The following is a 72,089-nucleotide window of genomic DNA, read 5'->3' on the forward strand; positions in this document are numbered from 1 at the left end:
TGTTTTAATAGGCCTGTCTTAGTCCTGAGGTCACATTCTAATGAACAACATGGAGCAATGCATATATTATATTTTTTATTTTAAAAATATTTCTATCGATTTCTGTATCTGAGGATCTCAGGACAGCATACAATAAAACCAAATTAACAGTTTAAGATCATTTAAAATTGTAAAAATAAAGTCTCAAAGCATATTAAACTATTTAACACCGGTTGTCGTGCCTTTAAGTTTTTTCTGACTTATGGTGACCCTAAGGTGAATCTTAGTCATTGAATAGATCAAACCAGAAATCTTTCTGAAAGCCAAGATGAAGCCATGACATGTCAAACTGCTTTATTTCTGCAGTGTGGCAGCAGCCTTTCTCTGCTCTTGCCTGCCCTTCTACACTCTGGTATCTTCAACAGCAGTTTTTGTATTTTGCCCCATGTGAATAAATATAGGACTTTTCTTTTGTCAAGAGCCAAAAATCTGCCTTCTCATGTTACTGCATGAATTGCCTTTGTTTCAGTGGATAAAGTGTGTTTCACCTGTGTCTTCATTCTCTAGACTGTTGTGTTCTTGATGTGTGGATTCCTGCTTTCCTATCATGGGTTACTACTTAAGTGTCACATAATTTGAGCCCTTGCAGTTTAACTGTACACTGTAATATTTGATCTGTCTTGGCCTCATTTCCAAAGATTCACAGTACTGGTTGCACCATTAGTTACCACTGGGATTTGTAGTCACATGGCAGCTCTGAAAATTGGGGCACTTATATTTAGGTGCTTAATTATGGATGTCTTCTTCTAGAAAAATAGAATTAGCTAGGACTGATAGGCTTGATCAATATGAATATGGATGCCAGCCTGCATTGCTAAATGTTTGTGATGATGAATGTAATTTTCTAATAGCACAAGTGGGGGGGGAGAGATGAGCTTCCTCTAATGACATCAACATATGTAAAACTCCAGTCTCTTGTTGATGTCTTACGTAATTTACCAGACAGCTGCAAGCTTGCATTGCGCACTTGTCCTCTTGCAATATTAAACACTAATACATTAAGCAATTCTACTCATCATGTGAACAAGTGAAGCTGCCACAGACTTTTATTCCATCTAGACTAGCACTCCCTACTCTTATAGTGACTTTTCTGGATCTCACATAGAGGTTTCCTCAAGCCTAAATACCAGAGAACAGAGCTTAGAAAAGTTACTTTTTTGGACTAGAACGTCCAAAAATTGTGGTCACTATATTCTTATAGTGTAACAAAAAACATTTCCAATCTTTGCAAGAATATAGTATTTGTATTACCCAGGACCAGGCATGAGCCTAATACAACTTTCCTCTTAGACACTGTTTTTAGAAGACTTTGGGAATGTGCATCTTAACATCAAAAGTTGAAAATACCAGGAAGGGATGCAGAGTTAATCAAAAGGTTCTCTTTGAATCACAAATTTCAGTCATTGTAAGGATTTCAACCTAGGAAAAAAGGGAGGCCTTAGTCATCATCTGAAGGATCTTGAAAGTGCATCCTTGTGGAAGTTTGTTGTTGCTGCCATTGTGTGTTTTCAAGTAATTTCAATTTATGGCATCCCTTAAGCGATCCCATTATGGGGTTTTCTTGGCAAGATTTGTCAGAAAGAGTTTTGCATTTGCCTTCTTGTGAGGCTGAGAGAGTGTGACTTGCCCAAGGTCACCCAATGGGTTTCCATGTCTGAGCATGGATTTGAACTCTGGTCTCCAGAGTTGTAGTCCAATAGCCAAACCACTGAAACATACTAGATGTTTACTCAGCAGCAAGTCCTACTTTGTTGAAAGGGGCTTACCTCCTAATAAGTGTGTTTACTGCTTTAAACTGAGTTGCTACTAAGGTTGCTTGGTACCCCTTATTGTAAGACATGTATCTTATTTAAGGCCCAGAATGCTTGTCCTACACATTAAGCAAGATGCCAAAAATCTTGTATTTTCAGATATCACATGAACACACTGCCCTCAAATGATACAACAAAAATTCAGGCATGTGTGTGCTCTGTTGCAAGAATGGCTAGTGTCTACTCTTTCCACTCCAAGCCAAGCAATATCCTTAACCCGATAGCAGTAAAATTTCATTCCATGTGGTAGCTGCTGGCCAATCACCACAATATTTCCAGGGGGTTGGGGTTTCCTATGAGATTTGACATTTCACAGGAGCTTGGATGTCTTCACAAGAGGCCCTCTTGACATGAGATTTGATGCAGGCCTTATATAGGTCTGCCTTACATCTCTCTCATTTGGAAACCTGGCAACCCTAATTAGCCACCAAAATAACATTGCTTTATTACATATTTAGAAATGTAGCTAGCTTCAGATATAGCACATATTCATAAACAACCATTCTTCTGGTTGCCTTTTGAGGGAGCCATGTACGAATGTCCCAGTTTAATATTTCCTCAATAATTGTGGTGTCTTGGATGACATAAGTTCCAAATTATCAGCTTCCTCAGTAATATAGCAGCATCTGGACAATGTTGATATTTTCGTGAAACTATGAAGCACAAATCATCCTCTGCACAGTAGATCAAACTACCAATCAGGCATCTAGCATCACAAACATTCACAAGTGAAGGTTTTCCCTTTCCACTTACATATGAAAAGACACATCAAGTGGTTTCATTGACAAGCTAGGTTTTAATCATTTTATAATTCTTAATTATGGCTCTAGGCAAAAATTCAGATCTCTGTTTTCTTTTTTTAATACAGAATGTTTTACATTGCATGGAGAAATTAGAGGTGAGTGAGAAGGTGAAGAATTAGATTATAATACTTGTAGAACTGTCAAAATGGGGACATCTGACCTAGCTAAGCCTCTTAATGTGTTAAGCCCTTGCTCACCAACAGAGATGCTTAAATTAGTACAAATTTCAGAAATGAAAAACAAGGCACTTGCTTGTTGGAGACCATTTCTGTTTTTGTGAAATGATTTTGAACCTTCATGTAACATAAAATCAGCACTTTTATTTTATATAAAATAATTGTATTTGTAGGTATTTTTAAAATTAGCTTGGGCCTGTTCACAAGAAAATGTAACTTTAGGTTGAGATCTTTCCACTGACATGCACATTTTGGTGCCCCTCTTACACTAGTCTAAATTAGGGATAGATCTTCATCTGTAGAGAAATCATACTGGCTTAATAGAACATACTGAAAAAAGAACTGAATCCCATTGAGAACCACTCCCCCAATGCTATTTTCTAAAATTAGTTCCACTTTTTAAACTAATAAATGACTGGATGCAATGCAGACTCTGTACTAGCAATTTTTCATGCTCACAAAATTGTTCATGTATCCCAAAAAAATCTTACAGAAGGCACTTAATCATCCCCTTTAGGGTGATATACATTGGATATCAGCCATTGTAGCTCCATCTGTAGTCAGTGGGCACAAACATTTTCTGTTGAAAATAATGACATGGGATATGCTGCCTGATCATATTAAGTTTTGCTGTGCTTGTTGCCACCAACTCCCACTCAAGGTATATATGGCTGCATTGTAGTTGTGTTGAATATATGTCATTAATTTCAGAAAAACTGTGGGCTGCTTGGATGAACATGAGTGGCTGTTCCAGGTTGTTGTTTTCCCCCCACAAAGAAATAGAAAGTTTTGCTACAATGCTGTCTTAGACCTTTGCAGACCACAAAATATGGCTCTGGGGGCTCCATGTGTCCCAAGTCTCACATGTCCCCACTAAATTAGATTGTGGCCTAACTAAACTGGGCAAATGTGTTATACATCACTTATGAATTAAATCTTTTTTTAAAAAAATTATCAGATAAAGAAAAGAACATAGGAAATACAGAAACTAGACGCCAGAAGTCTTCGTATATTAAATTTAATTATAGATTACACAGAATGATGTAAAATCAGCAGTTTGCGAGAGTCATAATCTGCCAAGTGTGGAAATAGTTTTAGAAAATGGATTGTCATATTCTCTGACACAGCAGCATTCCTTAAAGCAAAAGGTAAAGTACAGTATGAGGTCCATTTGTGTTTCAGTAATTATGCCTGTTTTTATTTTATTGTACCCTTTGTTTACCAACTGCAGTTTATCCAGTAAAAGACACAGTTGTGCCTGCTGGGCTACCAAGGCAGCTTAAAGGCTTCTCATAAAGTTTGGTGCCTCCGTATCCTGAGGGACCTTTGACTTTGCTGTGTGAATTAAGGGAAAGTGGATAGCTGTGAATTTAATAATCTGGTGGGAATTAACACTGCTAAACTATAGCACTGCTAAATTCTCTGCTGTCAATGCTTGCATGCCAGAAACCTATACCTCTCCCCTTTAGTTGAAACCATACATCTAGCATGAGCTGGGGATAGTTATCTTTTTGACTCCAACTCCCAAAATGCTGGTTGGCGGCTTCTGGGAGTCCAAAGAAGAAGCTTTCCCAAGCTCTGTGCTTAGCACGGTTTACAAGTAACAGACTTTATTTATAGAAAATTTATGAGTTTCAAATAGTTTAATATGGAAAAACCAGGCTTTTTGACAAGCACGTTGCAGGTCGAGTAACAATCAATATGTGCCACCCCAGTGCTCCTAATAATACCTATGCACCTTCTCTGTTTTGGGGTTGATTTTCCTGTAGTTCACTGACTGGACCAGCAGACAGCACTACAGTTTGGAGTGTAGGCCATAGTTTGGCCATCCTTTTCTTATGCAAAAGAAAAGCAAACTGCTGTGAATGATCCTTACAACAATTTGCTCTCTGTCAAGCTCTGTTACAATCAGAAAAAAATAAGTAATTGATTCCAGACCTATTATTCTCTCCATCGTGGTCAGAAGGAGCATTTAATTCATAGAGATCATTATTGCTGCAACAGCAAGTGTCAAAGGATAGAACAAGCCCCAAACATATGCTATGGAAACAATGAGCATATTAGGGTGTAATTTTGTTTGTAAATGAATCAACAGACTGGCCCAAACAGAGACATCCTCTTTATCAATCTTATAGTTACAAAAACTGTACATTACAAACAGTATAGAAACAAGCTGAAAAGAATGTGCCATGTATATTGGCTAATTATCTATATGCAGTTTTAAATTTACAAGGTATAAAAGAAAGTAAAGCCTACTCCCTTATAGTGCACAGTTATTTTTTTTTAAAAGATATATTACGTCACTAGTTAAGTGGAAGTGATCAAAGAGCTCTAGTTTTCCCCAGCACAAAGAATAAGAGCAAGTTCTGTTCGGTAAAGCTTTCCCCCATCAGACAAGGCCATAATGTTCTTCTTGTATGTTTCAATGTTGTTCATGTCTAATACCTGTTTTTTTAGAAAAAGAGAAAATGCTGAATTAATTAGAGTTACCAATTCAGGATTGTTCCAGGCCTTGAACTTTACAGATGAAAATCTGAAACCTAGGTACAATCCTTGGTGTTGTCATTAAGCATTATGATTACTAATCGCAGTTACTCATAGCTCGTCCATCAAACACAAACACATGCACACACCATATTTTTCTGTTTGGAAATTAAAGCAGAAATCTTAGCTAAGAGGTTATTCCCAAATCAAAGGGAAGTGGATTATTCCCTTTCATTAATTTGGGGAGATGGGATGAGAAACATTTAATCTAGCCTACTTGTTTCTGGGTAACTTTGGGCAAGTCACATGGTCTCAGCCTCAGGGGAAGGCAAGGGCAAACCTTCACTGAACAAATCTTGCCAAGAAAATCCCATGATAGGTTCACCTTAGGGTAGCCATAAGTCCAAAATGACTTGAAGGCACATAACAACAAAAAATAACCTGCATCTGGCCATAAAGTAGAAACAGAGCAGAGTAGAGCAGAGTTTCCACCATCATGACTAGGAGGGGACGAGGCAGCCAGCTAGGTAAATACATAAATCCTTAGAGAGTCTTTGAAAGTTGCAGCAACAAATCAATTAAGCCTTGGAAAGTATAGCAAGCCACTGCTGTACTTTCGCTCTTGCCCAGAGAGGTACACACCAAACCTGAAGAATTTGCACCCTTGTCTCCTATCTGGAGATGACCCATGACAATGGGAGATCTGGAACTAGGACCTGAGATTTGTCAACTCTAATAAAGTTTCATTGATTTTTTAAAAAATCATTATTTTGTTGGGGAAGAATATTTTGGTCAGGATTCCAGTTTCACTGTTAGCCTAAATGCATAAACTGATAGTACTCTGTAGAGGAGAATTGTTTAGCTTTAGGGCATCTGCTTTAAATACTCATGAAAAGGACTCTTGCATTCTGTAATGTAGCACTACTGTTGTTATTATTATTATATTTATGTGTATCCTGCTCTTTTCCCAGAACTGGAACTCAGAGTGGCTTCACAATATTAAAAAACAATACAATCAAAACAAAAAAAGCGATACATTAACACAGAATTAAATTGTTACAATAGTAAAATAGATTATTTATTAAAAGAATAAAAATACAGTTTGAAAGATAAAAACACTGAATATGATTAACTTTTGCACTCAAATTCTGAATAGCTTTCATACTATATAATGATAGCACTACAGTTCCACTTTTAAAGTGTAATGGTTCCATCCTATGGAATCTTGGGATTTGTAGTTTAGGGAGCAATTTATAGAATTCTCAGCCAGAGAACACTAGTGTCTTGTTTGTTGTTGTTATTGTTGTATGCCTTCAAGTCATTTCCAACTTATGGCGACCCTATCATGCTTGGCAAGATTCATTCAGAAAATGTTTGCCATTGCCTTCCTCTGAGGCTGAGAGCATGTGATTTGTCCAAGGTCACGAAGCGAGGAATTGAGCCCTGGTCTCAAGAGTCTTAGTCTATGGAGCTTATCACTCAGCATTTTAAACTGGCTCCAGCCTCCCGGGCTGAAGCCAGGATGCAGGTGGGGATTATCACTCACTAAATTGCCGCCAAACCGCCATCAGCCCGGGTCCGACTTCTAAAAAGTGCTGGTGGAGTGCCACTGGGATCCACCTTGGACCCAGGCTGATGGTGGCTAATGGTTCAGTGGCGATTTAATGAGCACTAATCCCCACCTCTATCCTGCGTCTGGGCTCCAGCCTGGGAGGTTGGAGTCAGTTTAAAATGCCGAACAATAACAAGCTGTTGCTACAGCAGTTAAAGAAGAATCATTTCACTATAACTGTGTAGTTTAAAAGGCCTGGAGAGGGAGCAGCTAAGATCAAAACTGCAATAGGATGCAAAAGGCTAAAGGCCTTGTTCTATGCCTTCTGGAATTGCAATCCAAATTTCACCCCCACCCCCCACCCCACTTCTTTTACTTACACATTACAAACTAGTCATTGCCAGTGTACACATGCATACTGTATAAAATCAGGCCTGATTCACAAGATCATAGTCTAAAAACCATAGTGGGTAACTGTGGATTTTCAGATGTTTTCAGACTGCTACTCTGAAAAGCCCTCACTATTCCTGTGCTGGCTAAGGCTGATGAGAACTGCAGTCCCACAGTATCTGGAATGCCACAAGTTACACATCCCTGGCCAAAGTAAACTGTGGTATAAGGAAATCTGATTTACACTGAATCACACCTGTAGTTAATTTAACTCACTGTATTCTATGATCAGAAGCCCTCTTCCAGGGTTGCAAACAAGCCGTATTTGGAATTTGAACCTAGAAATTAACTGCTCAGCAAAGGCTCTTCTGATTGCCATATCGTGAGAATATAACATCCCCCAGCACTCGAACTGATACTTGATATGTGAAAAAAATATGATTTTCCCTTTCCTACCAGGTATAACTATTGCAACTGCTAAGTGAAAATATTTTTGTGAATGTTGGACATTTCTCTGTCACTGACATTGGGCCTGTCAAGTTTCACTTTTGACACACAATTAGTGTTTACCCTTTCAAAGCAAGTGATAGTCAAGGTAAAAAGAATGCACTGGTCCGTATGGTTGAGATAGTCAATCTTAATCCACACCAATAGCAGGGGGATGTCACATCAGAGCAGCCTTGCCCAGCTTTATGCCCTGCAGGTGTCTAGATTTCAACTCCCATAATCCCATTCTACCATAGGCAATGGGCAGGAATGCTGAGTGTTGAAATCCAAAATATTAAGAAGGCATTGGGTTGGAAGAGACCAAACTATACAGAGTGTGTGCTGTTGACCTTAAAAGAAAGTCATGAAGGATTCCAGCACTGAATAATGTCCTACTACCATTTTATTGCTACTACACTGTTAAGATTTCTTGTGGGATGTGCTGTTAATGTTACACACTTCAAATAGTCTAAGCAGAGTTTGGAAATACTACTCTTTCCCTCCCTTTGTACTATAGCTTACTCAAACCCCCACCCAGCATGGCCATACTGGTTGGGGGATTGTGGGAGTTGCAATTATTTTTTCCCCAAGCTCTGGCTCTAAGACAGCATTCACCAACCTTGGTATCTTCCAGATATTTTAAGCTATAGTTTCTGCCATTTCCAGTGAGCATTGTCTATTGCTATATCCCCCAGACTGCTTCAAAGGGATGGAACCAAGTGTTTGGGGAGAAGATTAACTAAAGACAATGTACATCATTGGACCTTTCAAAAACAGCATCACAAAAACACAATCCAAAGAAATAAGATAAAATAACCACGGGGAGGGGGGGGGAGGGGGAGCTGAGAGGAACAGCAATGTAGCAATAGTGTCAATGACTGCTATCTGATTCTGCACATATGAATGCACTCTATTGTATTTGGAAATCTAAATTTATTGGATTATAAAGCCTGCAGTGTTCATTGTCTTGGTCGTTGGGGAGGGGTAAAGCTTTAAATACTGTTTAAATGTTCTTCTAATGAAAATGAAAGCCATTAGAATTACCGTTTTGTTCTTTTCACAGAGATCTTTCAGTAAAGCATCTAATTCATTTTCATCTATGTAGCCATTTCCATCCTGAAAACAAACAAATAAGATGACATGAGCAGTTGAATTATTCCACCTGGCAGAGCATGTACAATAAGAATGGTTAATTCACTGGGAGTTTAAATTTCAAAAAATAGACTACTTACTGAATCAAATGTATCAAATGCTTTATTAAACTCTTTTGCACACATTTTGACACCCTAACAGTCAAAAGAAAAAGAAAGTATTAGAATAATAGTGGATGGGATATTGATAGGTGTGTATATAATATATATACAGTACATATAATTTCATACTTAGAATGTGATGTTGCATACCTGAAATTTAATGAGAAAATTCTCCTGCACTGGGAGCAATCTTGGGGAAAAACACACAGATAATTCAAAACAATTACTGAACAGCTGTAGTAAGTAGTAAATATTGACTTCACAGAATTATTATTATTATTATTATGTAGCTTATAATATAAGATGGCTTACAATTTAAAAACTAAAAATGTACAAAAAGTGAAGATTACTATGCAATTAAATTATTCACAGTATTAAACAATGCAAACCTATATTTGAAAGGATAAGATCAAAATTAAAAAGATAAAAAGCTATTTGAATATAAAAAAAAGTTTAACCTGCCAACAGAAGAGGCTGAGAAACAGTTCAATAAAACAAGTTGCAAAATCTCAATGCCTTTGGGATGTAACATTATTTGTGAGCAACTCCCTTTGTGCATACCTCTTGTTCAAATGTTTTTTAGGATGAAATCTCTGTGGCACGTGGGAGGTCATCTTAGAGGCCAAATAATAATTTTGATCTCCTTCAAGGACAGAGAGTGATGGCCCCACTGTCAGAGAAGCTATCCCGGATGCCTCCCCCTGTGCCCATTGAAACATTTGCTGCTCATATCCTCCCAGCATGGGAACACTGATTTTGGAAAATAGAAAACGGATGGGATACAGGGCATGGGCCACTTAGGACAGGCTCCCAATGTACACCCACCCAGGTTTGATTCCCCACCTGCCACCCAATACAGGGGAAATTTATACTACTCATGAAACTCATTTCTATAACTCGCCTCCCATTACTTGCAATGAGAGGGAAACGTGTTTTTAAAAAATCCAGTGTCGGTCCAGTGGAGGGAAAGTCCTACCAACCTAAGCCTGGCAGGGCTTTCAATATGGCTGTTTGTCCTCTTTGAATTTTGCAGTCCACACCCACTGCTTGTACCTTGGCTTTTTCTTTCTATAAGAACAGAGTTCTATTGAACATAAAGTTTTGATGATGATGATGATGATGATGATGATCATCATCATCATCATTTTATTTGGGCTTTGACAATTCAAACTGCTTCTCAACATTCTGAAGTTACTTTTTCTTTCATTTGGTGCTTATTGCTAGTCTCCAGTTTTTCCTCTATAACTGTACATACCTGGCCATTTCAGTTAGTTCCAGTTTTCCATCGTTGTTTTCATCAAACATCTTAAGCTGAAAGATTGTTATGGGATTAATGAGAGGAGAGGTTGTTGTGTGACTATTTTCTACACAATGAGAAAATGAAAATTTTCCCTAAAACTGTTGTTGATTTGTCTTATCAGGGGACACCAATCCATGATAATCCTGAATTAGACTTCCAGACATGGATACCTGGCCCTTCAGTTCCTTGCTTTTAGGTGGACACTGAAAATGTTCTCACCCCAACACTCATCTTTAAAGACAAGATTCTTTTCCTACTACAATGTATGCATTTCTCATACCTGCTTTCATAGCTCTTTATACTATATGGGTCCCTGAGTTCTGCTTATGGAACAGGGTGCTCTTGTGTCTCACTTGCCCCTCGCCGTTTATAATCTACAGTGGAAGACTAAGAGATCCTCCAGAAAAGTATGAGAAGCAGCGCAGGAAGATTAGATGGAGTCAATGCCTCTCTCACTTCTGTACATGGAAGCTTCACATTGATCCAATATCATTTCATTCAAAGAAGAGTGCCCTAAATCCACTGTTGTTATTTTTAACAATCCACCTTGTTTATCATTTATTTATTAATTGTGGGCTGTCTTAAGTACATGTAATATATTCAATAAGCAATAAAAAAGATGGATAAGAATCGCATAAATAATGCATCAATGTGGGAACCATAATAAATTCATCAGCTATTTATTAATTGTGGCCTGTCTTAAGTACATGTCAATATAGTCAATAAGCAATATAAAGGCAGGATAAGAATCACATAAATAATGCATTAATGTTGGAACCAAAATCAGGCAAAATATGATTGACTGACTGACTGATTGCTTTATTGATTGATTGAATTTATATCCCCCCTTTCTCCCAGGATGACTATTATACTGGCTGTTTACACTTTCTCGCCACCAACCAATCCATATGATTATTCACAAGAGCCAAATTTCCACATCATTAGGACAGAATTGTAATTTTGTAAAAATAATACTCTAGCCAGCTGTGTCAAAATTTAATTGGGACAGTGCCAGTGAATCAAGTTGGTTACTACTTCCATTTTGGGTGCCTGCATTGCAAGCCATTGTTGAAAGCAGTTTCAATCTGCCAGTACCACTGCTGTGAAACAGCCTTCCATGTATGGCAACTTGCACAAGTTCTAGGGAAATGAATGAAGGCTTCACTACAGGAGTACCTGCTAGATTTCTCCCAGTCAAAACTTTGTTCACTTGGACATCAGAGTTCCTCTTTTGGTGTTCAGTGCGTGTGAAGCTTCTGATGCATAATTCAGAGCAGAGTGTGAGGGATCAAAATATGGTAATGGGAAAGAGTGTTTTAGCTTCTCTGTGAGTGTATTCGCACGGAAACTGGATGAACTAAATTTCCCGAATGAAACTGTTACTACTGTTCTTACCATGATGTCTGTATATTCTGACAGCTTTGAATCCTCAATCTGCTTGTTTGCTTTCTGTAGTAAGTCTTTCAAAAAGCTCTGTAACAAAACAAATATGTCAAAAAAGAATAAATATATTCATCTAGTTTGCTGTTTTGGGGGAAATATGTTGTATGACATACAATAAATGTTCTGTTTGCTTTTAGTATAGAGAGGCTACAATTTTATTTATGCTTAGATAGGAATAAATCCCAGTGTACTTAATAGGATTGGTTTTTAAGTAAACATGCATAGGATTACCCTGTAAAACTGAGTTGTGTCATCATATTAAGGAATGAAGCTATTTGTTGTTGTTAGCAGCCCTTGAGTCGGTTCCAACTCATGGCGATCTTGTGGATGAGACATCTCCAAGAATCTCTATTTTCTACTGCCTTGCCCAGATCCTGCAAGCCCTTGCCCATAACCCACCCACCCCAGTTGAGTTTATTCATCTGATTTGCAAATATATATATTTTAAGGCTGAACCCTCATTGTGAGATTTTCCAAACAGAGGACTAGAGAAGATCTGGGCCCTGAGTTCTGGGAATCTACTCAAATTGGGTGTATCTTGAAGCAACATCCCCAAATCTCTTTTGAGAGTAGTCCACTAGGAAGTAAAGAGGATCTCTTCCTATTTAACCTTGTAGATTTAACCCGTAGATTTAACCAGTGCCTTCTCTTCCAGCAATGAAATGTTCTGAAGAAAATATGGTACACTACATCTCTTTGACATCTATGTGTAGGCGTCAAGAGGGAAAGTTCTGCTCTAATGCCCTGCCATCCAGAAACCAGCCCTCATAGACAATTGACTCCCAGGATAGGGCTTGACTTGCAGTACAACTGAACCAAATCAACTTGCTGCATAAAAATATTCCCTAATCCCACCTCCAATAGGCACAATGAAGGCCCTAGTAGGAAATAACCAGAGCTCAGAAAAGCTATTTTTTGGACTACAGCTTCCAAAATTTTCCAACTAACACAGCCAATGACTTTTGTCAATCACCATGCTGGCTGGAGGACTCTGAGAGTTGTCATCTAAAGAAATAACCTTTCTAAGTGCTGCAAGAAGTCCATGCCTTCTCCTATTGGCAAGAGGGGAGCCATTTCTGAATGCCACACTACAGCAGGCTGCATCTATAACTTAAAGGGTTTTCACACACACACACACACACACACACACACACACACTTACCCTTGTAGACAGGGTACCCAATTAAATTGTATGCATATATACTAGGAATGGCTTCATATATGCAGGTTTATTGGATAAATAGTAGTCATAGCCATCAACTTGCTTCAGCAGGTAAGTTTCCAACTAACACAGCCAATGACTTTTGTCAATCACCATGCTGGCTGGAGGACTCTGAGAGTTGTCATCTAAAGAAATAACCTTTCTAAGTGCTGCAAGAAGTCCATGCCTTCTCCTATTGGCAAGAGGGGAGCCATTTCTGAATGCCACACTACAGCAGGCTGCATCTATAACTTAAAGGGTTTTCACACACACACACACACACACACACACACACTTACCCTTGTAGACAGGGTACCCAATTAAATTGTATGCATATATACTAGGAATGGCTTCATATATGCAGGTTTATTGGATAAATAGTAGTCATAGCCATCAACTTGCTTCAGCAGGTAAGTGATAGTTAGAGACTACCTCTAATAGTAATAGGTATGTGATAGTAAGAGACTACCTCTGATAATAAGAGACTACCACTTGCTCATGCAAGTCCTACCACCAATTATTGATGCAGCTAAGCACACTGAGTAGCCCACACTAGGATGTGTACGCAGCACTTTATTAAATGTACAATTTCCACTCCAGCTACATATAAATAGGTGAGGTGGAACTGTTTGTATTCTACTTTGCTTTAGTATCTCCCCCACTATCCAAATCTACCTGGTTTTGAACTTCGTCCTCTAATTTGCATTCCTAGACAAGCTTCCTCTGTAAAAAAAAAAAAATTGTCATTTAAACTAGCTTGTGTCCTGCTTCAAGTTTAATGCCACTAGTCACTTATTCTAAAGTGTGGTCGTCTCCTTCAAAGATTGATTCCATGACTGTACACCTCCATTTTCTTTCTTTCTTTTTTTTTTGCTAGCAAATTTGAAGGAAAGCAGGAAGTTGCTATATTGACCTTCAAACACAAGCCACTTTCTGTTTTCCCAGCAGATTAGTCAATTGGCCTAGTTTGGTGACATTTAAAATTCTCTATTAAGAAAGACATTTGGAGAACTTGGGAATTGTAAAGGCATATTGGCTGGGAGCAAAACACTCATGCACCTGCGCTAACTTCTTAATACTATTCTGTGGAGGATTGTTTCGTTTTGATGTTATGAACCAGATTTTTAGCTTATAGCTCTAACAGAAAGAGAAAGTTATTGGTTAAATGGTGTGACGGATAAACTTTGTGTGGAAGAGCAAGGACCTAGCTGTAATATGAAACTGGTGAATTAAGCAAGTCATTCCTGAAAAGGGGATTACCCACCAGAAGCCTAGAGTCCAACATTTCTAAAGGATACCAGCTTGCAAAATGCTGTTCTAGGCTGCTGTCACACTGCAGAAATAATAAAGTTTTACACCGCTTTAACTGCCATGGCACCATCCTGTGAAATCCTGGGATTTGTAGTTTATTGTGCCACTAGAGCTCTTCAATAGAGAAGGCTAAATATCTCACAAAACCACCATTCCCAGAATTCCATAGCATTGAGCCAAGACAGTTAAAGTGGTATCAAACTGCATTAATTCTGCATTGGAGATGCAGCCCTAGATCATATCTGAATAATAATAATAAATAATGGACCTTTTCCCTGGAGTGTGACCAAAATGGTAAAAGGTCTGGAAACCAAACCCTATGAAGAACAACTTAGGGAGCTGTGTATGATTAACTTGGAGAAGAGAAGCCCCAGAGGTGATATGACATCCATCTTTAAATGTGTGAAGGGATGACATGCAGAATATAGAGCAGGCTTGTTTTCTGCTCCTCGAGGGACCATAACATGAAACAATGGATTCAGTTTGTAAGAGAAGAGATTCCACCTAAAAATTAGCAAGGCTTTGTGGTGGTAAGAGCTGTTCAACAGTGGAATACACTGCCTTAGAGGGTGACAAACTCTCCATCTTTAAATGGAAGCTGGACAGCCATCTTTTGAAAGTGTTTTAGTTGTGACAAGACTACATGGCCCTTGGGTTCCTTCCAACCCTTTGATTCTATAATTCTATAACAGAGAGGCTCTCTATTTAAACAGTTTTAAAAGCAAAAGGTAAAGGTAGTGCCTTTACATGAATGTCTAGTCAAAACTGATGGTGGGGGGAGGGGTGTGCTCATCTCCATTACTAAGTCAAAGAGCCAGCATTGTCCAAGGACTGCTCTGGTGGTTGTGTGGCCAGCATGACTGCACCAAACACTGTTACCTTCCCACCAAAGTGGTACCTATTTATCTACTTTCATTTGTATGCTTTTGAACTGCTAGGTTGGCAGAAGCTGGAACTAGTGATAGGAGCTCACCCCATCATGCAGAACTCAGGCCTTGAACTGCCAACCTTCTGAACTTCTGATCATCAGAACTAGTGTCTTAACCACTAAGCTACCACACCCACATCATAAAACTGTCCCTTAGGCCTACACAGAGTAGGGGCTGCATGGCTGAATACTTTCCTTACATACAGAAACCAATACGTTGGAAAGAAGGTTAGTGTAGAATCCTTGGCAGTAACGTCTTGTTGTTTCCTCTGAGGAGCATGCAGTCATACAATCCCAAGGAAAGATGCAGCAGTAGACTCAGTTGGTGAAATGGTAGCCTCCGCTAGAACTGGGAATGGGTCAGTGCCTCTACTCATTGCACCTCCCTGTGTATCTCCAAAACTAAATCTGGAGAACCACCCCCAGTTGCAATATTACCTGTCTGGGCTGGTTTTACATAGATTCATGACATGCTACCCAATGACTATTTGGACAATTAGCTATTCTATTCTAAGCATCCCACCCCCCATGGTCTCTAGCCCTTCTAGAGCCTGAGATATGGCCCAAGAATATGTGTCCCTACTGTTTTGCGAGGAACAAGGCTCCTATTCCCGTTAGATGTTTAGACAATAAGTGAAGTCTCATAGCATCATAGACATTTGAATTGTGGAATGACCTTCACCAAATTTCCTGGGTAAATTTTTCAATGTGGAGTGTTTTTATAGAGCTTCTTGCATATAATGCTTAAAAACCAATGGAGTTCAGTCACAGGAATAAGGGAATAAATTTAATACCACAAAGTATATAGGCAAAGCAAAGCAAAGTTTGGTACTTCCATAATAAAATTATGGGTACTTAAGGTGCCACAAACTCAGAGGTTTTTGCTGCAACAGATTTGATATGTCATATTAACTAGGTCGCCAAAAAATGCATCTTCTGTTACATCTGCCACAGACTTTTTGGTAGTGGAACTATGTGCCTTAATGAAGCAACGGAAGAGGGAAAAAGAAGAGAATATACATTGGGAGATGTTTAGAAAGGAAGATGGATACTTGCTGTGTATCTCCATTGTCTGAAAAATGGTTTCAAACCATAATAAAGAAATTATAGCCATTCTGGAATGACAAACTCCACATTTACTATGATTGATTATATAGTACAGTTTTTTGAATGGTTTACTCAAATGTTAAGTTAATTGGGCCCTATATCTAAATATGTGCAGAAGAAACAATGCAACCCATAGCAGGGAAACAAGAAGCAGTATGGAGTGAAGCGAGGTACAAGAGAGTGCAAGAACCCATAATTATCCTTGGAGAATTCTCCTGAAGATCTACAGCCAGTGAAACAAACCAGAACATGGCTAGAGTGCAGATGATGAAATTGCATAGCAAATGCAATCAGACATAGCACATTCTCTCTTCATTGTGTCTATTATTCAGAAGTGAAATTGTCTTTAAAAAGAGGTTAACTCTACTGTCACATTCTAAACCTGTCACTCAACAGAAATAGTCTGATTTCAGATGAGACCACAGAGACAAGGTGTGGAACCCTCAGCTACTTGGAGTGACACATTTGCTAGGCATTTGAGGAGAAAGTTCTTTGTATTCATTCAGAATGTGACAGTACGACAATAATTGACTTTGATTGCTCCATCTGGCCAGGTTTCTGTTCTTGTGGACAAAACACTTAAATCAGTCCATTCCACCAAATGTAAACATTCCTACGGCCCACTTTGGTTGATAAGATCCAGTGAGACAAGATGGGGCCAAGAGGTAGTAAATACTTTGCTTTGTCAGGGAGAGCTGCCTGCCATTTTCAATGAGCTTTTCACTGAAGAGGACTTTCCCAGACCAGAGGTATGTGAGAATTATCACGCTATTGATAACATGCAAAGGGATCCTGTAGCATCTTTGAGATTAACGAACAGAAAGATGTTGGTAGCACAAGATTTCACCAACTAATGTCTGCTTCATCAGATGCATGGTGTGAAGTGCCTAGGAACAGACCTATTATAGCTATGAATGAACTAGTTGTAGATATGAGTGCAGAAAACAGTATGAAGACAAGCTCCACATACTTTAAGATAGTCAACTGTTTATTCCTTTTAAAATAGCCCAATGACAACAGAAATGAAAAACTTGTGGGTATGGTAATGAGGTGACAAGTTCAGTTTTAATAATGGTCATTAGTAATTATGGTAATTAGTTATCATTTACAGTTTTAAATGTTAAATGGTTTTAAAATATTATGAAATTAATTTTTTGTATATCATCCCAAGAAGCATTAATATAGAGTAAGGTTCCAATATTTAAATATACAAATGACCACAAATATCTGCAGAATGTGTTTAATCTGCATATCACACAGATAGGTATAAAATGTGAATTAGGCTGCCAGGTTTGGGGGTGCTGCAAGGTGAGGGAAGGGGGGTAATGTTCTGCTGCAACTGACAGCATGATGTTGCATTTAGCCCCCACTTTTGACAATGTATAGTCCTGGAATAGTTATCATAGGATAAATTGTTTGTTTAAAGCAGGGGAGGACAACTATGTGTCTCCATATGTTATTGGACTACAACTCCCATAATTCCTCACTATTGGCTATGCTGCCTACGTCTGATGGAATTTGTAGACCAAAGACATCTGGAAGGTCACAGTTTCCCATCCCTGAGCTAAACAAAGCTTCCATACTAGTTTCAGAAGAGGTAACTTATTAAAATTCCTATACTAAAGGAGCTTGTTATCATACTAAAGTGTTCTTGTTTGTTTTACTGGATTATTTTTACCTTTAAATGTTGATGGTTTTGTATCATTGCTAGGGAATTACAACTTAGTAGAAATCTCTTTATCTTATTTAAAGAGCTTAGATCCCCCAAACCTTAGAGACAGCTTTTCCATGTGCACCCTTACAATCTCCCAACATCCACTGAAAATGCCTCTTAATGCTGCTGTTTCTGGAAATCAAAGAACTGATAGTCTTTTTGCCAGAATTATTTTACTAGGATTTTGTTGTCACTGTTGCCATCATCATTTTCTCACAAAATTTCTTACCTTGAGTTCTTCAGCATCAATAAAGCCACTGTGGTCACTATCATATTTTCGCCATGTCTGGAATTGAGAAATCAGCCATTTAAAACAAAAATGGCAAGAAGAGATTTTGTTCTTCACAGTTTAATTTTACCAAAAGGAAAAATTTCTATAGGTTACCTGCATGAAGTCTTCACTTGATTTCAGCTGCTGGCACCTAAAGAATAAGAGGAAGTTCTCTTCTGTTGGTAATATCTGAGCAAGCTGTAAAAGATTAAGTTTAAATTTTGTTTAAATTAACTCTTTACTGAATTAAAATGATAGATATTGTGTTAGTGTTCCAGAATATGAACACACACACACACATGTTTTTAAAAAAGGATATTTGTCATTAGCCTATTACTATATAGTGTGTGTGTGTGTGTGTACACACACACACATATGTGCAGACCTTCTCCTGTGAATGCAGTTTGAAATAAATTGTAATCATGAAAATGTTCTGTATAATTATACTGCCACAGAAGGCTTCAGATAGAGTAAGGGATTTGTGGATCTGCAGAACTTTTCAAGTAGAACCTATTTTCCTTTTTCTAAAAAAATATTCAGTCTCTTAACAGGCACAATTTTAATGAAAACTGGCTTTCATAACCATATGATTCATTGATTATCCCAGCACAACAAAAGCATTGCCCTTCTAATAAGAATTCCTTCCCACCTTCAGTTAGATTGTTTCAATCCTTCATTACTGCAGTGACTTAAAACTTTAGTTGAACGATGAAGGTTAGGCATCCAAAGAAAAGGGGTTGGGGAATGTCACCAAGGGAATGCAAAACAGCAAATGCAATTTCTAGGTGTGAGTGGTTTGCAATGCCCTGCTCTTTGCAATGCTAGACATTTTGGAAAATTGCAAGGGGGGGGGGAATAAATAATTATTTTAATCTAGGGGATCAATGCCCACATTTGCCTCTTCACTATAGATGGGAGGATGTCAGGTGGGTTCACTTATATTCCAAGATTTCTGTTAAATGGTATCCTCTTAGAGCAGACTGTTGTTTTGAATGTGACACCAATGCAGAGAAATACTGTAGAAACTAGGTTTTACCTCTTTCCTTAACTCTCTCTCGCTCCCCCTCTCTCTCCTATCCACTCATTCTATGCAGAACCTTCACATTTCATACCATCTAAAAGTCATGCAAGTAGTTCCCAAACTGAGAGCTCATCTATTGCTTGGATGGTAACATGAAGTGTCTATTTCAGGCAAAATGGCAGTGCAAGCGAACAAGAAGCATGAGGCTCTTATCCTGCCTGGCCCTCTTTCTGCCTCACCTGGTTCCTGTATCACAAACTACTCTATTGCAAACTATCCTTCAGTCATTTCAGTCTGAGACTGGCTTTAAAATTTTGTCACTTAACCTTTTGTTCTAGCCCTATGTGATCTCCTTGCTCATTGCCTTCACCTGAGCTCTGTGGCTGCAGTACAGTGGGACCTTAGTTGTCCCCAGCTCGGTCTCCCTAATCCATAGCCTCTTGCTTTAACACATTTAGATGAGCTAGAAATAGAATGTCTGTGTTTCCAGGATTATCATTGCAAAGGGTTTGTTCATAAGCACAGTTTTAAATCCATTGCCACAAGATATTCTTGCACTTGTTCAAGCTGCTCAATCCAATGGGAAACAGTAAACGCTGTGAATTGTGATTATTGTATTGTATATTATAATAAAATAACCTGAAATATTTGTGACATTGTCATAACATAGAAGAAAACTTGATGTGTATGTTAATTTTTCATATGAATTTTTTGGGACCTCATGCCTCCATGTGTTTCTTTCATACATGGAATTTGAAATGTTTAATTTTCTGCTTCAAACATTAACTTAGATTAAGTTGAAATTCAGATTTTAATAAAACCAATTGGATCCAATGCATAAATATAAGACTGGGGGAGGGGGCGTCCCATAGTTTTCCAGAGGTTGTTGGACTGCTCCTCCCAACTTTCTTCAACATTAACTGTGCTGCTTAGGGTTGCTGGAAGTTGCAGTCCAACATCATCTGGAGGGCTGCATGATTCCTACCCCTGGTATAGCCCACTCAGGATAAATTACATCACTTTATTAGACTTGTGTCCTAATATACAGAGCATCATTCTCTATTTGAAAGGATGTACCATGCAATTCTGATTTAAGGGGGGAAAATAGCAAGGGAGAGCAGGATAAGAAGTAGTCATTCCACTTCTTCCTGAGAGCCTGGGAAGAGCCACTGCCAGTCAGAATAGACAATTTTAAGCCAGATGAGTACCAAAAAACCCCAGGTCCAGCATATGGATCTTTTCAATATGACACATGGGTGCAGTTGTCTGACCTTCTCAGCAAGACAACTCCCTGCCCCCTGCCTCATGTAGAATGGCTGAACATCCTATCATCTATTTTTGTAGTCCTAGAAAGTTTACTGCCATGCCTTTGTGACTCCTGCTAACCATCATACAGGCCAGCCAGCAGATATTCTTAATGGTTTTGCTCCCTGGCTGTGATTGGCAGGACTGTCAAGCAACAGATAGTCAGCTTGCATCACTAGCAGACTGCATCCAACATGGTCAGGGGTCAAGATAGCAGACAGTGCTGGATTTATGCCCAAGTAAAGTAAGCAATAGCTTAGGGCCTCCGATTATACAATATAAAGAATTGACTAAATTTCAAAAGTATACTAATACTGTTGGACCTCTTTAACATTGCTTAGGGCTTCAGTGTGTCTTAATACTGTCCTGGGGATAGGAAAGTGTTTGTTATTTCCATGGAAACACAAAATTTTCCATGTTGAAATTACATTTCATTCCCTTATATTGATTATTCTCAATTACGCTTTGATATATCTGTATATCTGTAAATTCATAAAGAAAGAAAAAAGGGACAGTTGAGGATTCCTAGCATGATATAACCTTCCCTCCTACCCCCTAAGAGAAATGTGCTTACATTGTTGAAACATGGAATAATTGCAACCTGGAAATATGAAAGGATAGACTTTTGAACCTCTGTTTCAGCATAACTAGTGACTTGAACAAATAGGTTGGAGTGCAGGGAGGGGAGCCTTTTAGAAGAGCAAGCAGCTTGTCAAACTCTCCACATTAGCCTGAGGGCCCTGAATAAAAGCTCTGAAAATGGACAGTCTAATGCTCTCCACCATCAAGAATGCTCTTAAAACTTCCTCAACTTAAGCAGCAGCTGTGCTAAAAATGCACTTTGTGAAACTATTCAGGTTGCTTCTTAATTATTTCAGGAAGCCTTCCCATTAGACCTTGATTTTTAGAGGAGGAGGGAAACCCAGTTAGATCGCAGGGATCACTCTGAAGCAAGTGAGGACAGAAACAGAAAATACATGGAAAGGTGAACCAGCTTGCCATTGTGGATGCTCTTTTTAACCAAGTGTTCTAATTTTTTCATTTAACTGAGTCTGTACTATGCTCACTTGGGAAGCCACGGAGGAGCCTTTGGTTGAAGCAGAACTTCACCTGCTGAGGAGTTAGCTCTTCTGCCATAGTTTCTCTACCATTGATGCTCTAATAATGGTAGGGGCAGCCAGTATAAAAAGGGAAGGCCTTGCATCCCTGTTTTTCCCACTCACGCCTCCAAAAAGAGAAATACATTGAACCAGCCCTGGAACTTGCATGTTGACTCTTCCTCCCACTGAAAATAATAGTGTGTGGGGATTCTGAAAGGATAAATTGGTGGGTTAAAAAGGGTGGGTAGGTAGGAGGGTACTCACACTCAGGGATGTAGCTATTGGTGGAAGCATCACCTCATATTTCTAGCATTGTAGTAACTTTAAAAAATTCAATTGAGCAATTAGAAATAGAGTTTAGGCATCCAAAGGAAAGAGGCAAGCAAAGTTACCATGGAAATTTAAACACATAAAATGTAAAAGTTCTAGGCATGAATGATTTTCATTTTCCACAATGCTAGAAATTTAAGGATTGAAGGAAAATTTCAGCATGGGGGTCAGAATTCTCACTTGAGGGGACAATTTCCTGATTTTGCTCCCCATTACTACACTCTTGCCTGGAATACACCTTCTGTCCTAAAGGGAACATGCATAGCAGAGCCACACCTTTCCCCAGCAGCTGGGGTTGGCTGGAAGGACTGGGAATCAGATTTGGACTGGGACTCGGACTGGGGTCATCTATTTTTCTATGCAGATGTGTCTACACATATACATTCTTACATACACACACCTTTGTGCACATAGTGAAAGCCTCTTTTGTTGCAAAGAAATTTCCACTGTGAATGCTGTTTCTCAGCAACTACTCATGGTGAGAAAATGATTTTTGGAACCTTTTAAGGTAAACTGTAATCCCATGAGGTTTGGGGTTCTACAGGCTGAACACCCCTACTCAAATGATTTAGGCTAGGAAGACTAAAAGGTAAAGTATGTTATCATGGTAGCCTCAGTTTCAACTAGCCAATGAAGCATTAGTAGAAGATTTTGCTAATTCCTGATTTTTACTAGAGAATAAATCCTATAATTTAGTGGGATTTACCTCTAAATAAGTGGGTGTAAAATTGTGTTCTTGTTAACTCAGAAATTATCCCATGGAGTTTCAAATAATTCATTGCAGTGCATACCCACTGAACTTTAATTATGTTTAATGTTTAATCATGTTTGGCAGTTCCAAACATGATATGCTCTGCTTCCATTATACCCATCTGGGAAAAGAAGAAAAGAAGAGGGAATGAAGGGGGATTATTTCCTTTATCTCTTGTTGTGATTGTCTCCCTTTTACACTGTCTTTTTACTTTTATTGTTTTTTATTCTTTTTGGCAATCTAAGCCATATTTATTTTCTATATGAATACATGAATCTGTCTTTAGTATTTAGATCTGGCATCTCTGACAATTACATGAATCAATGCAGAGCTCTTTAAATTAATTTATAGTACCTTATGCACATAACTTTGTTGGAGCCATAGTTACATTTACTTTACAACAAAATCCATATGTAGTGGGATTTCCTTCCTAGCCTATGTAAGTATGCTTTCTTGCCTGTATTTTAGCTCTGACTTTATGTATTCTAATAATATAGCTAATAGTATGGCTGCCTGTGCTAGAGATGATCATCTCAGGCATGATGCTGGAATTTCCCAAATTAGTGATGTTCGGTGGGCAGCTTCATCGTTTATGTGAAAGCTGCCTTACTGGGAATAGCTCAGGACTTCATGGCATCTCTGGAAATGTCCCAAAAGATTATCAGTAAGAGATATGACTGCATCTACACAGGAACACTGAATTTAGCAATTCTGAGCGGTGAAAAGTGTTTTATATTAAATAACAAGGAGAGCTGAGGAAGAGAATCTAATTGCCTACGTGAAATTTTTGCTAGATAATTTTGCTAGGCTCACTTCTGCTCTGACATGGGATTCCATGATTGCAGCAGGTCCTAATGATGCACCTTGGGATCTTGTCCTGTTATTGTGGATACTTCCTCTTGGGTAGATTCCAGAGGGTGATGCTCAGGGAGAGTCGCTCCTCAAAAACGGAGCTTAAATGTGGCGTCCCTCAAGGCGCCATACTGTCCCCGATGCTATTTAACATTTATATGAAGCTGCTGGGAGAAATCATTCGCAGACATGGGGCAGGGTGTTATCAGTACGCTGATGACACCCAAATATATTTCTCCATGTCCCGATCAGCAGCTATGACAACAGATGGCATTTCTCCCCTCAATCAGTGTCTTGAAGCGGTAATGGGCTGGATGAGGAAAAACAAACTCAAGCTGAATCCAGACAAAATGAAGGTACTTACAGTAGGGGCCCCCAAACCAGGTATAGGGTTGCAACCTCCAGTCCTAGATGGGGTCATGCTCTCCACAAAGGACTGTGTTCGCAGTCTGGGGGTGCTCCTAGACCCATCGCTTCACATGAGAAATCAGGTGAATGCGACGATCAGGAGCGCCTGCTATCAGCTTCGGCTGATACGCCAGCTGGCCCTTTCCTGGAAGTAAAGGACCTAAAGTACAACAGTTTCACTGGTAACCTCACGACTTGATTTCTGTAACGTGCTCTACATGGGGCTACCCTTGTGCCTAGTCTGGAAACTTCAACTAGTGCAAAATATGGCAGCCAGGCTGGTCGCCGGAAAAACTAGGAGTGACCGAATTACACCCATCTTAAAATCTCTTCACTGGCTGCCTATTAGTTTCTGGGCACAGTACAAGGTGTTGGTTATAACCTTTATAGCCCTACATGGCATGGGTCCAACCTATTTGAGGGATCGCCTGCTTCCATATAATCCACCCCGCACCCTCAAGTCCTCTGGGAGGAATCTATTGCAGCCTTTAAAAACCAGACTAATTGCTACCTCCCAGAGGGTCTTCTCTGCAATTGCTCCTAAACTATGGAACGGTCTGCCAGACAAGATCCGTCAAATTGCCAGCTTAGACAGCTTTAAAAAAGCTGTCAAGACAGATCTCTTCCGGCAGGCCTTTCCTGAATAAGTGCCCGGCCACAGAATGACTGCTCCCCACATCATGGATCAGCCCACCGCTCTGTCCTTGTTATATTTTTATTGTGTTTTTTAATTGTGTTTTTAATAGATATTTTAATTGTACATATTTAATTCTGTTTTAAGGGGGGGAATTTGGGACATAATTTTGTAAATGTGGATATTAATATGTTGTGAGTCGCTTTGATAGTCTTGTAACAGAAAAGCGGGATATAAATAAAAGTTTTATTATTATTATTATTTATTATACTCTTCGGCTTATACAACCTGAGGACACAGACATGGTCATTGATAGTGTGAGTTCAACCCTTATGTACACTTGACCCTCACCCTTCCTGACTGATTAAAGCAGACAGGAAAAGTCTAGCCAGGTGGAATACAGACAGTGATAGATGCATCTGTACAGAAATAACTAATGAATCCAACCTTAAGGTAGCTGTTTGATAAAGAAGCTCTCTCTGGATACCACTAGAGGCAAGTATCTTAAGCATCTGGAGGTATCTCAGTTCCAGGAATTCCTGGAAATCTATTAACTAGATGAGGAGTGGGCAGCCACAGAAAGTCAGCTGCATCTGCTGCATTTTTAGGTTCTCTGGACATTGTTGACTGCATGCTGCCCTTTATATGGAACTGGAAATGATATTCTAATCACTTGTGGTTGCTATTTTTTAATGATTTCTTGCTGTTCTGGGGTGGACCCCCTGCAACAGCAATTTATAAATTGCAACCCATGCCTGCTAGAGGCCTCTGGAAGTACAGTTCAGTATTTGAAACTTGAAATCCTGTTCCTGATACAGACTTATTTCAGTCTGGGTTTGGCACCAAGACAACTTTGGTCACTTTAGCGGATTATCTTCTCCAGGCAGCTATATTTCACCTTTTCATCCCCTAGCAGTCAAACTGCTGATGTTCTGAGTCGGTGTCAAATGAGGGCTAATAAATTGTGGCAATCCAGATAGGACAGGGATATCCCTGGCCATGAAAGATTACTGGATTAGGAATTCAGCCTATTTGGGATGTAACAGTGCTCCCCTTGAAGAACTTGGTTTACACTGGAGAAGAGATACTTCTGGACTTGAGGGCCACTTTGGACAAAAATGTAATAGTCAGGAGACCAACAGCCTCTAACCCTGATAAAGTCAGATCTGGCCATTATGAGACATGCCTTAGGTACAATTGGATGGTGATATAAGCGTGAGTGTGTGCATATGTTGGTGGGTACCCATTTACAGTAGTGGTGGGCAACTGCATGAGGATCTAGGGGCCATTCCTTCCCCTGAACCTCCTCTGGCTGCATCTGACTGTCCAGGTGCACTGGAGCTGATATTGTGTTACTTTTGGTTGCCATTTGGAGCTGGTTTACAACTGAAAAGTGAGGCTAAGGGGAGTTCTGTGGTTTGGGGTGGGTACGGAATCTGACTCCAGTATTTACGCATAGTTTTGGGGGTTGTATTGCAGTTTCCAGGCAAAACATACTTGAAAATCACACCACAGTTTTTAAAATGAGGCTTTGGGGCAAAGGCACCATTAGGAGTGTGTGGGGAGTGTCTACCACACTGGGTGACACTTTGGGGGGTCAACTCCCTGTAGGGTGGTCAGTCACCATCTGTCCCAAAACACACTGGTCATCTCCTCCCACCAGCTAGTGCACCTCTGCCATACACCCACTGTGGCCACTGGTGGGGATGGGGTGCTTCTGGTGGCAGTGTGAGTTAAATGCCAGTACTGCAGCCACAATGTTTTGAGTTGATCCCAGAGCTGCAAGGTTGACTCAGCCTTCCATCCTTTCATAGGTTGGTAAAATGAGTACCCAACATGTTGGGGGCTTACAGATTGTAAAAATGTTAAAGAGTGCTGAGTTCACTATTAAGCGGTATAGAAATGTAAATGCTGTTGCTATTGCTTCTGCTGTCTGGTAGCCCCTTCCAGGTCTGGTAGGGCTGTTGGCCAGGCTGGGAAAGAGAGATGCTGCTGGTAGTAACAGCAGTGGCGACCAAAAGGAAAAGATTTTGTGGTCACCACTGCCACCATCACCTCTCTTTCCCACTCTCCATTCCTACTCGCAGCTGACTATCTTGCTCACTGTTTCTACCCACTGCCCTGACCAGTTCTCTCTGCCCCAGAACAGTGGCACCACTAAAGGGGTGCAGGGGGTGTGGACAGTACCAAGTGACACCCTAAGATGGGTGACACCTCTGCTCTCCAAACATCTACCTTGGGCAGAAATAGGCTGTGGCATTTGCTTGTGTCCCTTTCAAATGCTGAAGAGATGGTCGAATGGGGTGGGAGGAGAAAGGAAAGATCCCAGTTTTTAAATTTTAAATGCTATTTTGTTAAAAAAATAATGTTTAAATTTTTTTTAAAAAAATCACATTTTACCAAATTTTCACTTGAGTTGCATGAAACTATTTATATGTAAGTGCACTGAGGTTGTGCATATGATATTGTAATTTAAAGGTATAGTTTTAATTTTGCTAGTTGTTTAGGTCACAACTATTACCATTACATTCTGTGATATGCAAGAATTATGATTAATGAGTAAAATCAGTAAAAAAAAAATTACTAAGGATTCTGTATGGTGTAGTATGAGATGAGGTCAATGGGGGGAGGGGGGTGACACCATGAGGTACTGCACTGGGTGACGCCAACCCTAGGTATGCCACTGCCCCAGAAGGAGGCTCAAGACAGGGCTGTGGTAGGGATGGAGGAAAAGGAAGGCAGGCAGTGGTGTGCCAAGATTCTGGGAAAGGAGCTGCTGCTACCCAGAAGTCCCTTCCACGTCTGGCTGGGCTGCTGGCCGAACAGGGATGGGAGGTGACATAGAAATGGTGGCCATGGACACCTCTCCTTCTAGGGAAGGAGAGGAGTCTGTGGCTGACATTGCTGCTGCCACCAGCACCTCCATTTCCGGACAGAGTCAGCAGTTTTTCCAGACTCAGAAGGAGATTCTAGGCAGCACTCCACTCCCATCAGCGGCCACTGCTCATGGATGGCAGAGGTGCCCTGGCTGGCTGAGGGGGTTATCGGGTATTGTGCCAGGCACTTTTGCCAGGATGTGGAGGTCAGCAAGATTATCAGGAGGGGAGAGTGGATGGTGTGTACCTGTCCCTGCCTGCTGCCTCTTCTCTTTTCTGCCACCCCCCCTCCTCTCACTTTCTCCCCATCTGACACTACTTGCAGGTGGAGGGTTCAGACCATCAGGCTGGGTGGAACTGATGGTGATGGTTTCCTCCTCCTCTTTCACAACCCTCCCTCCCCCCTTCTGCAGGGCCAGGGGAATCCCTGGGCCCCCCAGTGCAGGCCTTCTCCTGCCCGTGTCTGTGTTCCATCGGCAGAGAGAGACAACCAAGACCGGATCCCTCCCTCCACTGGCAACTCCCACTCACCAGAGCTATGAAGTGGCTGCCAGCCTGGAGATGACATAATCAGTTACTGTACTGGGATGACACCAACCCCAGTGACACCACTGCTTCGGTGACTAGCTGTGGGCTTGGGAAGGCCATAAAAATTGGGACTTGAAGGGGAGCTGCACTTTCCCCACCCCTGATTTATAGAATCATATTTACCTGTCCTGCAAGGGCTGTGCAGTTTACTAATTTGTTTCCAGACACAACTTAAAGAACTGGCAGTAATCTTTAAAGCCCTCAACAGTTTATAGACTGCCTTCTCTCATACTAGCTTTCTGCACCATAAGAATCTACTTTATGACTGGCACCACACTGTAGAAATAATCCGGTTTGACACCACTTTAACTGCCATGGCTCAGTGCTTAAAATTCTGGGAATTGTAGTTGGCTGTGGAGGCGGTGTGGAGGCTGTTTATGCCTTACATTATAGTTTTAATTGTTGTTAGCTACATACAGATTGTTCCTGCAGAACAAATCTACAGGTACCATACATATTTGCATGTAATAAATAGGCAGATACACATCAGTAACCAGACATCTGGTACCTACCAGCCCTATGTATTTATAGTATTTAGTACTTTGAGAGAGGCAATCACAGTGTTTGTGATTAGACCTTGTAGAAATTGACCAGTCTCTGGCAGTGAGTTGTTAAAACAAAAACAGAACTGGGAGCTTTCATTTCAGTCCTGCTATCGTAATGATTAGCATCCTTGTGGAGGAATGAATTGTCAAAGATTCTTTAAACAACTACTGCAAATTTCTAGAACAAGGTGAACTGAGTTATAAAAACTTCTATTACTCAGTTCACTAAAGCTGATGTACAAAACTATACCCTGCACGTTTGACATGATCCAACTAAACTGCACTAGTTTTAGGCATCACTGATCCCAATAGGAGAGCCACGTATGCACTTAACCTTTTCTCTTTAAAATACAAAGAACTTCATTCATTGACATTATAGAAAATAGACATTATACATATTACAGAAGCCATACGCACTATGCTCGAAACTCAAAACAAGCAAGCATGCAAACAAACACACAAAAAACTACCCACTTTGAAACATCTAGGTCACCCTTCACAATCACCACAGTTTTCTAGAAAGAGGTCTAGCCTCAAGGTCTTGAACTGTTTCTAATTTTCTATTAGAAATTCTTAGAACATAATACACAAGCCATTCAGTCATTTGTATTTCTTGAAAAGATATGCTCTTTATTTTTACTAATGCAATAAATATATTGAACATGCTGCTATGTTAGATTGGCACGCACACATAGAAACTGCTGCTGTGTGCATATTTCCCAACTTCCTCAGATTTCTAAGACTATGTGCATGCTTGCCATTATAGACTGGGAACCAACAACTAAGATCTACAGTATAAGAGAAGGATTCAGCCAGTACATCAGTCCTGGGCCCAAAAAGACAAGGAGGGGCCCATGAATTTCTGACACCCTCATAAGAAAAAAAAACAGAACACAATACTTTGGTTTCTCTTCAGATCATATCAAACACAACACCCTACAGCACCTTTCCATTGTGTTAGGTTATTATGCACATCATTCCTTTGTATAAAGTATATTGTTAGCTGGTCATTGTGGTGCGGAGGGAATAAAGCATTTACAAATGTTTATCAGTGGTCATATCCAGATAGCCTGAGATTAGCCACATGTTTAATTATGTTTTCATAATCATACACCAAAAGTTTTTTACTTTGTTCATATTTGATCATAACCATAAGATGAAAAAACTGAAACTTTAAAATTTCATGTTATGCCATAATTGTTATTGAAAAGAATTGATTTTGAGAGGACCTCCCCCCCCAAAAAAAAAAAATCGGGCCTAAAAGCTGTTTTGTTCGGCCGTGAAACATTTCTCTCAGAGGCTCTGCCATCAACATTGCTGCAATTAAGATTATGCTATCAACTCTGATCACACCAATGCCTTTTTGAAAGCTAAGAGAAACTGAATCTATTTCCCTACAGCCTTCTTCAACTAACAATTAGTGCTCTTACTGCTGACATTCCCAACTTTCTTGAATCACAATAAAGTGTGCACACAGCTTGAATACTCATACTGATCAATTTTACTCATACAGACAGTTAGAATGCTCCTACAGACAGATTTTATTTGGATTTAATTTATTTTCATCATTCCTTAAAAAATAAAAACAAGATTGTGTGACTTGGAAACTCCCATGGTCATAAAACAGGGAAAACCTTTTTCTGCAATATATCAAGGTGAATCAACGGCCTGTTACAGACTGCCAAAATAAAGCTGCTTCGGGTCTCTTTGGAAGTATGCTGTTTAAATGATGCATGCACCCTAAGAATCCGGAAGCTGCACCAAAGCTGCACTCCAGTGATTAGGAGTGTAGTATGGCTTTGGCACGACCTCCGGACTCTTAGGTCCCATTCATCATTTAAACAGCATACCTCCAAAGAGACCTGAAGCAGCTTTATTTTGGCAGTCTGTAACAGGCCATAATTTACTAACATTTTATACTTCTGCAAAGTTATGAACAACGTGTATAAAGAGTTGCATTAAATAATAAATGAAAAACTCTCTTACCTCTACTATTCCTATTTTGCCATCAGAACTCTTTGAAAACTGCCCCACAAATGTTTTCATTTCTGGAGTTAGATCCTATAAATGTACAGTACAGTCATTATTACTTACAAAAAAATACAGGAAGGAGTCAAGAACACAAATACTCTGCAGAAATAAATGTGTGCAAAGGAGGCCTTCACTACAGATTGAATTCTAAATCTTTTATTTAGAAACCAATGAGCCAAAATAAAGAACCTGTTCTCCATGAATGACTGGGAAACTAACCCATGTAGTGCAAAATTTATCTTCTCAGATTCTCCAAAGATCTGGCTGAAGTTAAAATCTGAACATTTAAATACAAAAAGGAATGCAAAAAGAATCAATGAAGTATATTTACACCTGGAGTTATAGCTCTTTGGTACTATTTTAACTGTCATGGCTCTGTCCCACAGAATCCAGAAGGTTGTTTTTTATTTATTTATTTATTTATTTATTTATTTATTATGGCATTTATATCCCACCCTTCAGCCATAAAGGCTATCAGAGCGGCTTACAATTATTGTTTTTAATCAGTTTCATGATTAATATTTTTTCTGATCTCAAGATGTTCTGTTAAAGAACTTGAACCCATTCCTCTGAACAACAACACCAGAATAATATGGCAAAGAATTCTAAGATCACCGAACTACAAATCCCAGGATTCCATGGAAGTACAGTGGTGTAGGGGGGAAACCTTCACTTATGTGTTTTCTTGTCATTACACTCTTTAAAGCTGACCCTTTGGGCTGTTTTTTTGCATGTCTTTGTAAACAGATGTGAGAATTTCAGGAAAGGAACAGAGATAGGTCAGCACTCTTTCAGTTAAGCATAGTTTAAGCAGAATATGGATAGAGATAGAAGTGTATACTGAGATGCATAGCTGAATGCACATAATATTGGCTGTAATGCAGTAGCGATATATTATGTTAGATTATACAACTTCTAAAGGTAGGAGTGATGCATTGCCCCCCAGGGACCTTGGAGGGCTGCCCACTTTACACTTCCCACCCCCGTTTTTATTTTTGCTACAAATGCTGTCATAAAGTATGAAAAAGGGGAGGGGAGCTAAAAAAATTTCCATTCACACTTCTACCAGGTCTCATTTCAGACAGTTGGCTTTAACAAAACATTGAACATTATAAGAAAGTCAGAATCAAAAATACAGGACTAAATCTGGTTGTTAGTTCCATGCTGAATAAACCTTTTGAATCAATGGATCTTGCACAAATATTGACTTACCAAGTTCTTATTGATTCACTGGGTCCATTCTAATTGAGAATAACAATTAAATTTAAGCCACATGTTCTCACACTCATACATTTTTCTTAATAAGTAAACAAAAGAGCTATGCCGCATGGTGTAATGGTCTGAATGTATGACTAGGATTCCAGGAGACCTGGGCTCAAATCCCTGCGCAGCCATGGACACACACTGAGTGATCTTGGGCAAGTCACACACTCTCAGTCTCAGATGAAGGCAATGGCAGTTAAAGCAGTGTCAAGCTGATTTAATTCTGGAGTGTGGCATCAGCTTCGATGTCCCTACTTATGCTTATGATCCTGTGAATGTTTACTCAGATGTAAATCCTACCACTCCCAAGTAATTGTGTATAGAATTTCAGCCTTTGTATGCAGTTCTATGAATGTTTATTTAGAAGTTAATGGTACTACTGAACTCGGTGGGACTTACTTTTGATAAATCTTGCATGGCACCAGGCTTTTGGAGCCTGTAGCACCTCTTTCAGTGCTATTTTCTTTTCTTTTCTTTTCTTTCTTTCTTTTTTAAAAAAGAAATCCACTAATTATTCTGAATGATTTACTGTGTAAGTAAAAAATGTGGTATTTCAAAAAAGTTACCAAAGTGAAAAAGATTGCTATTGGTGGACAAACTCTCCCTCCCTCCCCCCCTCTCTCTCCCTCTCCCTCTCTCTCTCTCTCTCTTTTACACACACACACACACACACCCCTAAGGTAGGCATCTACAGATGCTACTACAATATTTTCTTCTTCACAATGAATAATGAATCCCTGATTATTGCCCACTTTATCACTTATGGTTTACTTAACCATTCCCTTGTGAGTACTTTGGGATACTAGTGTCTTTTTTAATTAACAAATTTCTCCTTATATAACAACGAGATAACATTGTTCTGGAAAGAGTAGCAAATAAAGCAAGATGAGGAAAGGGACTTCTATCATTTTCTTTCTCGTTTAGGAAGACCTGAAATGGAGCATGGGCCTCCTGGTCTCTGGGGAATTAAATGAGGCATAATAAAAACAAATGTGCAACTAATTACCATGGTTAATGATTGTTAATGATTAAGGACTCGTTGTTACCAAGCAGCTGTGATGATATTCTGTTCATTTTACTGGAAACCTGTTAGACAGGTACAAACTACAACTCAAAGCAAGTCTTCTTAGGTGAGTCTTCCCCATGCCGAGTCCTCCAACTGTATTATACTACCAGTTGTGACCCTTTTGCCATCCAGTGCAACAGTACTATAGCTCCTAGCATTCCCACCCAGCCAGGTCCTTGGTTTTTAGCACATTCATCAAGGTCATGTACATATGTTTTCAGTAGTGACATATTTTTAAGAATTTGCCTGTTAATAAATTTGCAGCCTGAAAGATGGAATGTGCTGATTTTCATACCACTATAAATACAGTCAGTCCTCCATATCCATGGATTCTGCATCGATGGATTCGATTATTAACAATTTGAAAATAATTTTTCCAAAATCAAAATGCTGATTTTGCCATTTTACAGTATATAAGGAATACCATTTTACTATTCCACTGTATATAATGGGCAAGTTTAACAGGGACTAGAAAGGAAATTGTGCGCAGGTTGAACCTCAGCTTTTTTTTATTTATTACTAATTCATTTCTGAGACAAAAACCTTGGAGGATCTACAAAGTGCAGATGAGGGTCTACTCTGCACTGCAGAATTAATGCAGTTTGACACCACTTTAACTGTCCTGGCTCAATGAGATCCAATCCTGGGATTCATAGTTTGTTATGGCACCAGAGCCAATGAGACAAAGTAAGACTGCCGCCCCCAAAAAACCTTCAACTGACAGTAAGATCCACTTAATTCAAGGGGAACTAACTTCTGGGCAGACCAGAATGGGATTGCACTGCATGTGAACTAGAGAGATACTTGTCTGGGGAAAATAACTTTCAAATCCATTGATTTGAAACCATTGATGGAGCAGCCAACATCAAACTAGAAAAGACTTCAGGGCTCAAGCATCTATAGATGATCCAACGAGAGAACTGAAGCTTGGTGCTCTTCTTTTCAGAAAATTCCAGAAGATTCCAGAAATAGCCTTGCACAGAAGCAATGTCAATGGAAAAATGAATAAGAACACCTGAGCATTTTCCAAAGCGCAAGCAGGCGTACAGGCAGAATCTATAAAAAGGCATAAATGATACTGTGGGTGGAGCACAAGAATGTGCCTACTGGGATTTATATATCACTTTGAGAACACTCCAATTTTTAAAGTAGGAGCTTGACACCAATTTGAAACAAGGGAAATTTGGGAGATTTTTTTTTCAGTGCCTCCTTTGCAGTTGAAAACTTAGTTTAAAAATGAAGGAATTTAATAGAGCCTACTTCTAAAAATAAATTATGAATCCATGTTTTCAAAATCAGATGCTTACCAATGACTCATCTTACAGAAGACAGAGAAGAGACTGGGCAGAGAGTATCACAGCAAAGGGTATATGAGATGGACCAGCCATTGTTTAAACTGAAGAATAATGTAGGATATTATAAATTCTTAACTTGGATCATATTTTTCTCTTTCGTAGCAATCATAAATACCTTTTTATAACAACAGAATAAAAGAAATTTAGCAAGTGTATACACTGGATGCATAATTGTCTGTGGAACGTCAGTCTTCAGTTAATCGATTAATTAATAATCCTTATGAAACAGGTCAATAATATTTTTGCAAACTGAGATAATTTTATAGGAAATGCATAAATATTTTACAAATACTTGTGGTGGTCCTTATTTCAAAGGACACTGAATCTGTCCCACAGTTCAGTCATCTAAGTGGTTTTTCATGATACTTGGGATATATGTTTTAGCCCAATTCACAAGAGTCTGTTTCATTTCTTTGACAAACGAAGTCATTAATTAACAAGCATTTAATCATATTTCACTCAATGTGTTTTGTATGTCAATTGACATATTGATTCAAATGTTTTACTTCATTTAAAAACCTACAAATCCAGCCTCAGTCCCACCCACAATAATTTAGCTGCAACTCAAAGATTTAATTCATTTCATCTGGTCCACTTTAGACAGGACTAATATTTGATTTAGCACTATGACTTCAAACTCCTGAACAGTTTCCATTTTCTACAGGAAATGATATATTAATGTATTACCATTCCAGAACTCCCCAAGAGAACTGTTTTGTAATCATATTGGTCCAGATAAGCAATGTCTGTCCTAATCTTCACAATTCTTAAATTCAAAGTAATACAGTATATAGAACTAATCTGCAAATCTGTTTATTGACCACCAAGGGGCAGAAATGCTTCTCAAACTATATATTAAGGGTCCTTCCAGAATTTGAATATTTATTTACAGGGGAGGGGGATCCAATAAACTAACAATTTTTACTTATAAAAAAATTCATCAAGGGCCACATGCTTCCGAATACTTGTTGCTGTTGTGTGTCTGCAAGTCATGTATGATTTTATGGTGACCCTAAGGCAAACTTATCATGGGATTTTCTTGGCAAGATTTATCCAGAGATGGTTAGCCTTTGCCTTCCTCTGAGGCTGAGAGAGTGTGACTTGCCTAAGATCACCCAGCTGGTTTCTGTGGCTGAGCTGGGATTCAAACCCTGGTCTCCGGACTCCTAGTCTAAGACTGAAACCACTACAGCATGCTGAATTATCATTCAAAAGATAGTGTGTTCTAATACAGAAATGGAGAGAGATCATTAATTAACTAGATTCCATCTCAGATTTCCTAGTGTGACAACTTTGATTTTCTAGATCTTCTAGAAGCTTGACAGCATTGCTTCTTAAGCCATCTTATATGGGGGAATGGCAGTTATTTTTTTCTGCCCAGTTTGCAATTGATCAGTATGATATTTGCACCCATTGGCTACCATCACTAGAAACTCTCCAGAGGGTGGCAGCTGATAACTTGTAGACTAGTACTGGTCCATGGACTGCCTTTTATTACATGATGGGATTGTAGCCAAATATGGACAGAAGTCATCCAGTTAACAGAGTTCACCACTATATATTCTTATTACAAATTTTAACCTACCAATCCTGCTTTCTTGCGTGCTTGCTGCAATTCCTGGATAAAATTCTGCAGTTCCTTCCCATCCATGTACCCATTGCCTGCAACACAAAAGAGAGAGTACATTGCTGTTACAGTCACAGAGTTTTCTACCACTCCCTTCCCTGCCTGAGCGAGGAAGCATAGACTATAGTCCAAAACACTCTGCAGAAATAATCCAGTTTGAGACCACTTTAGCTACTATGGCTCAGTGCTAGCTAATCCCGGGAAATGTAGTTTATTGTGGCATCAGAGCTCTCTGACAGAGAAGGCTAAATGTCTCACATAACTAAAGTCCCTGGAATTGCCTAGAATTCAGCCAGGGCAGTTAAAGTGGTTTCAAACTGAATTATTTCTGCAGTGTGTTTTGGACCTATACCTTGCAAAGCAACCATGCTTCTAGACCTATAATGTCTACTCAGAAGTAAGTCCCACTGAGATCTCTGAGGCTTACTCTCAGGGAAGCAACTATAGGATTACAGCCAACTCTCTTCTCAAGGAAAAGTGACACTCTGCCTTGTTTCCAGATCATCACTATATAATTGTTGGAGGCTCTTGAACTTTCAGATACAGAGAAGGAGGGAGCCTCTTCTGAGGCAGGGGAGACCCAAAGTATCCATAACAGACCTATCCTCCCCTCCCCTCTCAGCTGAGAATGATCCGTAGCTCTTTCCAACTTTGAGCTGTTCCAACTTTGAGCAGGCAAGGGATACACACAAAAAAGTTGGGAGTTGAGCACAGAGTCAAGTTTGCTTGGAAGAGAGAAATGCAGAAAGTCATTTATTTTTATTTTTCCCTAGTCTCTCCTCCCTAAATGTTGTCCCTCATCACCCACCGACGCAAAACTCTTCCTCCTGCCTTGTCCCCAATGGCCATCATTGAACCTGTCCCTGCATCTTTGCACTCACAAACCTTTGCATTCCTATGGGCATCACCATGGAGGGTAAAGTGGAAAGTCTAGGGACAACTACAATTGACTCACTCTACTCCAGGTGTAGTCGTCCTTAGACTTTCTACTCTACCCGAGGCACCCTCAGCTCTCCCAAAGCTCAAGCGACCAACCTCTCTCCTTTCAGTTACTCCCTGCATCCACACTGCAGAAACAATCCGCTTGGGCATCACACTTCAACTGCTCAGTGCTATATGGAATTCTGGGAACTGTAGTTCTGGGAGGCATTTAGCTTTCTCTTTCTTTGTGCCATCACAAAAATTACAGATTCCATCACCCCACAGCCTTGAGCCGGTGGCAGTGAAAGTGGTGTCAAACCGGACCGTCCCTGCAGTGTGGCTGCAGCCAAAGGGGCTACAAGATGCCCAGGAGAACAAGATATTGGGAGTCTTCCACCAACTTTGGTTGGGTTCCAACCAAGAGAAGCAGAAGAAGCAGAAGAAGCAGAAGCAGAAGAAGATGAAGATTTTTTTAAAAATATAAAAGTAGTCACCGTCTGAGTCGTAATGACGCCAGATCTCGAAAAACTGAGCGGCTGAGATCTCGTTCCCTTGGAGGTAGGACTCCGCAGCCATGGCGATCGCCTGGAGAGCGAGGAAAGGCGAGGCGGAGGAAGCGCAGGCAGAGGGGTCGCTGTCCGAAGTGCTGAAGGCAAGCGCTCGCTCTTCCTCGGTGGCCACCGCCGCTGCTGCTTTGTGCGCTCGCCTTTATCCGGATCGCCGCCTCCCAGCCCCGCCTTGCCTCTCCTCTTCCTCCTCCTCTTCCTCCTCCTCCAGCCCCTGGCAGGGTCCGTCCTCTTCTGCCCTCCCCCCTCCCCCCCAGAGAAGGCATGGGGCCAGAGGCTCCCCTCCCAAGGCAGCAGCTGGGAGGAACCTTTCTACCCATAACCACCCATCACTTGCTCCAGGTTGGACTGGAGGTGGTAGGCAAGGGGACCAGATGTCTTCTAACCCCCAAGGAGGACAAGGTCCCTCAAGGTGGGGGGCAGGCCAGAAAAGTGGAGGGCAGGACCACCTCAAAGCTCAACACGCTCCTTTCAATGTCCATCCAGGCTTCTGCTCAAAAGGAAGGAGGACCACCCTCTTGGAATTCCTCCTGGACAGAAGGTTGAGATGGAGGAGAAGCAGAGGGAGCCAGATGTCTTCTAGCCACAAATGATGACAAGGGACCACAAAATGGAGGGCATTCAAGAAAAAAACTGGAGGACGTGACCCAATCCCAGCTCAAAACATTCTTGTCAGTGTCAATCCATGCCCAAAATGGATTGACATTGCAAAGGGATCTTGTAGCACCTTTTGGAATTCCTCTTGACATATAGTTGAAATGAAGGACATTCACGGTGAGCAGATGTTCTAATTGCAAAGGATGAGTGGGTCCATTGAGGACATGCCAAATAAGTGGAGGCAGGACCATTTCAAGGCTCAAAACCCTCCCATTAGTGTCCATCCAGGATTCTGCTCAAAAGGAAGGAGGACAATCTTTTGGAATTCCTCCTGGACAGAAAGTTGAGATAGAGGACATGCAGGGGGGACCAATGTCTTCTAGTTACAAAGGAGGATAAGGGACCACAAAATGGGGAGCATTCAAGAAAAAAAAAAAAGGAGGATGTGACCCAATCCCAGCTCAAAACACTCCTATCAGTCTCAATCCATGCTTCTTGGCCGTGCTCAAAAGAGAGGACCTTTTGGAATTCCTCCTGGACAAACGGTTGAAATGGAGGACATTCAGGGTGAGCAGATGTCCTAACTGCACAAAGGTCCATCGAGGACATGCCAGAAAAGTGGAGTGCAAGACCAAATGTCCTAAGGGCAAGATGACCGGATGTCCTAAGCACAAAGGACAAGAGATTGAAAAAGGGAGGGCTTTCCAGAAAAATTGAGGGCATGACCAAATCAAAGCTCAAAACATTCCTATCAGTGTTAATCCATGCTTCTTAGTCATGCTCAAAAGAGAGGACCTTTTTGAATTCCTCCTGTACAGAAGGTTGAAATGGAGGACATTCAGGGTGAGCAGATGTCCTAACTGCAAAGGAGGACAAGGTCCCACAAAATGGAGGACACGGCTGAAAAGTGGAGGGAAGGACCACTTTATAGCTCAAAACACTCCCATCAGTGAGAATCCACACTTCTTTAGCCTTGCTCAAAAGGAAAGAGGACCAACTTTTAAAATTCCATCTCAGCCTTCCTGGCCAGAAGGCTCAGATGGAGGAGATGCAGGGGGACCAGATGTCTTCTAACCACAAAGGAAGACAAGGGACCACAAAATGGAGGGCATTCAAGAAAAATCCAAGCTCGAAGCACTCCTATTAATGTCAGTCCATGCTCCAAATGGAGGACCTTTTGAAATTCCTCCTGGACAGAGGGTTGAAATGTAGGACTGCCACCCTCCAGGTGTCTCAGAAAAGCAGCTCCCGTCCCTCACCATTGCCTCTCCTGTCTAGGGAGCTGTAGGCAAATATGTGTTTCCTGAACCTAATTCAGTCCTTGATTTTGGGTTATTTAATCAAAAGCATAGTCAGGGTATTCTGGAAAATTGATATGCAAAGGGATCTTGTAGCACCTTTGAGACTAACTGGGAAAAAGAAGAAGAAGCTGTTAGCGTGAGGTTTTCTCTTGAGCCTACGTGTTCAGATGCATGCTTTATGATACAGTGCACCCTTTGTTTACGTAGGGGATCTGTTCCAGACTCCCTCGTGTAAAACAAAAAGCACCAATGCTCGAGTCCCATTTAAATGAATGGGGCTCGTGCATGTGGCAGCGCAGCAGTGCACGCACACCACAGGTGCATGCCCCACTTGTCCCTATGGGACATGCCACCCCTTCCTCTCTGCGCAGTTTTCAGTGTATGCACACCTACGTATAATGTGCACACACTGTATTTATCCATTTATTCAAGTTATAACTCACTTTTCTCACAATATGGGGTCCAAGGTGACCTACAGTGTAGGTGAAAACAAAATAAAAATAAAAGAAGGTATAGCACAAACTTTATTTTTTTAAAAAAAATCTATTCCACTAAAATTTAATTTAATTTTTTAAAAGATATAATCAGATAAAAGCACAGCATACTCTCTTTAGAAAACCTCAGTTGCTACAACCAGTTAAGACAACCTCAGTTGCCACAACCAATGCTTATGGATGGATCTTAGGAGTTTATCACACGGGGGAGAAAGTGTCATGCTCTCATTTTTTTCCTGTCACCATTGCACAATTGCAAAGAAGATGATCACATGACATCAGGATGATCGTGTTGCCCACAAGTTATCAAAGTGTCATGTTTCCATCAGATTGTATTAATGATTTAAATCGTTAATAACATCTCAAAAGCGCAATCTAAATCTTATTACAAGTGTGTACTTACAAAGCACTACAATTGTGCAATTGTGCATTTATGCAATTGCAGTTTCATTCCCAGCTTGCAATGGTAACAGGGAAAAAACGGGAGCATGACACTTTCTCCCCCATGTGATAAACTCCTGAGACTTCAGTGACACCCTCTGTTTACAAAGTTCATGGAGCAAACTGAAATCAATTGTGCCAATTCTCTTTGTCAAGAGAAAAATGTCTCACACCCTTATAGACACCTTTTCTTTAAGAAGACTCTTCTTTCCACTTGCTCGTTCTCTTCCGTTCCTGCTCCAATACATTTGTAGTAATGGTGCCCCATACAGAGTTATAAAATCAATTATCCATTCCATGACCAAGCAAGTCATATATCTAATACAGAAATATTGTCCTTATAAATATGTTCTGTATTCATTGGTGCACATTTTCTCTACTTTCTTCAGTATTGTGACCTGCACTGATCCTAGGATTAAAAAAAAAAGTCCTTTCAAAGGTTATGGTTTTAGGCAACCTTCTGGTAGTATTTTTCATTTCTCTCCTTTTCTGTTGGATTTAGCCAGCTGTTGAAAGTGTTGTAGAAAATTAGCTGGCCTTGAAACACTTGATGTCACAAGACATAAGTGTTGATTAGATGTGGACAATGAATAATTCAATTTCAGATGATGTTAGTAGAGAAAGATACTCCACTGGCTGATGAAAAATGGTACTGAAGGATATGGGAAGGTAGTGTTAAGTAAAAGAGACAATTTGTTTTGGAGAATAATTTGATGGATTCTGTGGTTGGGATGCTCATGTACTGGCAAACAACCATGTACAAAGTTACTAAATCACCGTAGATGTAACTCTGGTGCTTTGCCTATCCCATACACTTTAGTTCTCAATTATATCTAGTAACTCTGACTAATGCCTACATGCAAATTAAGGAACAATTTAATGCATATTAGCTAACTTTGAGGGTACTTTTCTTAAAGTTCTCATAGTTAAAAATGGAACTGATTTCCCAATCCCAACTTCTCAATGCATATCAGTAGCAGAACTGAATTCTAATTTGTGTTACTTATCATAAATATGGAACCAAGGAAAGAGCTATTTCAGGTTGATTAATACAGAACTGAAAGGCGCATTCGTGTGCATGCAACTTCAAGCTAATTTATGAACATCAGGAGCTCAAGGGTCATAAATACCTACGTTGTGACTTTTATAAAAATGGACAAGACTTCGAAAGAAAGAACCGAAAATCATTACAGCCTAAAATCACTACAACTCTTTAAATAAAATAATAATAAAAACTTTATTTATATACCGCCTTTCCACAGTGATCAAAGCGGTTCACAAGACCATCAATCCAATTGCACAGTGCATCAAATACAAAATAAATAAAACCGCGAGTACATATATAATTAAACAAGCATCCTTAAAATCACGAATAAAAACATTAAATAACATCGGTCAGTCATAAGAGCATCTTTCAACAAGGAATAATTTCTACAGAGAGTCAGGAGGATATGCTGACCGGAAAAGATGGGTCTTTAAGGCTTTCTTAAAGGCATCTAGAGAGGAACTAAGCCTTATCTCCTCTGGGAGCTTGTTCCAGTATGTGGGAGCTGCTGATGAAAATGCTTTTTGGCGAGTTGATGCCAACCTTGTATTAGGATATTCAAATAAACATTTCCCTGTAGTTCTGACAGTGTGGGGCGGATTGTATGGGGAGAGGCGTTCCCTCAAGTAACACAGGCCCAAACCATGTAGGGCTTTATAGGTGATAACTAACACTTTGTATTGAGCCTGGAAGCTAATAGGCAGCCATTTTGAGCAATTTTGTTTTATGTTTGCGGTCATTTTAATACTGAAAGGTGCTAAGGGAGAGACATTTCAAAAATGTCACTTCCCCTGGCTAGTTTTTGGTGAACAATGAATAAAAACTTCAAGAAAAATGGTGACAGACTAGGGCTGCATCCACACTGAAGAAATAACCTGGTTTGGCATCTCTTTAACTGCTCTGGCTCAAGGCTATGGAATTCTGGAAGTTGGAGTTTGTTGTAGGCCAGCCCCACAACAAACTCAAACTCCCAGAATTCCATAGTCTTGAAGCAGGGCAGTTAAAGCGGTGCCAAACCGGGTTATTTCTGCAGTGTTGATGCAGCCCAAGTTTTAAATCCAGTTCTGGTTTAAGTGGCAACATGGTTCTCACAGAGTCACACAGAGTCACACAAGAGAAAGGAATGTAGCCATCAGCTGTTCTAACAATGCCTGGGAGAAGGACAAACTGGCAAAGCAAGAGTGTAATCAAGTTTGGCAGAAGGCTTTCTGGGACCAATCAGTGTACCTTAGCAGCAGCAGAAACTTAGAGGGGTGAAAGAAGACATTGGAAGGTGAGAAAGAATGACAGAATTGGCATTTCCATCATTTTTATATGAAACGGGCCCCTTCCAAAGAGGTGACCTTTTCTACCTGCCAAGTATATTGAATTTCCCAGTGCAGTGCAGAATTTCATCTTCTAGCAGCATGTCCTAGTGGAAATTCAGCACTGAACCAGTTTCCGCTGTCATCTTGTTGTTGACAGTGGTACAACTACTAGTGGCACATTGTTCTAAAATGACCTAGTAGACGCATTGTCTTTCATAGATCTCTGATCAATAACTAAGGACAAGCTGGGTCAGTTCAGATCTATTACTTGTCATCACAGTTCTACTGAAGAGTGAAACATTCCTAGAATAATGTATTTGTCACTATCACTAAATAATGATGATCATGCTTGATTATTAATATAGAACTGGAGCTTGTTTTTCTTTTTGTGCTTTTCTCCCCCTGAGGATTAAATGCCATATCATATGTCATGCTTTGGTGGTTCTGAAATGTAACTAGAGTTAGAACCCTTGATTGGTTTAATGAGAAGATTAACCATTTAAAAATTGAGTTGATCAGTATGTTAAGTCCAGTCTTAATCATTGGTGGGCATACCGACAATGATATGGTTGTTGGTGGGGCCAGATCCTTACCAAATTTTTTTGAGGGAACTTTGTTTCAGGGATATAAGTGCACTAATGAATGGGAGGGGGGGGCATATCAAAATTGTCCTGCCAGCAATCAGATGTGGTGTTGATTTATTGGCTGGAATTAATTATGGGTCTTCTATCTTCATAAGTGGACTTCCACATGCAGGAAAATAGCACTGAGCAGTTTTGCAATGTCTATATTGCACTGGGGTTGTTGTGACATTACTATGTAAAGCCATCCATTACACAATGGTGGAGTCCTTGTAACAACAGTAACAGTAATATTAGAGTAACTCTACAGTAGTAGAACACCATGGCCCAATGCACAATGAGCACTGAGGTGCTCCTCCATGAACATCTGGACACAAACTAGAAAGTGCTGGAGCACAACAGGAGCACCCGATGTGCATCATGAGTGCCCAATGCACGTTAGGCCACTCTTGCCAGTGTTGGCTGTTAAAACTGCAACAAACGTTTTGCAACAGTGAGAAAATAAAAATGTCTATATTGTGGCAAAATTAAATCACTCTGTTGGTTAAGATGAACTAGTACTTTCCAGACACTCTTCTTACTGCTGTCATAGTGTCCTTTTTTGCCCTCTTGTCTCTTTCTCCCTCCTGTTCTCTTATCTTTCCATCTTTAAATCTACCTATAATGACCAAGAATGGAAACTACCATTCTTGTATTGTCATTCTCACTTTTAAACTGAGTAATGAAATCATGTTTATGTTCCTTGTGTAACCATACAAGAGGTGAACAAGTTCAGGCTTCGGGACTTAAAACCAGTTTTTCACATAGATATAAAAATAAACCAGTTTTTCACATAGAACATGGAAAGATAATCACTCCTGTACTAAAGCTACAATCCAAATCTGCATGGTTAATAAATTGTGAAGTACATTCCGTGTGTACTTATATGTAACTGTACTTTTGGAAGAAAACCACAATGTGTAAAGCAGCTGCTTTGCAAATTCAGGGCCTGAACAGACAGGCCAAAATAAAGCTGATTTGGGTCACTTTGGAGGTATGCTATTTAAATGACACATGCATCTTAAGAGGCCAGAAGCTTCACCAAAGCTGCGCTCTAGTCCTTAGAACTGGAGCATGGCTTTGGTGTGGCTTCTGGATTGTATGGAAGTAGGCAATCCCTTAAATAGGTTGGACCCAAGCCATGTAGAGCTTTAAAGGTAATAACCAACACCTTGTACTGCGCCCGGGAACTAATAGGCAGCCAGTGGAGTGACTCTGGGGCCGATGTTATCCTGTACCTTTTAGAATTTCTGGTAACTAACCGGGCTGCCATGTTTTGTACTATTCAGAGTTTCCAGACTAGGCACAAGGGTAGCCCCATGTAGAGTGCATTACCGAAATCAAATCGTGAGGTTACCAGTGCATGTACTACAGTTTCTAGGTCCCTTACTTCTAGGAAAGGATGCAGCTGGCATATCAGCCGAAGCTAATAACAGGCACTCCTGACTGTCGCATTCACCTGGTTTGTCATGTGTAGGGAGGGATCTAAGAACACCCCCAGATTGTGAACACAATCCTTTGAGGAGAGTGTGACTCCATCTACGACTGGAGGTTGCAACCCAATATCTGGTTTGGGGGCCCCTACTGCAAGACATAGCAAAATCAGCCAAAGGATATAATAGGAATATAACATAGGGAGAGAGGTGTTAACTACTTTCCCTTCACCTCATTTCCAGTGCAAATCACATTACCTATTGCTTATGGAGGGCAAACAAACAAACAAACAAACAAAGGGCACAATATGTGTGGGTCATTCATCTGTTGCTCAAGGAGGGCAACATCTTTTAATGTTTTTAACCATTGCTGTTGTGTGTCTTCAAAGTGTTTCAGATTTATAGCATTCAAAGATATAGGCCCTTATCACATGGAAGCTTACCATCAGCAAAACGTTCCTGAAGTGTTCCTGAAGTACAAAGGTGGGATAGCCAGTTGTGCTTCTAAATCGTAATCGAGGCATCTCACTTCTTTCTTGTTGTCAAAGTGTTCATGGAGCAGCCATTTTTTGAATAACAGGAGCTTTGACAACGGGAGAGAAGTGGGATGCCTCAATGATGATTTAGAAGTGTGACCAGCTATCAGGAATGTTTTGCCGGCATTTTAGCAAAACATTCCTGCAATAATCCCCATAGCCATGTTGGTCTGGAAAATCAGTATGCAAAGGGATCTTGTAGTGGCTTTGAGACTAACTGAAAGAAAGAAGCTGATATCACAAATTATTGTAGACTTGAACCTATTTCCTCAGATGGAGGGTTATGCAGGAATTTGAATCCTATTCTCCTGGAGTCCTAGTCCAACACTCAAACCACTATACCATGCTGGCTATCCCTCATAAAATTGCCCAAATTGCATTATCTTGTGTCCAGATATTTTAGACTGCAGTTCCTATCAGCCCCAGCTAACATAGCCAGTGGTAAAGGACATGGTAGTTGAAGTCCTAGATATCAATTTGGGAAAGGCTTCAATAAATTATTCTTTATGAACTATCCAATACCTGTGATAGTGAGCGTAGAACTTAGGGTCATACAAAGAAATCACATGTAGTAAAATACACAGAAATAGAAGCAACTACTTTGTCCAACATATACTAAATTTTTTGTTGTTGGATACTGACAATTATTTCTTGCCTAACTTTGGGGCAAAACAGAAGGGCATAATATGCCAGTTTGGAGGTGGCATGGGGGCATGGCTTTTAGGTGATGCATACCCCAAATGCTGCTCCCAAGCTGGCGTCATGGCACCAACCAGACCAGACTGTGGACAATGTTGCAGTAATCTGGTGGTGCAACATTTATACGCCACATGCTATAGGAGCACCACAAACCTGCAGCAGTGGCAAAAAGGAGCAGTATTTTGCAAAAAGCTAGGTCGGGGCTTCCTCGTGCGGTTGCTGCTGCCCCGATCTGGCACTCAAAGGGGCAGCGTAGAGACAGCCATCTTTACAGCCATCTGTTTTGGCCCTTAATTTAGAGTATTTAATGAAGTTGATATACACTTAATATCTTTTCTGCAAAAGGAGATTTTAAAGCTTGGAAGTCATAACTTAAACTTTCTGCTAGCAGACTGAATTCTAGTCTTGTTTCAAGTACATGGGCATCCTGCTTACTTTTGCAAACAGTACTAATTATATGCATATCTCAAACAAAGTATTTTCCATAGGGTTTTACTTGTCTTTCACAATGGAAAATGCAATTAGAACACTTCCATAAAAGATACCTTTTGGCATCTAAAAATATGGAATCTCTGTAAAATCTCCAAGCAGCATGGGTTATTACAATACAGTCAAAATGAAATAACTACTAGCCTATTTTTAGAAGACAATTGACTTTATACCAAATCACAAAATAAGTATTAATGGCTCAATCATGTGTAACTCTCTTAACTAACTCAATTGAAAACGTAGACAAAACATTAACTAAATTATAAAGCTTCTATATCCCTTCATGCATTATAATAGATACAAATATATTCTGTGTGCAGGAAATAATGCATTTGAACTGGACAAGGCATGAACACAACACAGTCTTAAAAACAATATAGATGATATTGTAATTTCAACTTCCTTTTAATTAAAAAAAAAGGCTTTGAGTAACTCTTCCTCTCTTTCTTCCCCTCTTTTTTTTCCTATCTATATACATACACCATAGAAAAATCTTTAGAAGTTATTTAGAGATTTTTCACATCACTGAAAAGTAGATTTTAAAATTCAGGGAGAAGAGAAAAGTCCTTAATTCTAATCAAAGGTACATCTTTTTCTTTGAATAATCTTACTGATTTCAGTATGGCACTGAAGTTGGACATATACATAAAACATCTATAGAAATGGAGCTTGGTTTGAAAACTGGCTTCTAGAATAAATCTCTTTACATTGTGGAAGTTCAGGAAATGCAATCCATAGTGTCACACTGAACTGAACTGACAAAAGACTGGTATCTCTTGAAACATTATTGAATTGTAATTGTGTGGATTTGAATCATGAGTACAATGATTAAGAATAAGTGGCTAATAAATTTAGATATGCACTGTCTTCCTTCACTAACTGCTCAAACATTATTTGCCTTTGCTTCCCTCATCAGTGGTTCCTTATATTTTAATATAATAAAACACAAAATACTATGGGGAGGGGAACAGAGCCAGGCAGAATTCTCAGAGCTTTTCACTGACCAAACAAATTTTGCAATGACATTTCTTTACAGGCAAGAGAGTGCAATTTTATTTTTATTTTTTGCATACATAAGGATAAATAATGGTTAGGGCTGTTGCTTTTCACAGGCTGTCAATAAAGTTTCTGAGGAGTGAATGTCTTGTGGTTGCTAGGCAATTATAGTGTGATTTTTTCCCCTCCTCTCTGGGTGAAGAAGGAAGAGAGCAAAGCAGGTCTGAAGTATAACAGCAACATTGCTGCAGAGATTACCCACCTTTTCTTCCTTGCACAACAAAAAGAAAAGGGCTAAACAATAAAAAGAATAAAGCACAAAGTGTGTGTTAGAAGTTCTGTTTCTTCATTGGTGCTGACTCTCATTCACTGTTCAGTTTAATAATACTCCCCCCCCCCCCCCATGACAGTGGATGAGTCATGAATGCTATAGGATGCCTCTGAATATCAGTTGCTGAATACATGCCAATGGTTGCTGGGAAACAACCACTGAACAAGGCTATTGCACTTCTGTTCTGCTTGTGGGCTTCCTGGAGGCATTTGGTAGGACAGGTTTAGAAACAGGATGCAGGATTAGGTAGGTTTTCGACCTGCGCTGGCATGGTTCTTCCTATGTTCTTGTCTTCTCTGCAAGTGGAAGAAAAATGCTTCTCATTTCAAGAGAACAGAAAAATGTTCCATAATAGAGGCCTTTGGAGAAGGTTTGTCTGGGTCATCATTCTTCCCTCCCTTTGATAATTTGTGGCATTATGAGTAGAATATAATGCTCGTAAACTCCATGATGGCTTAGGTGAGGGGAGTCTAAGAGCTGTTGCCTTAAAAAGAGACTTTGCCAAGCCCATTCCAAATGTTGTACTTGAATTGGAGATGTCCAGCCTGACAGGTCTGCTCAGTTGTGAAGCTCTCTAGGAGACCATGTGCCATCCATAACAGCCAGAATCCTATATTACCCTCTACGTAATGTAACTTTATGTATACTTAATTATGTAGCAAATGCCCTATGAAACACTTTGGAGTGGTGTCCCGCTGCCCTCTTCCTCACTAGACCAGGACCACGACAACCACACCTGATTTGGCACCTTGCCAGCAAAATGCCACTCCTTTTAGTGCTGGCAAAAAGGTGCCATCTGATTGGGCAGGTGGTGTGACACTGGCATCGGGCCAGAGTCATGGCATGCAATGTGTGGTTGCCATGCCCCAACTCTGTCCCGATGCCAGCGTTTATCGCCAGTCTGTTAAGCCCCTCAGTTACTCAATTTCAAAGATGAGACACCAGCAAAAAAGACCAATGTGCACCAGTAGAGCATGATGCACATCGGATCCAACAATTACTTTACTGGTGTCCTGTCATGCATCAGGGAACTGTAGTGTATCAGGAATATATAGCATATGGGGAACATACCATGTTATTTCTATTGTGCATCAGTCGTGATGTGCATCAGTCCTGATGTGAATCAGTCCCTTTGGCAGTCCTTTTACATAGTTCCAGCAGTCCTCTAATGGATACGTATGTTATTGAACAATCCAGTTCTAATTCCCACAGTCCACTTATGGAGACAACTCCCATGCAGAATTCTAGCCAACTTCTCTACCCAATCTATCTCACAGATGTTGTTAGGAAAAATACAGTTTGTCAGTGAAGGGAGAGGAAAAGGAGGAGAAGGACTGTGTATATCCCGCCTTTTCTCCAGTCTGGGATTTTGTTTGCTTGCTTGTTTGTTTGTTTGTTGACTTTATAACCCTGCCTTTCTCTCAACATAGGATTCAAAGCAGTGTAAAAAAGTTAAAACACATACAACTAAAGATGCTTATCATATAAATTTTTTAAAATAGACGAATAATTAAACTATCAGAAAAAAAAATTAAAGCATGGTCGTTAAAAAGAAAACAACAAATGTAAACAGTACATCACATTCTGAAAGGCCCTTTCTCTTAACCAATTACCCCTCTTAGTCAATTAGTTATTTACCAACCTATGGAAGGATAGCAAGAAGGAGCCCAGTCTGACCTCTTTGGGTAGTTCCAGAGCCTGGGTGCAACCACTGAGAAGGTTCTCTTCTGTACTCCCACCAGAGGTACATATGATGGGGTGGGACAGGGAAAAGAAGATCTCAGAATACAGGCAGACTCCTATGGCAGAATAAGGTATACTTCAGATAAATGGACCTGAGTGTGTAGTATTTTCTATGACATAATTAGCATTTTTAGGTGTGGCCAGTAACAAACTGACAGCCAGTAGAACTATTTTAAAAATGAAGTAAAAGACAAAAGAGGGTTTGTGTAAAAAAGTTATTTTCAATTCTCACCTTGGTAAATCTATGCATTACTGTATTTCATCCTATATAAAGAATATACTTTACATATCTGAAACTGAGAAAGATGTCTTTCTAAGGACAAATCCTAGATGGATTTAATTTTGGCTGGTTTTGGCTTATTTGGCTCATGAAAAATAATAGCTTATTTCCATAGATTATTTGAGTTTTTGTGCATTTTTGAAATTCTGTGCAATTTTGTTTACAAAGTGGGTTGTTTTTTTTACATTTCTAGTGCAATAAACACTGTTCACATGTCAAAATGTTTTTATCCCAAATACATCTTTTACATAATATATGTTTTTCAAACTCCCACTCAATCTCATGGCAATTGACAATATTTTTGCACAGATAAGAAAATTTGTGAATATTCTTTACATCCCCAGTCTTACATTGGAGATCAAGAGCTCATGCCAAGTATTCTGCAGGCATCAGCATACCTTTTTCAGGCATTATGGGGCTTTTGAAAAGGAGGTGATGTCCTAGTGCTTGAAGAAGGCTCACAAGCTACCAGAGATGGTCCAGGCTGAGGAGTCTTGGCTTCAGGGTTCTCAGGCTCAAGGGTCTCCAGATTTTGGGATTCAAGAGTGTCTAATCTCTTGGACTCAGAGGACTCTAGCTCTTGTACTTTGGTCTGGTCTCTCCTGTCTACTGGTTCCTTACCCTCTGAGTCTGTGTCCAGACTACTGCTAGATCCTAATTGGAGTAGGTGGGATATAAATAAAGTTGTTGTTGTTGTTGTTGTTGTTGTTGTTGTTGTTAGATTCTTGGGTTTTAACCATTTCTCCTTCCTGGTTTAGATTTTGTTCCCTCTCTTCCTGAACCTTCAATTTATATACTTCATAGACATTTTCTGATATGAAGAAAGAGGGGATGTTTTTAATATTTACCACTTGCCTTGTTTTTTTTGCAAGAGGGAAATACTTTCCACTCACTCCACTGAGTTTCCATTCACTTCATGAAGCATTAGTACATAAACAGTTGGAATCTGAAGCTTAGGGTTCAGATAGGTTTCCAAAACACATGAATCAAATGAAAGACAGGAGACACGAGGTAATTCACACAAGACAACTGGGCAGTAAGGCAAGAATTCAGTGGAGTCATTCTGCTGGTGGAACAGCTTCCATCAGCAGAACCAGGAGAGGTTGGACCATCCTTCCCACTATGGCGCACTGTGAATCCTGGGGGGGGGGGGGGGGGGAACTGCTTTGAAGGGTTAGGAAACCCTCCAAATATATTTTAGAAGTTGCACAGAGGGCTGTAAAGGGGGGGCAGTGGTGGCGGGGGAGGAATAAAGTCTTTTTGTGCTAGCAGTCCACCACTGTGATGTTGGATTTAATCCTAAGAACTGAATATACAGCAGACATCATTAGATGCCTAATGAGCTCTTGTGCAGGCAGCTATGAGTAAGAAGAAGAGCCAGACAAGAGCCACTTGTAAATGCTTCATAATCAGCATGGGCTAATAGAGGAAATTTGCTTTAACAGACAAGAATTGAAGAAGAAAGGGCCTGGTTCCAAGCTCAGTAATGAATGCAGCAGATTCATTGGAATCTCTGGGATTTAAGTTAATCATGCATAACTGTTGGTCCAAGTAATGGAGTGTTGTAGTTGAAATTTTCCGAACTTAGAAATTACTTTTTTAAAGTAATTTGTTTCTACTTGTTATAATGATTGAAAAGTAAATTGTTACCATTGCTTTTTATAATGCTGAAAAATTAACTTATAACACTAGCTGGGTACTTCCTATTACTTTCCAATTTTTTTAAGTGAAAAATTCTTAGGGTCCATGAGAAAATGATACAAAATTTGGGAATTCCAATCAAAATAGCTCTAAAAATGCCCCATAAAACAAACATTCGAAAACAAAAAGAAAATGTTACTCACTGAACCAGCAAAGTTACTTCACTAATGCTTATAATGTTTATATGACTTTGTCACACACTTGGATAGCACTCTCCTCTGCAACTAGTTGCTTCCAAGCTTTGAATTCAGTGCAAGTTTACTTGAAAGTAAATACCACTGAGCTCGATGTGGATACAATGCAACTTACATTTGTATACACATGCATAGGATTGCTCAGTAACTAATGTGATTATCTTCTAGGAATTCAAAATACTGAATCTGAATCCTATATAATGAAATGGTTGCCATGGGTTTTTTCCCTCCTGTTGATGCATTATCTTGGAGACTCCTTTTGGGCAGAAAGGTAATTCATAAATATTTTCAGTAATCAATCAGATTTCTAGAGCATGGCCTGTCATGGTGGCACCATTTTTCTCCAAAGCACAGAGCTTGAATGAAGCAATTAATTGCACACTGCAGCTGGATTAAATGAATAAGGCAGCAACAAAAGGAAAGCTGATGGTGCAGATGTGCCAATCAGCTGCATGTCAACATTACTATCTAAGTTCTGCACCCCCTTCCAAGCTTCTTCTTAATGCATCTTAAAACACACATTTTTCTCTCTGTCATTCTGCTGAGGCAACTAAGTCTGCAAATGGAAGATGCCCAGGGCTCACTACCTTACACAGGCCATTTTTTTCCTCTACTGTTACTTTCCAAAACAGGCATTTATCTGCACTTCAGGCTAAATGCTATTGACTCCTTGGTACCAATTATTCCATGAAAAAAACAAACTAGTTAATCTTGGAGTGCTTGACAATACACAGTTGCAGCGCTACGATTCTAATGTAATTGCCATGGTTCCATCTTCTGGCATCCTGGAATTTGCAGTTTAGGGAGAAATAGAATTATCAGCCAGAGAGCTCTAGTGCTTCCCCAAACTATAAAGCCCATAGGATACAGCCCTGGTAGTTTAAGTAGAATAATACACTGCTAATGCAGTGTGAAAGGGTCCTTGAACAAATCATTATTTGAAGGCATAACAAAAGCTTGAAAAGCTACTTTTCAAAACTATAATTTTCTGAATCCTTTACCTTCAAGGCAGATGGCCATGTTGGCTGGGACTTTGGGAGCTGTAATTAAAAATAAAAGTAACTCTGAGCATATTCTATATTATGGTTGCTATGAGGATAAAATGGTGCTATTCCCATAGGCACAGTCCTGCACTCCTTGGAGGAAATATGGTTTTAAATATTGTTATGGGTTTTGCTATGAATTTTCTATGATAAGATCCATCACTGTGGGTAAACCTATGGCAGGATTGAGTTAAACGTGGAGCTATATTTTATGGAACCCCAGTTATGGAACTGTGACTGAAACAATGTCAAATGAAGACAAAAAATTTGCATAAAATCTGCCTAATCTAATTCCTATATAAAATGTTCACTGAAAACTATAGATCATATCCAGGAACTGCCTTGCACTAGCAAAAGGACTCTATTCATGGAAGGTTTGGCCACTCAAATTATGGGAATTTCCCTATTTCCCATGCACCACAGTTCATCCCATTCAGTGCCATCTTCAAAAAGTTGGAGGGTTTGTTGTGGAAAGAGGAGGTAGAAAAGTTTGCTTCTTCCAGATGCATTACATGCTCCTAAATCTGGATTTAACCAAACAGTTATTTTCCAAATGGAAACAGAATGCAATCTATCTCAGCATAGCAGGAAGGTCTGACTAAATTACCTGTGTGCATGATCATCAGACAGTCAACTAGATGTTCATTTTTGATGGGCAATTTTGAGGGCTCTGCTCTCCCTTTTTATGATTCTTTTATCTCCAGACTGACCCTAGAATGGGCAGCCTTCTAAACAGAGGATATTGGACAGAGTGGGACTTACACTTGTGTAAACATTCATAGGGCTTCACTGTTGATATGAAAAATTAAAGCTCCCCGAGATATGAGAACTGGGAATCAGTCTATGGAATAAGGACTATTGTTTTGGAAATATAAATATCTCCACTGTAAGATCTTTTAAGCCTTTTGTATACTTCACAATACAGTACAGTTCTGGACAAACCCTGCACTGTAAAAATCCAGTTTGGCATAATTGTTGGTTAGAAAAGCAGTCATTCTTGCAGTGTTATAAAGTATGAGTGTGTTTTAATAGTTATTCTCAGCCTTAAGAGTATAATGGGAAAAAAGTGGGTTATCTCATTCCAAATTCCTTTATTACAGGTCAAACACATGTGACTTAAAAGCAGTGAAATTACCTGACTAAAGTCTGACTAAAGCGTAATATGGAAAAACCAATAACGAAGGCAAACAGTCTGCATGGGTGAATAGGTTCATTTTATAACACTGCTGAACTTACAGCTTTACTCAGCACAAAGCCATAAGTGGTGCTATAATAAAAGTCACTTTTAGACTCCAAGTGCTGCTTCTCAACAAAACTGGATAGCTTGTAGAGATGGAAATTTGTGTGATGGCTTCAAGGTGCACCCAGTAAAGTAATCAACAATTCCAGGAGTGTACTAGGGTGAGATTTAGAGGAACATGGCCTATTTGTACTTGAATTTTTAAGTATCAAGAACCCCAGCCTGCAACATCACATAGCATCTTGACTGCTACTGCAAGCACAATTACAAATACATTCCATGTAGAGGTATATATGTGTGTGTTCTTGACAGCTACTCTGAGCACAGAAATTTTATTTATTTCTTTATACAAAAACTTACTACTGTGGGTGGCTACTAGCCATCAAAAATAATGAAATTACATAACATAATAAAAACAGATCAGTAGCACACACCCAGCAGGCAAAACATAAGAAGCATGCCTGACTGAAAGGAAGGTTTTCATAAAATGGTGAAATAAAGTCAAAAGGATGCCAGCTTAGCCTCTCAAGGTAAGTGATTCCAAAATTATGGTGTAGTCTGCTAAGGCCTAAACAGGTTGAGAACAGAGAAGGTGTTCACTAAGATATTCTGGACCTAAGTTCTTCAAAGATCATTGTTGTTGTTATTTGCCATTAATTTGACTTCAAATGAATAAGATGCCTCCAAGAGCTGCACTCATTTTGAGTTATCACACTGTAGGCCAAGTCAACCAGCTCAGGAAGAGAGACTGTTGTGCAGCAGGGTGGATGGTATACCAACAGAATCCTATTCTGTCCTGGCCACCCACCTTTATGTAGATACATTCATACCCAGTAGACTGTGGGACAGGGCACCTGGTAAGGGAGATGAAATCCTGATAGACCACTGCAATTCTGCCTTCCCACCCCAGGCCTCACCTGTTGCTGTTCAGAAAAACCCAGGTGGACAAAGATGGGAGAGATTAGGCCCCCCCTCTCCCCCAGTTTCATCCAGCCAGGTCTCTGTGATATTGCAGTAAGCTAACATGGATGCAACTAAGGTATGAATTACTGTGGGCAGGCCTGATCTCAACAATGCACTTGGCTTATGAGCCTAAATTGTGGAATGGCACTCCTGGCTACCAGCACAATGTGAATATCCAGGTGCAAAGTGAAGTCTGGCAATACCTCTAACTACAGATCTGGTTTTTCTAACCATTTCAGGATAAGTTGAATTCCCAGGTCAGGCTGTCTCTATGTGCCCCATTCACAAACATTAGATTTTTGAGTTCCTGACCACCATAGCAATCATAATTATGTTACTACATTGGTCAGGAACACAGAAAACTAATGTTTGCAAATGGGACATATAGAAACACACGAAAAAATATTCTTCACTGCTACTCAACCCCTCCTCCACTACTTCCTATCCAGAACTCAAGTTCCACACCTCCTCTATGAGAAGTATGACAATTACCAGTCGAATTACTCATCAATACATCATCAGAAACGACTTAAAGGAAAACAACACAACACAGTTAACATCAGTTAAATCTCCTCCCAAAAACCTTGGATGCTGCCACAACAGTGTGGAAACACCAGAGACCATGGTAATTTTAATAGGGTGGCCATGTATCCTGCATAACAGAGGACTGTCCAATAAAGAAGCTTTCCAGTCTAAATCTGGTTTAATGATAAAGATCCCTAAGAAGTACTAGTAGAGCAAAGACTTTGAGTTGCCCACCAAAAGTTAGTATCTGGACAGTACAAAGAGCAGGTACGCACAGGTCACCTCACTCCTATCTTCCTTATTATGTTGAAATGTGGTTGTAATTTCAATTTAGATTCAATCTGCATCTTTTCATATATACTACCATATTCAAATTTTTTGCAAATCACTTGCTATTTTGTCTTCTTGCTGGTGAGTCAATTGTGGCCAGCCTATTCTGTCTTGGGATAGTACTTGCTCAAGGTTTTCTCACTGAAAGCCTAGATGATTTCTACAGAAAGTCACACTTGCCACCAGTTCAGACTGATACATCACCTGCAACTCCCTCCTACAATGAAATGGTGGCCTACAGATTAAATCAGCATAATGAACAACTTCATATATTGTAGCTTGAATAGAATTAAAAGCTTTTTTTCATACTGTGGCTCAGATGTTCATTGCTTCAGCATAGTATAAATATTTGCCAGCAGAGATATGTTATGCTTCCACTGAGTGACCCCTGTACTGAATAAAAGCATAGCATAACAGCAGTGCACATATGTGTTCACATGCAACTCAGTGAACTTTGATGCTCATCCACATATACAACAGTTCCCCATAGGAAACTCTACTTCCATAAACTGGAGACCACCATTGCACATTTTCTACAAAAGTCACTCCTCATGCATAGTGTAATTTACACCTGCATATGTCAGTAAAAGAACACTTGCCTCTATAGATTAATAAGTTACTGTATGCAAAAATGTCTACCCAATTACTGTCGGTTACTAATCATAGTTAAGGTAATGATAACTGTTTGTACTTTTTTATCACTTCAGTTCTGTTTCAGTCCACTGACCACATCCTTTTACATATACATTTCATCTGCCAACTAAGGAAACAACCGCACATCTGCTGAAATAGGCTACAGTCCACAATGGTTTATGCCAAACTATATGCATTCATCTTTACAGAGTGAAAAGACCTTTTGTTGTTTTTGCTTCAGTGGCTACAACCCTGAAAATTGCTTTTGAAGATTTCTCAGAAACTTCATTTAGCTAACAGCACACCTGCTCATATTCTTAACTTTTATATGTCCAGTGTAAAACATTTTTTATTCTTTCAGACATGTTTTTATTCTCTCTGGTATGCTTTAAATTGGTATTGTGAAGAAGCTATCATTTAAAACACTGGAATTAGAAGTTCTGAGTTTGATGCATTAATCGTTTACTATGGTAAATATATGATTTGCTTATTAACTTTGGTCAGTTGTTGAAATATGTTGTTGTTGTTGGTAGTGGTGCTGTTGTTGTTGTCGTTTTTAATTCCATGATATATTGTCATGTAAGAATTGTCACGAAGGGCAGTATACAGTCGGTCCTTCTTATACACGGATTTTTTATACACGGATTCAAGCATACACGGTTTGAAAATGTTCCCAAAAAGTATAAATTTATCTTGATGTTCCATTTTTTATTAGGGACACCATTTTGCTATGTCATTATATTTAATGGGACTTGAGCATACATGGATTTTGTTATACACGGGGGATCTTGGAACCAAACCCCAGCGTATAACAAGGGTCCACTGTATAAAGTGCACTAGATTCATTTTTAAAGAGTGTAATGAATAAATGTGATTTCTTTAAAGCTATTGTAAGGGTGGTATACCCCATGTTCAGTGCTGAACTGTCTGTATGTGATCAGAACTGGGGTTTGGGCTCTGCGTTGTCTGGATATCTCACCATGGGAACAGGGGGAAGACGTGTACAGGGAACTGTACTGGGAGACCCCTCATTGCTATACACCAGTCTGGAAGAATCCTAAATCTCTCCCGATGTAAAAAAAAAATCTCTAGCCAGTCCCTAGTCATAGGGAGCCATTTACCTGCATTTTTTCTAATATAGAAGATACTTTCTGATGTCATTAAGATGCTTTCCAACAGTCCAATAAACCTTTCCTATTCTGTCCTCCCAATCTTACTGTCATACAGATGGTAAGTGGCGATAGAGGTCATCACTCCAACCACTCCATCTTGATTACTAATATTGGTAAGGCATTTTCACATCTGTTCGCTGATCTATTGAGAAATACTACTTTCCCCATCCAGTCCGCTTCACATTCCAGTCAAGTTTGCAACACAAGTGGAAAAATGAGCAGAGTGACAGTTGGATCTAAGATTAAACTGGCATTGGTAAAATGAAATTAGATAGGCTAAAGCTACAATCCTGTGCAACACAGTGAGGCAAATTTCTATTTAAAAGGTGTTTGATTGGTCTGCAAATAAACCTTTGACTCTGATCTGCTGTATTTATCATAATGGAATGGAGTTTGGACACCAGCTAACTGTAGTACTTGCCTAAGAGCAGAGTTTGGCAATGCTACTTTTTGGTATTATTGTTACAGTGCCCAAAATGTCCCAGTTAGTCTAGCCAGTGCTGGAGGTTACAGTCCAAAAAAGTAACTTTCTAGAGCCTAACTGTCAATTAATTTCATTTTCCACTCTGGGACTGTAAGGAAATTTAATTTCCTGTTTTCATTTCCTTAACTGTACTAGAGCAGCAGGTGAGTGTCACCCTATCCCTCAAACAACGCAAGGATAACATGCTGAAACTTATATTTTATATTTTAAAAAGAAGGGGAAAAAAGAAAAGGTCAACAGTGCCACATCTAATGGCAAAACTGGGCTTTCAGGGAGCAAAGATCAAGACTCAGCCCTGCACGTTAATGGAAAGAGTGACATTTACAGTATTCTTAGAATGGAAAATGTTGAGTAACAAGGTGAAATAAGTAGAGGGTATAGGGAAGACTTTCTCAGAGCTATAGCACAATGGTCAACTGTTATCTGTTTTTTCTGCTGCGGCTCCTTAGACTCAGTATTTATACTCAGAAGGAAGTTTATCTTTACTGCTTATTATATCTAGATAGTTAGATTATTCTCATAGTGCTGTTTATAAAGGCCCTGCTATCCATCACAGCACAAATTAATTGCCCCCAACTGTATTTTATTACTATAGTATTTCCAATTGTTAATAAGAATATTTCATGCATGGCGCCAGACCATGTAACTGCACACACACAAACACACAATTTAGCATGAAGTTGCTACAGGATATGGGGTCATAGCCCACATTCTTGACAAACTTACTTTTTTTAAGATTATAGCTCCCAAGTCCCACAGGCAGCAGAAATTTGGGGGTCTTGTTCAAAATCCAAATGAGTAACATTTATCAGATTTGGTGGAGGTCCTGGATGATGCAGTGTTTAATCCACAAAGGTGTGCTTGTAACATAAGCAGGTAGTTGATCTGTCCAAACCTGGGCCAGCCCAAGACATTGTGACAGCTGAGACAGACCAGCAAATGACATGCCTGGTTCACCTAAACTAAGCTGCACAATCCCCAAAACCAGCTAAATTATTTTGTAACATCAGGCAGAAACCCCCACAAATGCTTTCCTTATCCCTGGCAGTAAAAAATAAAATAAGTGCAAATTAAAAAGAGGAAGGTAAAGGTTTTCACACTATACAGCTATAGTAGGGAAGAGCATTTAAAATTTTCAGTCAGGTGACTGAAACTATGACTCTCCAAACTTCCTGGTATTCCATAGGATGTTCCCATGACAAATAACTGGAATCATAGTGCTATAATAGTAGGGAAAGGCCCAGGGATTGAGAGATGGGGGGGGGGGGGGGAGACAACAATGAAGTTAACAATTAACATTTATCACAAAATAGGATCGTTCTGAATATACTGTTTCTTGTTTTATGCTCTTTATTTCCAAGAGAAATCAGCCAAATGATTCCCATAATTACAGTATTTGAAACAACCTTCAGAGGTCTTCAAGTTCAACCCCACTGTTGCAGGAAACCTGTTTCTACAAAGCTTATAATGGCAGTTGATGGATTCCTTATCAGTGGAATGTCTCTGCTCTGGTATTTAGCCAAGACTTTAAAAGATTTATCTAAGCTGCTGAACTGGACAGATCTCTTACAGTTCAGATGAAAACCAAGAAAACCAGCCAAGAATGGATTCACTGCCCCTATGACATGGAAACCACCACCAACTACTGCTCATGCTTAGCAACTTCTGTGCACTCCATCTGGTAGTAATCTATGAAAAGGCTAAAGAACAATAAGAGCAGTCATAGCATGCTCTCTTGCCAAATCAATATTTAGTTCAGTTCAAATGTTCAAGAAGCTTTGGAAACTATATTCAGTTAGAGTTAGACATCAAGGCAGACAACAATAGAATTAAATTCAACTGAAAGCATTATCCTATATATGCCTTCTCAGAGGGAAACCTTGTTGAATTCAGTGGAATTTACTCTCAAGTTAATAGGATTGCAGCTTGAATGATTCAGAGGCATTAGACATCACAGCCTAAGACTTTCTATGGCCCTGAGTAAACACTGATAAAAATCACACAGACAGAGAAAGCAGAGCTATCAGTAACATTTATTTATTAGATGCATTTATATCCCTCCTTTCTTCTAATGACCTCATGGAAGCAAGGTTCTCATCTCCTTACATGATAAACAACAACACTGTGAGGAAGGTCATGCTAAATGAGAGTAGCTGGCCTGAGGACACCAAGTAAGTTCCATACAGATGAATGGGTCCCATTCCAAATAAATCAAGAGTGTGCAAATGATACTTTCCATCCCTTGAAAGATGAAAATTGGGACACATTTGGCCAAGCAACATCAGGCTGTGGTCAAAAGCATGTGGCCAGCCAACAACATCTCAGTGAGTAGGTACATTATCACATGAGTCCCATTTTCACAGCAATCACAGTATTTGAAAATGGAAACATACCAGTTTGGGATCAGCCATTATTGCATGTATCCACAATAGTGGGATTGCAGCTGTTTCTGCCATCATTGGTCCCTCATGCTCTCTTAATTACCCCCCTTAACCCCACATTTATGCCCTACCCAGCATGCCTTTGTTTTTTGTTTTTTTAATTGTTAATTTTCAGTGCATTTCTGGAGTTATGCTAATACAATTTTAGGAGGAAAAAAATAAATTGGGGGTGGAGGGATAATAAAGGAAATCAACCTGCTTGGGACTAGTGAGGGGAAAGAGGTCAGGGAGAGAGGAGAAGACACTGGCATCATGTGACTGTGAATACTGGAACTGCCATGGCAGTGATATTTCATCCTTGAGGATTAATGGAACTGCAGTATGACTGGAAGCTTATTGATGGGTTTTCCCCATCAATGAAAAGGGATGCTCTAACTACACCTGATAACAATGCAGCAACAAGACGGAAACAATGTCATGCAGTAAGTATTGCAAAGATGTTATTCTGTAGTTTTAATAGCAGTTTTAGAACCTTGTGTGATAATTTCCTAAGAACACACAACTCTGGGAATTTATGTACAAATTTAAGAGTTTATATACTGAGTTTAGAAGACCTGGAAGAAAAAAACCCTCCCCGCACCAATAAATAAATAAATAATCCAGCCTATTCGGAAGGACAAGCCTCTACTGCTCTTCTTCTTGCTAACTGATTGCAGACTACTTTTGTACTTCGAACTCTGTTTGCAGCAACTGAAGTAAGCTGAGGACAAATGGTGAAAGAGAAAAGAGGAGAGAGACGTGATATTCTAAAAGCAGCTGTAAAGCAGGAAAGCAGAGAATTAATCAGAATTGTCCCTTGCAAACCAGGAAAGTTGGAGGGTATGAAAATGGCTATGGCTAGGTTCAGGATATTTGTGCCAAACATTCTGAATTTAAAAAAAAAAAAAAAACACAAGAAAATAACCACAAAACAAAACATCTTCCCCATATATTAAAATCAGCAAAAACTGAGATACAGTGTTGTCAATGATTCTTCTTTTCTGCAAGTGTGAACCGGCAGCCATCCAGGAATGAAAATAAAAATGCTCAGTGGTCATTTATGGTCTAGGTTATAGGTGCAGGTTGGCAACCTCGATCTGTAAGCTAGACTATAAAAAGCCATGAAACACTGCCATAGGGAGAGGGAGTTATACACAAGTATTATCCAGTTTACAGTACAGAAAGGAATGCACTCAGCTTGGTAGTTCACAAATTGTGCAAGCCTGCATTCAGCAGAGGAAATGCTGTGACCTTAGACAACTCATTCTTGCAATGTTCTGAGCACAGTCAAGTGCACTGTTTTGCATATGGCAGTATTTGTATGGAAAAACAAGCAGTCAGTTAACAGTGAGACTTAGCAATGTTTAAAATCCCATTTTTAAATAAATTAAATTTCAGGAGGAGAAAGGCGGGATATAAAACCCATAAATAAATAAATAAATAAATAGTTGTATAAAACAAGATGGCATTTCTACAATTTAATGCAGATGTGATCCAGAGATTAGAAATTTTACTTTTTTGATTGCAACTCCCAGGGTCTCTCAGTCATCATAGCTATTGGAGATTCTGGGGTAAGTTTTCCATGGTCTGATGTAATCACAAATTTTGGCCAACCACACAGCATGCACGCAGTACAGCGAAGTGTTTTTGATGCTATGAACACAAATTACACAGGTTAATTTAGTTCAAACCAGGCTCTGGTATATACATTAACTAGTGACAATCTGATTCATAATGCTGAAACTGAGGGTTAAACTGGATTGTTCTCAGGTGCCTTCTAAATCTGTGTGATTCTGTTTCTGTGGCTATATCATATATGAAATTATTCCCAGGGCACTTAACAAAACTGCAGCCATCTACAGCATTCTGTATTGCTGTGTTTCAAAACCAAAGGTGCAGAGGGTAATGGATAAAACTAGCCAGGTCATATATAGTTAACTTCACTTAGTCTGCAAGATCTATTTTTAACTTCAGATTAACGAGTTAACAGTCCTGCAGGCAACAGACCAGCAGGCTGGTTAGCACCAGTTGCTCTTTCAGACACTGCCCACAGATTAACAAAGCATGAAGTAACCAGATCTAAATATATATTTCAGTTTTGATTAGCAAGAGTTAGCCCATCAGGGAAAATGATCAAAGATCATCTACTCCAGATCAATATTTTATATGCAAGCACATCATTACGTTGTACAACAACATGAATAAGATATTATTTTGCTTCATATTCCATTTATAATTGATTCTTGCACAAAAAACATTTACTGTCCTTATTTCAAGGGGGTGGCTCGGTTAGACTGTTGTAGAAATCAGCAACAGAAAATATTTGTTGCAAATTTTGGGCAAAAGTAACAATTGCTTACAGGTAGCAATCATTACATGCATTGCTCTCCCCTTTTTTTATCTTTTAGAAGATAAAATTAATTACCCACAATTTACATGCCTAAACAGAAATCTCGTTGGTGGACTTTAAAATCTTCATTGTATTGATGTTGAAACATCTTTGTCAGGCTGTAACTAACTTCTGGAAATATCCTGACATTTCTATATAGCATAGGTGGGCAAAATGAACCCCCCCCCCCCAGTCAGGATTATTTTATTTTGGCCCTTGATACTTCTGGAGTCCTCAGACTGATCTTTTTCTGACCAAAAGAGTGAATTCCTGCTCCAAGAAGCCTCCAGGTTCATCAATTTACCTTTTAAATAGTTTGCAAGGCTTCCATGCCATGTTTAACATCAAAGACACCAATTTCTCCAAAGCAGGAAAGCATTTGCCCCCTCATTCCTCCCCCTTCAAAACATCACTAGGCATCACCCTATGTCTCAGGGTTTGGGCCCTGGAATACTCCCCAGTTTGGTAACTCTGCTCCCAAGAACAAGGACAGGTTGTCTGTTGATATTACAGGGCAGTGATTATTCAGTTCTTTTACTCCAAGTCTCAAGTCAAGTCTCAAGATTCTAGTTTCAAGTCTCAAGTCTGGGAGCAAACATTTTAACAGAAAAAAAGGAGATGGGGTGAATTTCTTGGAGGAAAATAGCAAACGTATTAGGCAATAAGTCTAAGGCAGGAGTTTATAGCTACTTGGCAACTTGTCCTATGTGCTTGGCAACCTGTGCACATCATAGGAGCCTTCTAAAGCTTTTCAAAAGCTTTAAAGGGATCCTTCCACCTCAAACCCATTATCTAATGAATTTGTTGTTCCCTCTGAGAATTGTGCCCCATGCTCTGTAGGCAAGTCTTGCCTGCTGCTCAAAGTTAATGGTGCCAGCAAGTCAGTCACTAACAATACACTAGTCACAAGTCAAGTTGAGGCAGTGTGTCATTAATTGCCAAGTAAAATCCAAATCAAGTCACCAAAGCCTGAGACAATTGACATGAGTCTACATCCCTGATACTTGGGTGCACTTGCCCTGCCTGAAGAGGATTTATGTATTTTCTTGTGCAGCCTGTTGTAGAACCTGGTTAATAAAATGGCTAAGATCCTGCATCATAAGCTCAGCAATGTACAATGATGGAGCTACATCACTGATATGATATGCAACCATGTCAGAAAATGTTCTGTCATGAAATGGATGCACAACGAGGCACCACAAAAGGTGGGGACATTTTTTCTCTGGCCAGCAGCAGAGCACCCATGGTTTTTCACTCTGGATTGCCTCAAAATGAGTTAGAAGTGAGAAAGTAGTTTGCACCAAATTAACTAAGTGGTGGTTGGGAGATTGGGGTCAGGGGTTACCAATATGTTGATGACATCCAGCTCTGTCTCTCCTTACCATCTCAATCCAAGGATACTGTCTCTGTGCTAAACCAGTGCCTGTCTGCAGTGATGGACTGAATGAAGGTAAACAGGTTGAAACTCAATCCTGACAAGACAGTTTAAAGGCAGATCAGAGAACAGGGATACATTTTATGCTGGATGGGATTACACTTCTCTTGGAGACATAGGTTCATTGTTTGTGTATACTTATGCATTCACCTCTGAGCCTGATGCTCAGGTTTCTGTTGTGGCCAGGAGTACATTTGCACAGTTAAAGCTAGTGTGCCAACTGCACCCATTCCTTGGGGTGTCTGACTTGGTTCAGGGTGACACATGCCTGATTGGATTACTGTAATGCATCCTGTGTGGAGCTGTCTATGAAGAGGGTTCAGAAACTTCAGCTGGTCCAAACGGCTCAGCAAGATTGCTATGACCTACATAAAGCCCTAAACAGCTCAGGTCCAGTCTAATTGAAAGATCGTATCTACCCATATGAGCCTACCTGAGTTTTAAGTTCTTTAAGATCCACATTTCTTTTTGTCCCACCACTTTTACAGAAACAGTTGTAGGAACACTGGAGAAAGTGGCTGCTCTGACACTTTGGAACTCCCTCCCTATGGAAGCTAGAATGGTTCCCTCTTTGTTGTCTTTTCAACAGTAGGTTATGGCTTTTCTTTTCCAGCAGACTTTTGGAAATTGATTTTTAACAAGACTAGGGCTTTTGATGGAGTTGTACAGTTTTAAATCATTGCTTTAAAGTAAGGTTTTAAATGGTTTTAATTCTGTTATTTAATTCTGTTTTAATTTAACTTTCTATGTTTTACCTATGTGGTTTTATTGTAATGTTCTTGCCAGGAGTCCCAGTCTGGGAGAAAGGCAGGATATGAATAAAGTGATGAATGAATGGATGGGAGGAGAGAAGAGGAGAGGAGAGGAAGTAGGATCTTGCTCTTCTCTGGAGACTCAGAAAAAAGCAAGCTGTTGCAGCCTCTCCTAGCTTGTGTGTTTTGTTGTTGCAGGCTTTTAAGTTGATTTTCACTTATGGTGACCATAAGGCAATTCTTTCACAGGGTTTTCTTGGAAAGATTTATTCAGAGCAGATTTGTTTTTGCCTTCCTCTGAGTCTAAGAGAGTGTGACTTGCCCATGGTCACCCAGTGGGTTTCCATTGCTGAGTGGGGATTCAAACCCCGATCTTCAGAGTTGTCGTCCAGCACTCAATCCAATAATAATAATAATAATAATAATAATAATAATAAATCTTTTATTTGTAGCCCGCTTTTCCTGGGTAGATCAAAGCGGGTAACATGGTTGTATACAATATACAAATTGTAACAACAATCAATCAATACATCAATATAAAAACAATTAAAACAAGGTTAAAAAATACAAGCTAAAACATACAGACTAGCTGACTCAAAAGTGCATGTGCAGTGTGCAGTGGGGAGATAACAGATGTTACAATGTCTGGGGAAAGGCTTGTTCGAAGAGGAAGGTTTTTAACCTCTTCCTAAATTGGTCAAGGGAGGTGACTCAGCAGAGCTCGCCGGGAAGAGAGTTCCAGAGCTGTGGGGCCGAGATAGAATATGCCCTCTGAGCAGCTGCAGCATATTTTGTGTCTGGAACCCTCAACAGTTGCTTCCCGGCTGATCTGAGAGCACGGGGCGGATTGTATGGGGAGAGGCGGTCCTCCAAGTACCCTGGGCCCAAGCCATTTAGGGCTTTATAGGTTATAACCAACACCTTGTATTGCGCCCGGAAGCGAATAGTCAGCCAATGTAGATCTTTCAAGACAGGTGTTATGTGGCTGGTCCTGGAGGATCCAGTGACCAGTCTTGCTGCCATGTTCTGAACCAGTTGTAGCTTCCAAGTATGGTACAAGGGTTGCCCCATGTAAAGCACATTACAGAAATCCAACCGAGAGGTCACCAGAGCATGTACCACCATTTCAAGGTCCCCCCCGGCCCAGGTAGGGTTGCAGCTGGCGTATCAGCCGAAGCTGATAACAGGTGCTCCTGACCATCACATCCACCTGAGATGTAAGGTGGAGCGACGAGTCCAGAAGCACCCCCAGACTGCGAATGGAGTCCTTCAAGGGGAGTGTGACCCTGTTCAGGACAGGTGGACAAATATCCTTCCCCGGGCCCGGGGAACCTATCACGAGCACTTCCGTTTTCTCTGGATTCAAACAATGGTTCTCTAACTTCTACAGTATATTCTTCCTCAATAATTTTTGCCATCCTGACTGCACTTTGATTTTGATTGACCATATGCACCCTGGTTTTCATCTGTCAAATGTTGAAGGGCATATAGTCCTTTTGAAATAATGTACTTTGTTTTATGTAAAGTGTGGGTTGGCTTTTTACTTGTGTTCCCTGCCCTGCAATCCTCCTTCCTTCTTTTTGCCTCCCCTTTTTAGTAGTCCTAATACTGTAATTAAAAAGTTCCCTTTTAGGATTAAAGCTTGTTTTGAACTGATAAACAGAATGCACATCATAATTAGGATAGCTTTTTCATCTCTAATATGCTTCATAAAAATAATAGAAGAATTAGATAGAATTTCACTGTAGTGATTTGTTTCATTCCCATGATCTGGTGAAGTACAGATAAAATAAAACATGGGCCTAAATGAAATTACCTGTATTTGTCCCAACTAGAGTAGAGCCCTTGAATCAATGGGATTCATGTGGGTGTAGACTCACTACTCAGCAATTGATAGAATGAGTCTTCTCTAGTTGAGAACCATCGCGTGAACTTTAAAACCAGCTCAAACCTCCTGGACTGCAGCCAGGACACGGGATGGAGGCAGGGATTATCACATACTAAATTGCCGCCTAATCACTGGCCGCCATCAGCCTGGGTTTCAGCCGCACTCCACTAGGACTTTTTAGAAACCAGAAAGCTTCTGACTTCAAAAAGTGCTGGCGGAGCACGGCTGGGACCCAGCTTGGATCCGGGCTGATGGCGGCCAGCGATTAGGTTGTGATTTAGCATGCGATAATCCCCACCTCCATCCTGCATCTGGGCTGCAGCCCAGGAGGCTTGAACTGGTTTTAAAGTTCATGTGATAAGCTCCTAACAGGATCCCAGCCATGGATAGGCAAAATGTATCCTAAAATACCTATCTTTGAGTTCTGCATCTAGCAGTCTGGATGCTCTGAAACATGCAGATAAGATAAAACACAAAGAAATTGACATAGGGAATAATTTATTATTGGCTTGGTCAATAAAGTGGTGTTTAATAAGCATTCTAAGAGCTTAATTCCTCACAGAGATACCTCAACATGTCATAGCATCACACTTAGGAGGATGGCCATGCCATTTGCCCTATTTAACTGAAGACTATTCTTTTGGAAAGGCAAAGAGGATATTCCTTTTTTTTAAAGGTATATGTTATTTATTTTATTTTATTTTATTTAAAAAGGCTTTTTCTAGACCGAAAACAACCCACTCCCAAAACACAGCAAAATTGTCCCTATATCTCCTTGAGGACATTCAAGGGCATTTGGGGGCATCCCTGAAATTTAAATCAGTTTGTTAAGGGTGCAGCAGGGTAAAGCAGCCCTCTGAGGTTTTTGTGGGTTGCTTAACCACCAATAACTACTCATCCCTGTTGTGTTTGAAAGCATGTGCAGCCGAAGTTGAGTTTAAAGATGAAGAACAATAAGAAAGGAGAGCAGATGCCTTGAAGTTGCCCATGCATAGATAATAATAATAATAATAATAATAATAATAATAATAATGAAATTTATTTATATTTCCCGCTTCTCCCTTCGGATCAAGTTAGCACCTGGACAATGAACTTAGCAAGAATACAGACTATTTGGTTACTGTTGTGTTCATTATGGTCAGGATTATTATATTTCACTTTAAATTACAGTAATTATTTCTAAATTTTCATCTTCACATATTTGCTGTTGTTGTGTGCCTTCAAGTCATTTGATCCAGCAGAGTTGTTCAGGGTAGTTAGGGAGCTAACTCAGCTCCCTCCTGCCCCGAACCAGATCCTTGAACCTTCTAAGGCCTGCTGTGACCAATTTAACAACTTCTTCGCGGATAAAACCTCTCGGATAAGCGAAGGTCTTAATGCCAGCATTAGAGCAGAACCTAGGGTAGAGGCATCCAGAGCCTCCGTGGACTCTATTAAACTGGATCAGTTTGAGTTGGTAAGTACCGATGATGTGGACAAGATCCTTGGAAGTGTTCGGAAGACAACCTGCTCTCTCGATCCCTGTCCCTCATGGCTAGCGGCCCAGGGGGGTCCGGCAGTAACATCTCTGTTACGCCGAATTATTAATACATCTTTGAGGGAAGGGCAATTTCCAACTGACTTGAAATTGGCCACCGTAAAACCGTTACTTAAAAAGCCCTCCCTCGACCCCCTGGTACATAGTAATTATCGGCCAGTCTCGCTGCTGCCATTTTTGGGGAAGGTGATCGAGAGGGTGGTTGCAATCCAGCTTCAATCGGTCTTGGATGAAACGGATTATCTGGACCCATTTCAAACTGGCTTTCGGGCGGGTTACGGGGTTGAGACGGCCATGGTCGCCTTGGTCGATGATCTCCGTCTGGGCATTGACAGGGGAAGCGTGTCCCTGATGGTGCTCTTGGACATCTCAGCGGCTTTCGATACCATAGACCATGGTATCCTTCTGGAGCGCCTGGCAGAGGTGGGAATCGGGGGCACTGCGCTCCAGTGGTTCCGGTCCTACCTCTCTGGGAGGTTCCAGATGGTGCAGCTGGGAGACGTGTGCTCCGATAAGAGGGCTCTCACATCTGGGGTCCCTCAAGGAGCCATTCTGTCTCCCATGCTATTTAACATTTACATGAAACCGCTGGGAGAGATCATCTGGAGACATGGGGTGCGGGGTTATCAGTACGCTGATGACACCCAAATAGTCTTCTCTATGTCTCCGACTGATGCAGTGACCAAGGATGGCGTCTCTCCTCTCGTGGCCTGTCTGGAGTCAGTAATGGGCTGGATGAGGGAAAACCGACTCAGTCTGAATCCAGAGAAAACGGAGGTGCTCATGATAGGTTCCCCTGGTCCAGGAATGGCGGTGGTTCCACCTGTCCTGAACGGGATCACGCTACCTGTGAAGGACTCCGTGCGCAGCCTGGGGGTGCTTCTTGACTCGTTGCTTCACCTTACAGCTCAGGTGAATGCGACGGTCAAGAACACCTGTTATCAGCTTCGGCTTATTCGCCAGCTGCGCCCATACCTGGCCCAGAGGGACCTTGAAACGGTGGTACACACTCTGGTAACCTCCAGATTGGATTTCTGCAATGCGCTCTACATGGGGCAACCCTTATACCATACCCGGAAGCTACAGTTGGTACAAAATATGGCAGCCAGGCTGATCACTGGTACTTCCAGGGCCAGCCATATTACACCTGTGCTAAAAGACCTGCATTGGCTGCCTATCCGCTTCCGGGCACAGTATAAGGTGTTGGTGATTACCTATAAAGCCCTACAGGGCTTGGGCCCGGGATACCTGAAAGACCGCCTCTCCCCATACAATCCGCCCCACACCCTCAGAACTTCTGGGCAGCAACTACTTAGGGTCCCAGGGGCCAGACTCACCTCCACAAGGAGGAGGACGTATTCCATCGCTGCCCCGGCCCTTTGGAACACGCTGCCCACAGAGCTCCGCTCGGCCACCTCCCTGGCTCAATTTAGAAGGGATTTAAAAACCTTCTTATTCCAAGCTGCATTCCCTGAGTGAAGCTCCAGTTGGCCTGCCTCCCTCTTCTGTTAACATGATGGATGGCTGATGGGTTTTTAATTTGTTTTTAATATGTGTATTTTACCCGTTTATTTGTATATGCTTTGTATTTTATTGTACTGATCTTATATGTTGTTCACCGCCCTGATCATTGGAAGGGCGGTATATAAATAAAATTTTTATTTATTATTATTATTATTATTATTATTATTATTATTATTTATCTATCAAGGCCCAGGAGGGGTACCTTCTAGGGATGGAAATAATATTCAAAAAGTATTATGAAGCTGGTGAAGAAACATGTTTTGCAAGTTTTGATAAATCCTGATAAGAAGAATTCTGAGCCAAGGAGAAACTACACAGTCTGGGACATATTGTGCCCAAAATTCACACATGGTTTTTTTGCAGGGTTTTTCTTTTTTCTTTTTTTGGCCATGTGGCTGTGTTCTGGAAGAATTCATTCCTGATTTTTCACCTGCATCTGTGGCTGGCATCTTCAGAGAATGGTGGCATGGAGGTGTGTGGGGTATGCTCTGTGACCCTTGGTTGAAAGGAAGGTCTGTTGGAGACCTCAGGGTGAAAGGATATGTGAGGAGGATTTGTGTCTATTTAATTAGTGATCCATTGTCTGCTGTGAAACCTCCTGACCCTGGGTGATGTTCATTTGCATGTGCTGAGTCTTGACACCAAAATCAAGACTCAGCTCATGCAAATGAACTATGGATGCCAGCCATGAAAGCCTTCGACTTTCACATCACACATGGTTGTTTTGCACTGAAAACAACATTTTTCTGTGCAGAAAACAGCATTTTCTGAATGGAAAATAATATTTCAAAATGGAACTATTACTTCCTGCACAGATAATATAGTTTTCTGTGAAGAAGAAAAGTTATAATTAGGGGTCTGTTCTGCTTAAAATTTGCACATGGTTGATTTTCACAGAAAACAACATTTTCTGCACAAGAAACAGCATTTCTTGCATGGAAATTAACATATAAATACACAAATTTTAATTCCTGTATAGAAAGTGCTGTTCTCTGCACAGAACATGCATTCTTTATGCAAATCCACAATGTACAAATTTTATGCAAAACAAATCCCCAATTACATTTTTCCCCTTAATAGTTCTGCATTGAAATATTGTCTCCCACACAGAAAATACTGGTTTCTGTGCAAAACAACAGCATGTGATTCTTGCTCAAAATAAGTCCTGAACTTCAAATAGTTTTAAAAAATGGTATGATTTTCAAAGACTTTCTCACAGCTGAAATTACTGATTAGTACTTTCAAGAGGAAACTTAATGCAGAAATAATGCAGTTTGAGAGCGCTTTACGCTATGGAATCTGGGGATTTGTAGTTTGTTCCAGCACCAGATTCTGAGTAAACACTACTAGGACTTCCCAGTTACAAGATGTGTTTGATAGTGGAACAGAGTCTTTTCAAAACTTGCAACAGAGAAGGCTAAATATCTCACAAAACTACAAATCCCAGAATTCTATAGCATTGAGCCATGGCAATTAAAGTGGGGTCAAACTGCATTATTTTTGCAGTGCAGATCAGACCTTAGTGAAGAATTACATCCCTAGTTCCTCTGCTGTTACTTGTTGGTGGGGAAGTGAGGAAGTCGGGAGGTAATTTAGACCAGGGAGAAGCAGCTGGTGGCAGCTCAGTTGACAGGGGGAAAACTGTACTCTCAAATGGGGTGCACCAACATTTTCCTTTTTCCAGGAATTCAGAGCAGCCAGATTTTTGTAGTCCAAATTGCTTCTCCCCTTCTATCCCCATTGGTAAGCAACATCAGCAGAACACTCCTCCCCCAGGATTTGACAATTACCAGGCAGTGGGAGAGCTTTGGATGGAGTACAAACACAATAGTTCTCTGTGCCTTGTCCAACATGGGACTTATATGTATGTAAGTCACTAACAGAATGCTGGGAAATATCTACAACTTTTAGTTAATGAGAAACATTGTCATGTTTAAATTGACTGTTATTTGTTGCTGTCATGAGCCTTCCAGTCATTTCCAACTTATAGTGACCCTAAGACAGTAAAACTATCATGGGATTCTCTGGGCAAAACTTGT

At 40.1% G+C, this 72,089-nt stretch overlaps 1 protein-coding gene across 1 annotated transcript; it reads right to left on the reverse strand.

Annotated features, from left to right (window-relative positions):
* Positions 1-2,676: 2,676 nt before the first annotated feature.
* On the reverse strand, positions 2,677-37,670 carry CALB1 (calbindin 1). The gene is made up of 11 exons (XM_089517592.1): positions 37,437-37,670; positions 35,980-36,056; positions 30,666-30,740; positions 18,384-18,467; positions 18,228-18,284; positions 11,690-11,767; positions 10,250-10,305; positions 9,145-9,184; positions 8,974-9,027; positions 8,786-8,857; positions 2,677-5,274 (listed from the first exon to the last, which is right to left on the reverse strand). The coding sequence occupies exons 1-11, from the start codon at positions 37,516-37,518 to the stop codon at positions 5,161-5,163; spliced, it is 789 nt and encodes a 262-aa protein (XP_089373718.1). The 5' UTR covers positions 37,519-37,670; the 3' UTR covers positions 2,677-5,160.
* Between the last annotated feature and the right edge of the window lie 34,419 nt (positions 37,671-72,089).

Source organism: Sceloporus occidentalis, unplaced genomic scaffold (assembly GCF_023333645.1).
Source record: "Sceloporus occidentalis isolate IW3139 unplaced genomic scaffold, rSceOcc1.0.p SCAF_3, whole genome shotgun sequence".
Classification (NCBI taxonomy): domain Eukaryota; kingdom Metazoa; phylum Chordata; class Lepidosauria; order Squamata; family Phrynosomatidae; genus Sceloporus; species Sceloporus occidentalis.

Excerpts from the sequence above, each read along its gene's own strand:
- CALB1 (XM_089517592.1), bottom strand. The coding sequence starts at position 37,518 with ATGGCTGCGGAGTCCTACCTCCAAGGGAACGAGATCTCAGCCGCTCAG. Across the intron at positions 36,057-37,436 it reads GCGTCATTACGACTCAGACG|GCAATGGGTACATGGATGGG; the intron begins GTGACTACTTTT and ends TTTGTGTTGCAG. Across the intron at positions 8,858-8,973 it reads CATTTGATACATTTGATTCA|GATGGAAATGGCTACATAGA; the intron begins GTAAGTAGTCTA and ends GTTTGTTTTCAG.